Below are 72089 nucleotides of genomic sequence, written 5' to 3' on the forward strand. Positions count from 1 at the left end.
TTTTTCTTTTGTCTTTACATTTCTTTTCAATTTTCTTCTTCCCCCTTCCTTGAATTCTACCTGCTTACTCTCATTCTCTTTAGTGACTTCTTCCCTTCCTCTTTAATACCTTTCCTCCAAAGCATCAAATAAATTTATAGGAGTAAACAGTAACTCAGCAGTCAAACAGAACAAGAAGTAACATGAGCAGCATGAAAAAGCAAGTAAGAAAAGAGTACAAACAATGCAGGACAGTCTAAATATTCAGGAGTACCTAGAGTCATCAGAAAAATGTTCATATAAAGAACTCAAGGAATACCTTAGACAGATGGAATGAAATCTAAAAGAGGATATGAGACAGCAAATTCAAACAGTGAAAGAACACATTAAAAATGAATTCCATAAACAGATAAAAGAAGAAGTTAAGCATCTTTATCAGGAGATAGAGATTATAAAAAAACAAACAATAATTCTAGAAATGAAGGAAACAATAAACCAAATTAAAAACTCAAATGAGAGTATCACTAACAGAGTGGAGCAAGTAGAAGCCAGAACATCAGATAATGAAGACAAAATATATCATCCTGAAAAGAGTCTACCCAACTCAGAAAGCATGGTAAAAAAAATGACGAGAAAAACATCCAAGAGATATGGGATAACATGAAAAAAAACTTAAGAGTCATCGGGATAGAGGAAGGTATAGAGATTCAAACCAAGGGAATGAGTAACCTGCTGAATGAAATAATGACAGAAAACTTTCCAGAAATGAAAAAGGAAGCGGATATACAAATTGTAGATGCATACAGGACACCGAGCATACAAAATCACAGTAGACCAATGCCAAGACACATTGTTATGAAGATATCCAATATACAGAACAAAGAGAAAATATTAAAAGCTACAAGAGAAAGGAGGCAGATTACATTCAGGGGTAAACCAATAAGGTTAACAATGGATTTTTCATCACAAACGCTATAAGCGAGAAGATCCTTGAACAAAGTATTTCAAACACTGAAAGACAATGGATGCCAACCAAGAATTCTGTATCCAGCAAAATTAAGCTTCAGGTATGACAACGAAATAAAAATCTTTCATGATAAACAAAAGTTAAAAGAATTTGCAGCCAGAAAACCAGCATTGCAAATCATATTGAGCAAAACACTTCATGGAGGAAGAAATGAAAAACAATAACCAAAACCATCAGTGGGAAGTGCCTCTGTAAAGACAGAGGGCAGGGGGAAAGCTAATCCTGGAGAAACAAATTAAATTTTTAAAAAAAGATAAATAATCAAACATGGCTGGAAGTACAAACGATACATCAATAGTAACTCTAAATATTAATGGCTTAAACTCTGCAATAAAGCGACATAGGCTGGTAACATGGATTAAAAAAAACAAATCCAACAATATGCTGCATCCAGGAGACACATCTGATTGGAAAAGACATGCACAGGCTGAACGTGAAAGGTAGGAAAAAATATACCACGCACACGGTCCTCATAAGCAAGCAGGGGTGGCCATCCTCATATCAAATAAAATCGACTTCAAGACTCAGTTAATCAAAAGGGATAAGGAAGGACATTATATACTGTTAAAAGGAACCATTCACCAACAAGACATAACAATTATCAATATTTATGCACCAAATAATGGTGCTGCAATGTTCATAAAACAAACTCTCCTCAAGTTCAAGAATCAACTAGACAACAACACAATAATTATGGGTGACTTCAACACACTTCTCTCACCATTGGACAGATCCTCCAAACAAAAGTTGAATAAAGAAACTATAGAACTCAATATCACAATTGATAACCTAGACTTAACTGACATATATAGAATATATCAACCATCATCAAGTGGATATACTTTTTTCTCAGCAGCACATGGATCCCTCTCAATAGTAGACCATATATTATGCCATAGGGAAACCCTCAGTAAATATAAAGGGGTGGAGATAATACCATGCATTTTATCTGATCATAATGGAATGAAACTGGAAATCAATGATAAAAGAAGGAAGGAAAAATCCTACATCACATGGAAAATGAACAATATGTTACTGAATGATCGATGGGTTACAGAATACATAAAGGAGAAAATCAAAAAATTCTTAGAGATAAATGAAAATACAGACACAACATATCAGAATCTATGGGACACAATGAAAGCAGTTTTAAGAGGGAAATTCATCGCCTAGAGTTCATTCCTCAAAAAAAGAAAAAACAAACAAATAAATGAGCTCACACTTCATCTCAAAGCCCTAGAAAAGGAAGAGTAAAACAACAGCAAATGTAGCAGAAGGCAAGAAATAATAGCAAATGTAGCAGAAGGCAAGAAATGATTAAAATCATAGCAAAAATCAACGAAATTGAAACAAAAGAAACTATTGAAAAAATTAACAAAACTAAAAGTTGGTTCTTCGAAAAAATAAATAAGATCGACAGACCTTTAGCCATGCTAACAAAGAGAAGAAGAGAGAGAACTCAAATTACTAACATAAGGGATGAAAAAGGCAATATCACAACAGATGCTACAGAAATACAGAAGACAATTAGAAATTATTTTGAAAACCTATATTCCAATAAAATAGAAGATAGTGAAGACATCGATAAATTTCTTAAGTCACATGACTTGCCCAGACTGAGTCAGGAGGATACACACAATTTGAACAGACCAATATCAATGGATGAAATTGAAGAAGCAATCAAAAGACTACCAACCAAGAAAAGCCCAGGACCGGATGGGTATACAGCGGAGTTTTACAAAACCTTTAAAGAAGAATTAATACCAATACTTTTGAAGTTATTTCAGGAAATAGAAAAAGAGGGAGCTCTTCCAAATTCATTCTATGAGGCCAACATCACCCTGATTCCAAAACCAGACAAAGACACCTCAAAGAAAGAAAACTACAGACCAATATCTCTAATGAACCTAGATGCAAAAATCCTCAATAAAATTCTGGTGAATCGGATACAAAAAACACATCAAAAAAATTGTGCACCATGATCAAGTAGGATTCATCCCTGGGATGCAAGGATGGTTCAATATACGGAAATCAATAAATGTTATTCACCACATCAATAGACTTAAAGATAAGAACCATATGATCATCTTGATAGATGCAGAAAAAGCATTCGACAAAGTACAACATCCCTTTATGTTAAAAACACTAGAAAAACTAGGGATAACAGGAACTTACCTCAACATTGTAAAAGCTATCTATGCTAAGCCTCAGGCTAGCATCATTCTAAACGGAGAAAAACTGAAGGCATTCCCTCTAAAGTCTGGAACAAGACAGGGATGCCCTCTATCACCACTTCTATTTAATTTAGACCTTGAAATACTAGCCAGAGCAATTAGACAGACAAAAGAAATTAAAGGCATAAAAATAGGAAAAGAAGAACTTAAATTATAACTATTTGCGGGTGACATGATTCTATACCGAGAAGACCCAAAAGGATCTACAAAAAAACTACTGGAACTAATAAATGAATTCAGCAAAGTGGCAGGATATAAAATCAACACGCATAAATCAAAGCATTTCCATATATCAGCAACAAAATTTCTGAAACGGAAATGAGGAAAAACATTCTATTCACAATATCCTCAAAAAAAATAAAATACTTGGGAATCAACCTAACAAAAGAGGTGAAAGAATTATACAATGAAAACTACAGAACCCTAAAGAGAGAAGTAGAAGAATATCTTAGAAGATGGAAAAATATACCCTGTTCAAGGACAGGCAGAACTAACATTATCAAAATGGCGATATTACCAAAAGTTCTCTATAGTTTTAATGCAATGCCAATCAAAATCCCAACTGCATTTCTTGTAGAAATAGATAAAGCAATCATGAAATTCATATGGAAAAATAAAAGACCCAGAATAGCAAAAGCAATTTTAAGCAGGAAGTGTGAATCAGGCGGTATAGCGATACCAGATTTCAAACTATATTACAGAGCAATAGTGACAAAAACAGCATGGTACTGGTACAAAAACAGGTGGGTGGACCAATGGTATAGAATAGAGGACACAGAGACTAATCCACAAAATTATTTGATAAAGGGGCTAAAAGCATGCAATGGAGGAAGGATAGCATCTTCAACAAATGGTGTTGAGAAAACTGGAAATCCATATGCAACAAAATGAAACTGAATCTCTTTCTCTCACCATGCACAAAAGTTAACTCAAAATGGATCAAAGAGCTTGATATCAAATCAGAGACCCTGCGTCTGATAGAAGAAAAAGTTGGCTCCGATCTACATATTGTGGGGTTGGGCTCCAAATTCCTTAATAGGACACCCATAGCACAAGAGTTAATAACAAGAATCAACAAATGGGACTTACTTAAACTAAAAAGTTTTTTCTCAGCAAGAGAAACAATAAGAGAGGTAAATAGGGAGCCTACATCCTGGGAACAAATTTTTACTCCTCACACTTCAGATAGAGCCCTAATATCCAGAGTATACAAAGAACACAAAAAATTAGACAATAAGATAACAAATAACCCAATCAACAAATGGGCCAAGGACCTGAACAGACACTTCTCAGAGGAGGACATACAATCAATAAGTACATGAAAAAATGCTCACCATCTCCAGCAGTCAGAGAAATGCAAATCAAAACCACCCTAAGATACCATCTCACTCCAGTAACATTGGCAGCCATTCTGAAGTCAAAAAACAACAAGTGCTGGAGAGGATGTGGGGAAAAGGGTACTCTTGTACACTGCTGGTGGGACTGCAAATTGTTGCGGCCAATTTGGAAAGCAGTATGGAGATTCCTGGGAAAGCTGGGAATGGAACCACCGTTTGACCCAGCTATTGCCCTTCTCGGACTATTCCCTGAAGACCTTAAATGAGCACACAACACGGATGCTACCACATCGATGTTCATTGCAGCACAATTCACAATAGCTAGACTGTGGAACCAACCCAGATGCCCTTCAATAGATGAATGGATAAAAAAAATGTGGCATTTATACACCATGGAATATTACGCAGCACTAAAAAATGATAAAATCGTGGAATTTGCAGGGAAATGGAAGGCACTAGAGCGGATTATGCTAAGTGAAGCTACCCAATCCCTAAAAAACAAATGCCAAATGTCTTATTTGATATAAAGAGAGCTACTAAGAATAGAGCAGGGAGTAAGAGCAGGAGAAGAAGATTAACATTAAACAGAGACATGAGGTGGGAGGGAAAGGGAGACAAAAGGGAAATTGCACGGAAATGGAGGGAGACCCTCATTGTTATACACAATTACATATAAGAGGTTATGAGGAGAATGGGAAAATAAACAAAGAGAGAAATGAATTACAGTGGATGGGGTAGAGAGAGAAGATGGGAAGGGAGGGGAGGGAGGATAGTAGAGGATAGGATAGGTAGCAGAATACAACAGTTACTAATATGGCATTATGTAAAAATGTGGATGCATAACCAATGTGATTCTGCAATCTGTATTTGGGGTAAAAATGGGAGTTCATAACCCACTTGAATCTAATGTATGAAATATGATATGTCAAGAGCTTTGTAATGTTTTGAACAACCAATAAAAAAGAAAAGTATCATTAAATAAAAGCTTGACAAAAAATAAAAATAAAAACAATAAATGTTCTCATCATGAAAAAAATGATGAGAATATAAAATGAAAGATCCGTTAGTGTGCCATACTCATTCCACAAGGAATATATCAAAACAATACTCTGTACACTGTAAGCCTATAAGATTTTTATTTGTCAATTAAAAATAAGTAAGTTAAAGTTCAAAAAAAAAAGAATTAAAATTCACTTTCTCCACATATGGCCCAAACACAACTTTTGTTCAAAGCTTGATAGAATCAGCATGTAATGTGGCCCTACCACCTCATACCTAGATTACCCTTTCCAAGACTTGTCTTTTGCGAGGTCAATATTTGTTGTGAATGGAGTTTTGCTCTGAGGAGGCAGAAACTAACAGAAGGCATGGTGTTCAGATTACGTCAGGTATGTTGACTGGGATGGGACAATTTGCCAATTTGGGACAATGTTAAATTGTGATTTACAAACTTATACTTATTATTGTGTATGCCAGAAGGGCATAAGGACAATTATCTACTAAGGGAGAGAAGACTCTAGATTTTAGTCATATCATGCAGGGGCCTAGAAAAATTTCTTGGATTGTGTAGACATTTATATGGAGCTTTGGCTGTATGATTGGAGATCCAAATTACTCTGAGATATTAAACAGCTAGCTTTTGAAAAAGTTAATGAAGTTTGCCAAGAAGTAATTTGGCTCCACTGCAAAAAGGGAATGATATCCAATTACATACATCTTTGTTCACATGTGGGATCAGCACATATACAAGGTGTAGCTGTGACAACTGCATTAAAAGTCTTACCAACCTCTATTAAGGAAGACCAATTCTAAGATGCAATGCTTTAATTGTGGCAAGAAGAGGCACATGGCTAGGGATTGCAAATGGTTGCAAGGACAAAGAAATGTACCAGGTCTTCGGTCATGTTGTCAGAAAGGTAACCACTGGGTAACAGAATGTCATGTCCAGAATATCATAAAGGGAATATTTCCATTTATGCAGCAGGGAAATTGGAGGCAGGATCAGCTTCAGCCCTGCCAAATAGTGGGGACATCACAATTTTCTCTGGAGAATCTATTGGCTGTGCGTCAACCATCACTCACTCCCTAGGCACCGGCTCAGTCTCCTGATACATCTGGGATATTTTCTTAAGTCATATGATTTGCTCAGATTGAGTCAGGAGGATACACACAACTTAAACAGACCAATATCAATGGAGGAAATGGAAGAAGCCATCAAAAGACTACCAACCAAGAAAAACCCAGGACCAGATGGGTATACAGCGGAGTTTTACAAAACCTTTAAAGAAGAACTGATACCAATACTTTTCAAGCTATTTCAGGAAATAGAAAAAGAGGGAGCTATTCCAAATTCATTCTATGAGGCCAACAGTACCCTGATTCTGAAACCAGACAAAGACACTTCAAAGGAAGAAACCTACAGACCAATATCTCTAATAAGACACACTTGAGGAAGATGGCGGCGGGGAATGAGTGAGCCGCTCTGTGCTCCGCGCCACCGCCACCGCAGCGTATGTTGCTGCTTCTTAAAAGAAGAAGTAACGATCATTAAAGGAGATCTGTCGACAAGGATTCAGCACCGTGTCAAGAAAAGGGCCTAGATGGAGTGAATCCGCCACGACTTCAGCGCGAGCAGTAAGGCTGCAGCCCCCGAGCTGCCTGGCTCCCTGGGCCCCTTCTCATTCCCCTCTCCGCCTCTCCGCTTCGCTTCTCCCCCGCCATCTCTCCTCCCACGCTCACTCCCAAAATCTAGATCTCAATCTCTTTCCCCCACCCCACCTGCTCTCTCGCGTACCCAGTACCCGGCCCGCGAGGGGCCCCGAGGCGCTGCCTCCCCTCCCCCAGCCCGCACCCCCTCCACGGGGGTCCCGAAGTCCACAGCTTTGCCTCCGCCGCCGCCGCCGCCGCCGCTGCAGCCACCGCCGCTGCCGCCACAGCTTTCCGCGGAGCACCTTAGAACAGACTCTTAACCGCGAGAGTGAGCTGCCGAGTAAAATGGAACAGCTGATAAGATGAGTGACAATTTAAAATCTAAATGATCCAACATGGTGGCGGACGCGGAGAGATCAAGTCTCTAACCCCTTCAGCTGCACGGGCATAGGGAGAAGTAAACTGTCAAAATACTGTTCGCTCAGGACCACTAGGCACGGTTGAGCTGAAGTGGACCCCGGGCGAACGGTCCAGCCTTCTCAGAACACACCGAGCCCGAATTGGCTGCATTCTAGCTCAGGTTTGCCTGCTTCATGTGACTCAACACTAATGATCCCGCTGAAATAACCTGAACTCAAAGAGGTAAAAGCCAACTGAGCACCACAGCCAGACCCAGGGAATCAGGAGTGACGCAGGACTAGCGGCACAGAACTCCCAGCTATTGCTATCACCAGTGCTGACAACAGGTCCCTTGCACCAGCTATCAGGGGAGTTGCTGCTACCTGAGGGCAAACAAATTCGCTGGGGGCCCTCAGCCCCAAGCCCTACAAACTTAGGGTCTGATGGAGGCAAACAGAAAGGGTGTGCCCAGGCACCCATGAAAACAGGGCTCCCAGGAGCAGCAGACCTGGCGTGTAGTCAGTATTGTGGTGAGTGTCACAGGTGAGTGGGGCCTGGCTTGAGGAACCACAAGAGAAGGCCCTAGGCACTCAGGATTAGAGACCCACACAGTCTGGGAAGAAGAGCTGAGGCACAGTGATTGGTTCACACCTATCAAGAAGAGAAGCCTGGCCCAGTGGGCATAGCTCCACCAACTGGATGAGAAGTTAATCAAGCTATATGACTGCATTTATTATTATTATTTTTTTAATGATTGTTATTAATATATTTTTTTATTTTTTTTATTTTATTTTCACTTTTTGTTGTTGATGTAGTTGTTGTTCTTTAACGTTCTTATTAATGGTTTCAATTTTTTTAAATTCTTTTTATTTTATTAGTATTACTATTATTTTTTAAACTTTAATTTCCATTTTTTTACTATCATTATAAAATTTTTTCTTTTTTTTTTGGTTTTAAATTTTTATTTTTTTTCGTTTCTTCTTTCTTTCTTTTCACTTTTTTTTTCTTTTGTCTTCTCACTTCTTTTCAATTTTCCTATTCCCCCTTCCTTGAATTCTACCTGCCTACACTCATTCTCTTTAGTGACTTCTTCCCTCCCCTTCTAATATCTCTCCTCCCTAGTGCCTCCAAGCTAGGCAAACCTGCAACCCAAGGGCGGGTCAGGTCCAGCAACCTGCCGAGTGACAGAACAGCTACACGTGTCTGCAGGGAACTCGGACAGGACCCAAAAGTAGGACAGGGCCAGTGGCTTGCTGAGGAGCGGAACCGACCCCTCCCCCAGTGCCTGCAAGCTAGGCGAACCTTCGACCCATCGGGAGGTTAGGCTCAGCAACCTGCGGAGTGACAGAGTTGCCCCTCGTGCCTGCTGGGTAGGTGGACCTTTGACCGACCACTAGGACAGGTCCGGCGGACGGCTGAGGGCTAGGCCCGTCCCCTCCCCCCAGTGTCTGCAGGTAGGCGGGACTGTGAACACCAGCAGAGCGGGCCCAAAGCCGGCTGAGGGACGGAACCGGCCCCTCCCCCAGTGCCTGCAAGCTAGGCGAACCTGCAACCCATCGGGAGGTTAGGCCCAGCAACCTATGGAGTGACACAGGTGCCCCTGGCGCCTGCTGGGTAGGTGGACCTTTGACCGACCAGCAAAGCAGACCTAGGGCCTGCCAGCATGGTAGACGGATCACACTAATTGGAGGAGGATCACAGCCACTACCTGCCCTGCAAAGGTGATTTTTCAACTATACAAGAGCAATATAATTAAATAGAGGGGGAAAATATCAAAGACACAACAATTTCACCAAGCAGAAAGAAACGCCAGCAGTATGAAACGACAAGGAAAGAAAGGACCACAGGCAATGCAGGTCAACTCAACTTTAGAAGAGGTAATAGCTGCAACAAATGGAATGTCAGATAGAGAGCTCAGGACATACATGCTTCAGATGATCTGGAGTCTCAAGGAAGACATGAGACAGCAAAATCAGACAATGAAAGATCATATTGACAAACAAATCCAGGAAGTAAAAGATCAATTTCACAGGGAGATAGAGGTAATAAAAAACAAACAAATAGAAATACTAGAGATGCAGGAAACAATAAACCAACTTAAAAACTCAATTGAGAATACTACCAGCAGAGTGGATCACTTAGAAGATAGAACATCAGACAATGAAGACAGAGTATTTCAACTTGAAAAGAACATAGATAGCTCAGCAAGTCTACTAAGAAACCATGAGCAGAACATTCAAGAGCTATGGGATAATATCAAAAGACCAAACTTAAGAGTAATTGGGATACAGGAAGGCACAGAGCTCCAAACCAAAGGATTAAGCAATCTATTCAGTGAAATAATACAAGAAAACTTCCCAGACTTGAAGAATGAGACAGAATCCCAAATCCTAGAAGCCTACAGGACGCCGAATGTGCAAAATCATAAGAGATCCACACCTAGACACATTATAATGAAGATGTCCAACATACAGAATAAGGAGAGAATTTTAAAAGCTACAAGGGAAAGGAAGCAGATTACATTTAGGGGTAAACCAATCAGGATAACAGCTGATCTCTCAACACAGACTCTAAAAGCTAGAAGATCCTGGAATAACATATTTCAAACGCTTAAAGAAAATGGATTCCAACCAAGAATCGTGTATCCGGCGAAATTAAGCTTCAGATTAGAAGATGAAATTAAAACCTTCCACGATAAACAAAAGTTAAAAGAATTCGCAGCTAGAAAACCATCTCTTCAAAAAATCCTTGGCAAAACATTACAGGAAGAGGAAATGGAAAATAACATTGATAACCAACAATGGGAGGTAGGACAGTAAAGGGGGGAAAGTAGTCAAAGAGGATAACAAATCAGGTTTAGAAACATCAATAAACAAACATGGATAGAAGAACAAACCATATCTCAATAATAACCCTAAATGTTAATGGCTTAAACTCACCAATTAAGAGGCACAGGCTAGTAGAATGGATCACAAAACAAGACCCAACAATATGCTGTCTACAGGAGACGCATTTGATAGGAAAAGATGTACATAGACTGAAGGTGAAAGGTTGGGAAAAATCATATCACTCATATGGACCACGGAAACAAGCAGGAGTGTCCATACTCATATCTAATAAAATAGATTTCAAGCCAAAGCTAATCAAAAGGGATAAAGAAGGACACTTCATACTGCTCAAGGGAACCATACACCAACAAGACATAACAATCATAAATATATATGCCCCAAACAATGGTGCAGCCGTGTTCATCAAGCAAACTCTTCTCAAGTTCAAGAGTCTAATAGACCACCATACAATAATCATGGGAGACTTCAACACACCTCTCTCACCACTGGACAGATCTTCCAAACAAAAGTTAAATAAGGAAACTATAGAACTCAATAACACAATTAACAACCTAGACTTAATTGACATATATAGACTACACCACCCAACATCAAGTTGCTACACTTTTTTCTCAGCAGCACATGGAACCTTCTCAAAAATAGACCATATACTATGTCACAGGGCAACTCTTAGACAATACAAAGAGGTAGAGATAATACCATGCATCCTGTCTGATCATAACGGAATGAAACTGAAAATCAATGATAAAAGAAGAAAGGAAAAATCAAGCATCACCTGGAGAATGAACAATAGCATGCTGAGTGATCAATGGGTTTTAGAAGACATCAAGGAGGAAATTAAAAAATTCCTAGAGTTAAATGAAAACACAGACACAACATATCGGAATCTATGGGACACATTGAAAGCAGTTCTAAGAGGAAAATTCATTGCTTGGAGTTCATTCCTCAAAAAAAGAAAAAAACAACAAATAAATGATCTCATACTTCATCTCAAAATCCTAGAAAAAGAAGAGCAAAACAACAGCAAAAGAAGTAGAAGGCAAGAAATAATTAAAATCAGAGCTGAAATTAATGAAATTGAAACAAAAGAAACAATTGAAAAAATTGACAAAACTAAAAGCTGGTTCTTTGAAAAAATAAATAAAATTGACAGACCCTTAGCCATGCTAACGAAGAGAAGAAGAGAGAGAACCCAAATTACTAGCATACGGGATGAAAAAGGCAATATCACAACAGACACTTCAGAAATACAGAAGATAATAAGAAAGTACTTTGAATCCTTATACTCCAATAAAATAGAAGATAGTGAAGGCATAGATAAATTCCTTGAGTCTTATGATCTGCCCAGATTGAGCCAGGAGGATATAGACAACCTAAACAGACCAATAACAATAGAGGAAATAGAAGAAACCATCAAAAGACTACCAACTAAGAAAAGCCCAGGACCGGATGGGTATACAGCAGAGTTTTACAAAACCTTTAAAGAGGAACTAACACCAATACTTTTCAAGCTATTTCAGGAAATAGAAAAAGAGGGAGAACTTCCAAATTCATTCTACGAGGCCAACATCACCCTGATTCCGAAACCAGACAAAGACACTTCAAAGAAAGAAAACTACAGACCAATATCTCTAATGAACCTTGATGCAAAAATCCTCAATAAAATTCTGGCGAATCGGATTCAAATACATATCAAAAAAAATTATACACCATGATCAAGTAGGATTCATCCCTGGTATGCAAGGTTGGTTCAATATACGGAAATCAATAAATGTTATCCACCACATCAATAGACTTAAAAACAAGAACCATATGATCATCTCAATAGATGCAGAAAAAGCTTTCGACAAAGTACAGCATCCCTTTATGTTCAAAACTCTAGAAAAATTAGGGATAACTGGATCATACCTCAACATTGTAAAAGCAATCTATGATAAGCCACAGGCCAGCATCATTCTGAATGGAGAAAAATTGAAGGCATTCCCTCTAAGATCTGGTACAAGACAGGGATGCCCTCTCTCACCACTTCTGTTCAACATAGTCCTCGAAACACTGGCCAGAGCAATTAGGCAGACGAAAGAAATTAAAGGCATAAAAATAGGAAAAGAAGAACTTAAATTATCACTATTTGCAGATGATATGATTCTATACCTAGCAGACCCAAAAGGGTCCACAAAGAAGCTATTAGAGCTAATAAATGAATTCAGCAAAGTGGCAGGATATAAGATCAACACGCATAAATCAAAGGCATTCCTGTATATGAGCGACAAATCCTCTGAAACAGAAATGAGGACAACTACTCCATTCACAATATCCCCCAAAAAAATAAAATACTTGGGAATCAACCTAACAAAAGAGGTGAAAGATTTATACAATGAAAATTACAGAACCCTAAAGAAAGACATAGAAGAAGACCTTAGAAGATGGAAAAATATACCCTGCTCATGGATAGGCAGAACTAACATCATCAAAATGGCGATATTACCAAAAGTCCTATATAAGTTCAATGCAATGCCAATCAAAATCCCAACAGCATATCTTGTAGAAATCGATAAAAGAATCATGAAATTCATATGGAATAATAAAAGACCCAGAATAGCAAAAACAATGCTAAGCAGGAAGTGTGAATCAGGCGGTATAGCGATACCAGACTTCAAACTATACTACAGAGCAATAGTAACAAAAACAGCATGGTACTGGTACCAAAACAGGCGGGTGGACCAATGGTACAGAATACAGGACACAGTAACCAATCCACAAAACTACAACTATCTTATTTTTGATAAAGGGGCTAAAAGCATGCAATGGAGGAAGGATAGCATCTTCAACAAATGGTGCTGGGAAAACTGGAAATCCATTTGCACCAAAATGAATCTGAATCCCTATCTCTCGCCGTGCACAAAAGTTAACTCAAAATGGATCAAGGACCTTGATATTAAATCAGAGACATGGCATCTGATAGAAGAAAAAGTTGGTTATGATCTACACGCTGTGGGATCGGGCTCCAAATTCCTCAATAGGACACCCATAGCACTAGAGTTAACAAATAGAATCAACAAATGGGACTTACTCAAACTAAAAAGTTTTTTCTCAGCAAAAGAAACAATAAGAGAGATAAACAGGGAGCCTACATCCTGGGAACAAATCTTTACTCCACACACTTCAGATAGAGCCCTAATAACCAGAATATACAAAGAACTCAAAAAATTAGACAATAAGATAACAAATAACCCAATCAATAAATGGGCCAAGGACCTGAACAGACACTTCTCAGAGGAGGACATACAATCAATCAACTCGTACATGAAAAAATGCTCACCATCGCTAGCAGTCAGAGAAATGCAAATCAAAACTACCCTAAGATACCATCTCACCCCAGTAAGACTGGCAGCCATTAGGAAGTCAAACAACAATAAGTGCTGGAGAGGATGCGGGGAAAAGGGCACTCTTGTTCATTGCTGGTGGGACTGCAAATTGGTGCAGCCAATTTGGAAAGCAGTATGGAGATTTCTCGGAAAGCTGGGAATGGAACCACCATTCGACCCAGCTATTCCCCTTCTCGGTCTATTCCCTAAAGCCCTAACAAGAGCATGCTACAGGGACACTGCTACATCGATGTTCATAGCAGCTCAATTCACGATAGCAAGACTGTGGAACCAGCCTAGATGCCCTTCAATAGATGAATGGATAAAAAAAATGTGGCATTTATATACTATGGAGTATTATTCTGCATTAAAAAATGACAAAATTATAGAATTTGGAGGGAAATGGATGGCATTAGAGCAGATTATGCTAAGTGAAGCTAGTCAATCTTTAAAAAACAAATACCAAATGACTCCTTTGATATAAGGGGAGTAAACAAGGACAGGGTAGGGACGAAGAGCTTGAGAAGAAGATTTACATTAAACAGGGATGAGAGGTGGGAGGGAAAGGGAGTGAGAAGGGAAATTGCATGGAAATGGAAGGCGATCCTCAGGGATATACAAAATGTCATATAAGAGGAAAGGAGGGGTAAGACAAGATAATACAAATGGAAGAAATGATTTACAGTAGAAGGGGTAGAGAGAGAAAAGGGGAGGGGAGGGGAGGGGAGGGGAGGGGGGATAGTAGAGAATAGGACAGACATCAGAATACATCAGACACTAGAAAGGCAATATGTCAATCAATGGAAGGGAAACTGATGTGATACAGCAATTTGTATACTGGGTAAAAGGGGGAGTTCATAATCCACGTGAATCAAACCGTGTAATATGATGTATTAAGAACTATGTAATGTTATGAATGACCAATAAAAAAAAACATCTCTAATAAATTTAGATGCAAAAGTCCTCAATAAAATTCTGGCAAATTGGATGCAAAACATATCAAAAAGATTGTGCACCAGGACCAAGTAGGATCCATCTCTGTGATATAAGGCTGGGTCAATATACAGAAATCAATAAATGTTATTCACCACATCAATAGACTTAAAGATAAGAACCATATGATCATCTCGATAGATGCAGAAAAAGCATTCGACAAAGTACAGCATCCCTTTATGTTCAAAACACTAGAAAAACTAGGGATAAAAGGAACTTACCTCAACATTGTAAAAGCTATCTATGGTAAGCCTCAGGCTAACATCATTCTAAACTGAGAAAAATTGAAGGCATTCCCTCTAGAATCTGGAACAAGACAGGGATGCCCTCTCTCACCACTTCTGTTCAACATAGTTCTCGAAACACAGGCCAGAGCAATTAGACAGACAAAAGAAATTAAAGGCATAAAGATAGGAAAAGAAGAACTTAAATTAGCAATTGACATGATCCTATACCTAGCACACCCAAAATGTTCTACCCAGAAACTTCTAGAGCTAGTAAATGAATTCAGCAAAGTGGCAGGATATAAAATCAACACACATAAATCAAAGGCATTCCTGTATATCAGTGACAAGTCCTCTGAAATGGAAATGAGGACAACCAACCCATTCACAATATCGTCAAAAAATAAATAAAATACTTGGGAATCAACCTAACAAAAGAGGTGAAAGACCTATACAATGAAAACTACAGAACCCTAAATAGAGAAATAGAAGAATACCTTAGAAGATGGAAAGATATACCTTGTTCATGGATAGACAGAACTAACATCATTAAAATGGCTATATTACCAAAAGTACTCTATAGGTTTAATGCAATGCCAATCAAAATCCCAAGAGCATTTTTTACACAAATAGAAAAATCAATCATGAAATTCATCTGGAAAAATAAAAGACCCAGAATAGAAAAAGCAACTCTAAGCACGAAGAGTGAAACAGGCAATACCAGATTTTAAACTATACTACAGAGGAATAGTAACAAAAACATCATGCTACTAGAACCAAAACAGGCAGGTAGAACAATGGTACAGAATAGAGGACACAGAGACCAATCCACAAAATTACAACTACCTTATATTAGACAAAGATGATAAAAGCATGCAATGGAGAAAGGATAGCATCTTCAACAAATGGTGCTGGGAAAACTGGAAAGCCATATGCAACAAAATAAAATTGAATCTCTTTCTCTGACCATGCACAAAAGTTAATTCAAAATGGATTAAGGAGCTAGGAATCAAACCAGAAACTCTGTGTCTAATAGAAGAAAAAGTTGACTCTAATCTCCACCTTGTGGGGTCAGGCTCCAAATTCCTTAATAGGACACCTATAGCACAAGAGATAAAATCAAGAATCAAAAAATGGGACGTACTCAAACTAAAAAGTTTTTTATCAGCAAGAGAAACAATAAGAGAGGTAAATAGGGAGCCTACATCCTGGGAACAAATTTTTACCCCTCACATTTCGGATAGAGCCTTAATCTCCAGAGTATACAAAGAACTCAAAAAGTTAAACAATAAGAAAACAAATAATCCAATCAACAAATGGGCCAATGATCTGAATAGACACTTCTCAGAGGAGGATATACAATTAATCAACAAATACACGAAAAAATGCTCACCATCTCTAGCAATCAGAGAAATGCAAATTAAAACCACTCTAACATACCATCTCACCCCAGTAAGAATGGCAGCCATTATGAAGACAAACAACAGCTGCTGGCAAGGATGTGAGGAAAAGGGTACACTAGTACACTGCTGGTTGAACTGCAAATTGGTACAGCCAATTTGGAAATCAGTATGGAGATTCCTTGGAAAGCTGGGAATGGAACTACCATTTGACCCAGTTATTCCCCTTCTCAGACTATTCCCAAAAGATCTAAAAATAGCATACAGCAGGGATACAGCTACATCAATGTTCATAGCAGCACAATTCACAATAGCTAGACTGTGGAACCAACCTAGATGCCCTTCAATAGATGAATGGATAAAAAAAATGTGGCATATATACACAATGGAATATTACTCAGCAAAAAAAAATAACAAAATCATGGCATTTGCAGGGAAATGGATGGCATTAGAGCAGATTATGCTAAGTGAAGTCAGCCAATCCCTAAAAAAACAAATACTGAATGTCTTCTTTGATATAAGGGGACAAATCAAAACAGAGCAGGGAGGAAAAGCATGAGAAGAAGATTACCATCAAACAGGGACAAGAGGTGGGAGGGAATGGGAGACAGAAGGGGAATTGCACGGAAGTTGGAAGGAGACCCGCATTGTTATACAAAAATACATATAGCAGGATGTGAGGGGAAGAAGAAAAAAGAGAGAGAGATAAATGAGTTATGATAGATGGGGTAGAGAGAGGTGAGGGGAGGGGAGGGGAGGGGAGGGGAGGGGGACAGGAAGGGCAGCAGAATACAACAGACACTAGTATGGCAGTATGTATAAACGTGGCTGTATAACCAATGTGATCCTGCAGTCTGTACACATAGGAATAATAAGAATTCATACCCCATTTGAATCAAATGTAAGATATATGATATGTCAAGATCAATGTAATGTTTTGAGCAACTAATAAATTTCTGATGTAAAAAAAATTGCAGAAGGACTTTATGAATATACTTTTCCAGCAATGGGAAAATTCACAGTGGGTTACTCTATCTTACTATTTACTTTGAATTTCTGAAAAATTTTCCATGTATTCACTGATTGTGAAGATAAAAAAAAGTCTTGACTCTCACTGATTCAGTACTCTATATCCCCTTATATGGACATAAAGACTTCAGATAAATTTTATAAAGATATGTTTATTGACTTTCTCATTATAAAACTTATCACAGCATATTTCAAAGAACACATCATATATCAATGTCACTACAAAAACCACCACAACCACCCTCATTTCCATTAACAATTGTTGACAAATTTGGTGATTATTGTTGATTCTCTAATCAGAGCTCATGAGGAGCTGCCAGGACTAACTGGCGGTGAGAGGAGAGAGCCCATTAGAGCCAGAAAGGGTGAGCCTTCACATGTGGCACTGAGGTGGGCACTTCCTTTCCATCATAAAATGGATAATACTCTGTACAGACCCTGAGCAAGCTCAGCAAAGGTCCAGCATCTCTTATCATTCTTCAATTGAGGAATATAGAGTCAATCTTCATTTTGAGTTTTCTTCACAAAATACATTTTTCTTCTCTGATGTTGTAGGTCCCAGGCTCTGAGGATAACAATGCACAAATCCTTAGGGAAGTTCAGGCTCCTCTTATTGTCCCATCTCTGCACACAGCCTTTAGAATAATAGGATTTTTAGGTTGAAGAAGACCTTGATCTCTTAATTCCAGTGGAATCTGTAACATATAGACAATCATATGGAGAAGCACTGAGTGAAACACCAATAATCAAAGGAGAAAAGTAGAGAAGATACATTAAGCACAGTGATGCTCTACAAACATAAAAACTACTTTTAGTATCATATACTTTGAATTCGTCCTACTCGTTCTCTAAGGTGTGCAATGATTGGATAGTAAAATTATTCATTTATCTGGAAAATTATTTCATAAACATTTATCCTGTAGAAGGCCTGAGACAGGGAGATACTGTAAGCTCTGGTGAGGAGAGCTTCACTTAAACATCAGAACCTGTAGTCACCACCCCTCACAACTGTGCACACGGTCTCTCCAGGAGACTTAAAGCTGAATTTACACTGTGCTCAAGATCACAGTCCACACATACACATGACACACTAATCTGCATTGAGTTTATATTTTTTTACACTTTATTCTACATAAAGCCATAAACTTAGAGCCGCCATGGTGAAGAACTCTAAATCTCAAAGATGGTGCAAAAGAGACTCACTAGACTCACTTAGATCTATAGATCTTAGAATTAAATGATGAATAAGCATATATTTTTCTGTAACTAGGCCCCTCTATTTGAAAAAACATCTTGAAATAAACATTATTTATATGAAAATCTACTGACCTGTGTTTCCTTACAAGGTTGGAAGGAGAAGTTCTGCATTACTTTGAGAAGAGCAACTTTCATGTTCATGAGAGCAAACCTCATGCCAATGCAGTTTCGGGGGCCACTTCCAAAGGGCATGTACATGTACGGATCAATACTGTCCTTGTTTTTCTTACTGAACCTGGTACCACAATAGATGACAAGTCAACAAAACATTAAAACCACAACAGTTACTTGTTTCATTTTCTGCCTTAGACTCCCCCAAGCAATGGTGTAAAAGATGATTTCTTGGCTGGTCATTGAAATCCAGCTGTGGTTTTGCTATGAGAATTGTTAAGCTATGGATTTTTTCCATCTTTCTCCCCCTTAGCCTATAGGAGTTTTTCCACCTTGCTCCCTCTTATCCTAAAGGATCTTTCAGTCTTTTTGAGATGGGATAAATGCTATTTCAAAGAAAATCATGGTAAATTGAGACAGAAAAGAAAACAAAACACTCATAAAATATAAGGAGTATAAGAGTGAATAAATAAAATGAAATAAGATAGTGATTATGTAGGTTATGGCACATGCTATAAAATCTGAAAACACCGACACACACACACACACACACACACACACACACACACACACATGCATACACAAAGAGTCATTATACCATATCTGAGGAGAATTAGTTTTAGCATCAGAATAAACAAAATCCTGAGTGATCAAGTCTCTTATAAAAATAATGGGGAAATACTTGTATAACCAATGCACAACCTGAAATATATTTTAAATCATCTCTGGATTGCTTATAATAACTAATAATATGTAAATACTATATAAATACTTATTGTATTAGACTGTTTAGGGGAAACTGACAAGAAAAAAAGTTTATATAGTTAGTTGAAATTATAGATGCAAAAACCATACATACAGGCTGAACACAGTGGCACACGCCTGTAATCCCAGATAATTGGGAGGCGGGGACAGTAGGATCCCAAGTTCAAAGCCAGCTTCAGCAATTTAGTGAGGCACTAAGCAACTCAGTGAGACCCTGTCTCTAATAAAAGACAAAATAGGGTTATGGATGTGGCTCAGTGGTCAATCGCCCCTGAGTTCAATTCCTGGTACCCCCCAAAAAATCATACATGCAGAGGTTGAATGCATATATTATCAAGTGCTAGCAAAAATCAAATAAAATATGATACAATCTATTTTTGCAAAAATATCTATATATGCATAGGAATATGTTTATGAGAACATGATCATATTATTAATTCATGATTATTTAAAGAATTTAACAAACTAAAAAGTTTCATCTCAGCAAAAGAAACAATTTGTGAGCAAATTTTTACCCCTCACACATTAGATAGAACACAAATCTCTGGGATTTATAAAGAACTCAAAAGAGAAGCACCAAAAAAACAAATAACCCAATCAATAAATGAGCCAAGAATCTGAAGAGATACTTCTCAGAAGAAGATATACAATCAATCAACAAATATATGAAAAATGTTCATCATCTCTAGCAATGAGAGAAATGCAAATCAAAACTACTCTAAGATATTATCTCACTGCAGTTCAGAATGGCAGATATTATGAAGACAACAATAAGTGTTGGCGAGGATGTAGGGAAAAAAGTACACTCATACATTGCTGGCGGGACTATAAATTGGCACAGCCAATATGGAAAGCAGTATGGAGATTCCTTGGAAATCTGGGAATGGAACCACCATTGTACCCAAAAGACTTAAAAACAGCATGCTACTGGGACACAGCTACATCAATGTTTATAGCAGCACAATTCACAATAGATAAACTGTGGAGCCAACATAGATGCCCTTCAGTAGATAAATGGATTAAAACAATGTGACATATATACACAATGAAATTTTACTCAGCATTAAAAGAGAATACAATCATGGCATTTGCAGGTAAATGGATGTTGTTGGAGAAGATAATTCTAAGTGAAGTTAGCCAATTCCAAAATAAACAGATGCAGAATGTTTTCTCTGATATAAGGAGGCTGACTAATAGTGGGGTAGGGAGGGGGAGCATGGGAGGAATAGACAAACTCTAGATAGGGCAGAGGGGTAGGAGGAAAAGGGAGGGGGCAGGGGCTAGCAAGGATGGTGGAATGTGATAGACATCATTTTCCAAAGTACATGTATGAAGACACGAATTGTTGTCAACATACATTATATACAAACAGAGATATGAAAAATTGTGCTCTATATGTGTTATAAGAATTGTAATGTGGGCTGGGGATGTGGCTCAAGTGGTAGTGCACTCGCCTGGCATGCAGGTGGCCCAGGTTCGTTCCTCATCACCACACACAAACAAAGATGTTGTGTCTGCAGAGAACTAAAAAATAAATATTAAAATATTCTCTCTCTCTGTCTCTCTATCCTCTCTCTCTCTCTAAAAAAAAGAATTGTAATACATTCTGTTGTCATTTATTTTTAAAAAATCAATTAAAATTTTTTTAAAAAAGAGTTTAGGATAGTGAATGGACATAGCATTCATTTTGTTCCTTGTCACAAATTCATATCATGCAACAAAATGTATATTTATAACAGGAAAACTGCTTAAAGTACAAAGGCATATATAAAAATGATTACATAGCTACCTGTATTTCATTTATGATAAGAAATACAAGGATATGCTTGGACAACCCTAGCCCAGGGTGGTTCCCTTTCCCAGAGGCCCTGTACCTTTCAGGGCGGAACTCCTCAGGCTCTGGCCAGTGCTGTGGGTCTCGATGAAGAACATAGCTTGGTATCATCACTACTGTTCCCTTCCTAATGAGCATTCCATTGATTTCAACATCTTTCTTACACACCCTCTCAATTCTGCCAGCAATTGGGTACAACCTGAGAGTTTCATTCACCACCATGTCCAGGTACTCCATCTGTAACACGGTATCATAGGTAGCAGGTGCCTAAAGAGAAAAAAGAGATTTTTGGAAATTCATATTTGGAACTAATTTTAAACTCAATTTACGTAGTATTATTGAAGTGTTAGGAGATCCCAAGAATAACAGGATGGTGAAGGAGAGTAGTACTTACAATTGACTAAGCATTGTAATAACAATCATGTCCATTTGACAACCCTATCCATGGCCCACTGAGAAGTGCAGATTAGTTATGAACATAAGAGACCTTTGGGACAATCCCAAATACAGTGTGTAATATCCTCAGCATCATCATGTACTACTATTTCTCATGTGAGGAAAAGTAACTAATAGAATATGACAATTACGCACAGACAAAATATGTGAAAGTCACTGTAACCTTTCACTAGAAAAGTTACATGTCTATTTCAAGGAAATAGAACATAGAAAAGAGGAAATAACCCATTATACATCTGCTTTTTCTTGAATAATCCTGTTTGGAGGATTATTAGATATAACACTATATCATGTAAAAAATGTTGGGAAAAATTGGTAACTTCCACCCTAACTCAACCAAAAGAAATCTAAGATTGGATGGCACCATGTCACACAATATCAGTTCCAGAGAACAATCTAAGGAGGACAGGAAGCCACTCTCAGTCCCACTCTCTGTTGCTAGACCAGTCTCCTGGTAGTTCTTCAGGGCTTCATTGTGAGCTCTGAAGAAGAGGCTTTGTGCCCACTTCACTGCCAAACCAGCCATGCCAGCCCCAGAGACCAGATGTCTTCATGTCCGATAGACTCCCTGTTTAGGCAGAGGTGTGAGGACAGCAGCACAACATGTGGCTAATGCCTGGCGTGACATTGGAGAGGACACAAGGTAGTAGTAAAGAGTGTGGCTCAGAAGCCAGGAAACCTGACTCATCCCTTGGCTGCTTCTCTCTAATACATGATCAGAGAGTGAAGATGTGTGGAGCAGAGCAGAGTCAGCCTGCCCACCAAGCCCAGGCTCACTCAGCAGACAGTCAGGCAGGAGCTCATGCCACAGCTCAGCAGAGCCAATGATATGGACACTTGAGTGACACATGCTTACACTTCCTAGGTATCATCATGGTAACTAGTAATGGGTTAATGGATACAATTGAAATTACACTCTTAAAAATTCCTTGTAGTTTTGGGAATAGCATTTTCCCCAAAATACTTTTTTCTCCTTCATTTGTCTCTTCAGAGCCTTTCCAAATAGAGATGGTGAAAAAAAATCAGTGACTATATTTGGACAAGGCCTCCTAGGAAGGGAAGAGGAGGCAGTCTTGTTGAGGCTCTACCTCTCTCCTCCCTCTCCAGGTACCATCTTCTCACCTTATTGGGCAAAACTGCATCAATCTCCTGCTGCAGTTTGGTCTGGACATCAGGATGGGTGGCCAGTTCATACAAAATGAAGGAAAGAGCACTGCTAGTGGTCTCATAGCCAGCAAAAATAAAGATAATTGATTGGGCCACAAGCTCCAGATCAGACAGGGCTAATGGAAGAGCAAACGCAATTTAGGTAAATCCAGCAAATCACAACATCAGAGTTTAGATGAAGATAAATCCCATTAAAACCCACAGATAACTAGGCAGGACCATGGAAAAGCAATTCAGGGTCATTCTCATGTCTATCTGATAGGGGAGCCAAAGGAAAACTAATTTTAATCCAGTTTTCCTGAGGTCTACACCACTCTTGGACTTGGCTTCTAGCTGTGCCATTCTCAGCACCACCAAATACAGGTAATTTCAAGAGACACCATTTCTATCTAAGATACACAGTATGATAAATATGGACTTTTAGATACCTGGGCCTTGAAAAAAACATGATCCCTATGCCAAATATGCAATTCAAGATAACAAAAGAAAACACAAAATAAGTGTTTGAAAGATCTACAGAGTTCAGATTTACTGATAATGATTTTCTATGATGATGTCATGGGAACATTTAATTATCAAAATTTTTATCCCAGTGAGTATGAACCCCATGAAATAGGACTATAAAGTCAAGGTTTGGGCCAGCTGCAGTGGCACACACCAGTAATCCCTGCATGAGGCTGAGGCAAGAGGATCATGAGTTCAAAGCCAACCTCAGCAACAGCGAGGCACTACTCAACTCAGCAATACCCTGTCTCTAAATAAAATACAAAGTAGGGCTGGGGATGTGGCTCAGTGGTTGAGTGCCCCTGAGTTCAATTCCTGGTAACCCTCTCCCCTACACCAAAAAAAAAGTCAAGGTTTGGAGCTTGGGTGTTTGCATTTGTACCTACTAGCCACATGTGAGTGTTTAAACTTTAATTAATTAAAATTCAATACACTTCTGTTCCTCAGTGGCACTAGCCACATGTCATGTGCTCAGTAGGCACATATGTTTGGTGGTTATTTTATTGATGAGTTAAATATAGACTGTTTGCTTCATCATAGAAAGCTGAATATAACTGGGTAGATACTACAGGATGTATGGATGGATGGATAGATAGATAGATAGATAGATAGATAGATAGATAGATAGATAGAAAGATAGACAGATAGATGGGTGATACGTATATGTGAACATAAAAATATGTATGCTAGGGCTGGAGTTGTGGCCCAGTGGTAGAGCACTCACGTAGCACATGTGAGGCACTGTCTTTGGTCCTCAGCACCACATAAAACTAAAATTAAGTATTGTGTGCACCTTCAAATAAATAAATATATATTTTAAAATGTGTATGTTAGCAGGCTGCAGTGAGCCTAGTCCTCATCTCTAGAATTAATTGCTCAGCATTCAGGAATTTTTTTCAGATGGTTGTCAAGGCACTGGGTACCATGAATTAGAACTGCAATGGAAGTATTTGTGTAATACAGAAATAAGCTGTAAATTAGGGGGAAAATTTTGAAGGGGAGAGAAAAATAGTTTATATCACTGAATGTGAGTAGATACAGAAATATTTCTTTCCTCTGCTCCATATAGAAGTATTTTATGTTAATATTATCTTGTCTGCCGAGAGTATCTAAAAGCAAAAATCTGTAAGATGATTATAGATTTTGATCTCTAAATTCCATTAATTGCAAAAACAAAAACAAAAATCAAAGCTGTCAGGAGAAACGGAGCAGAAACCTGGAATATCTTAAATCAGAAAGCAAGAAAATACTTGGAAAATAAATGAAAGGGGCACAGGATACACTGTACGCTACTATAATGTGGATACATGTCATAGAATGTACAAGACCAAGAGCAGACCCTAAGGAAATCTGTGGACTTTGAATGAAAAAAGTGTGTCCTACAGATTCCTGAACTGTGATAAATATAACTCTCTGGTGGTGGATATTAAGAGTGAAGCATTATATTTAAGACTACATGGAGAATCTGTATATTTTCAGCTCAATATTGCTATGGCCAGAATAAAGAGAAGCTGCTTTTAAAACAATCATTAAAAAGGTGACAAGAATAATAGAGGACTCATGAGCCTACAAGAAGGGATTCCAGTGGGAAAATATGGGAGAAATTGAGCATCAAAATAAAAATAGTAGGGGAAAGGGAAGAAAATGAAAGAGAGAAATGAATTACAGTAGATGGGGTAGAGAGAGAAGATGAGAAGGGAGGGAAGGGGAGAGGGGATAGTAGAGGATAGGAAAGGCAGCAGTATATAACAGACACTAGTATGGCAGTATGTAAAAACGTGGATGTGTAACTGATGTGATTCTGCAATCTGTATATGGGGTAAAAATGGGAGTTCATAACCCACTTGAATCAAATGTATGAAATATGATATGACAAGAGCTTTGTAATGTTTTGAACAACTAATAATAATAATAAATAAATAAATAAAAATAGTAAGAAAATAAGTTGAATAAAAATACCATGTGGGTAAAAGAAATATTTGTTTCTATCAGTTTCAACATTTGAACATGGTTCTAGATGTGTTTCTCTAGAAAATTCCTCAGCCTACTGCATAAAATATCCAACCATGGTCTTTCTGTGACTTGGTAGAAATGCTCTTCTTCCTGGAGAATCTCCTGCACATTTCCAGAACACCCTCCCCTTTGAGTTTCCCCATAAGTAGATGAGATAGCAACCTTGTTTACCTTTATGAGACTCCACGTCTTTGGAATTCTGAGAATTTATCATAAGCTGAAGAAAATCCACCCGATGCTAGAAACAGAGTGATTTCAAAGATAGAAGGTTAATTATGAAGTCAGAAAAAAAATTAAGAGTGCAGTACTTATCTTCCCTTCTGAGACTATGACTTACCTTTAAGTACAGAAGTCTAGCTGGAGTTTCCTAAGTTATCAGTGAAGAAAAGCATCCATCTACAAACTTTGAAGAGTAGGACGTTTTCCTGAGTGAAAACAGGCTATGGTGTCTAATAGCTACTGGTCTTTGCTCACCCTGCTTGTGAGCTTCAGTGGAATCTGAACACAGCCTCCTGGCCAGAGAGTGGCTGGCTTTGTCTCCTGTTACATTTGTTTGCTCAGGGAGAAGTTCTGGACTGCAATATTTTGTTTTACTGCCATAATTCTTCACTAAAGACGCCACAGATTAATCTCCTGAAATTTTTTAGAGCTCATAATCAGATTTTGGGCAAGCTTCTTGAAAGATCCCACCATGCTTGAAGCTATGAACTTTGTCCTGACACCTTGAGGGCCCATCCTGGCTCCCTGGCCTTCACACATCCTTGTGCTGGGCTTCACACATGAGGCAAAATTTTTACCTAAAGAACCCCATGCCTGCTCCATGAGGGTCCAGACAGTACCAACTACCCTGAGGATGCTTTCTGTGGAGAGTTTGTAAAGTGAGAGCTTCGAAATATAAGGTTTCTTTGCAAATATAAAATCTGATAAAATTAAAGCACCAAGAAAATAATTTTTACGTTGAAATTTTATCTATTGAGAGAAGGGATATGATAAAATGTTTTTCCTCTATTTAAAAAATAATTTCAACTGATATATAAAAAACATTATGCTGTACATATTAACAAGGTAACCCGATTATATATGTGCTCTTTTATGTTTATGTCAATTTAAATGCATCTTTCATAATTTCCTGATGGTGGATGATTTCAAAATATATTTGGCTCAATTAATAAGAACAATTTTAACATAATGCTGCAATAAACATGGGAGTGCATATGTCTCTTTGACATACTGATTTTATTTCCTGTGGTTATACACCTAGTAGTGAGATTTATGGATCATACAGTGGGTCTGTATTTGATTTCTGAGGGTCCTCCACACAGTTTTCCATAAAGGTTAACCTGATTTGCATTCTACTCAACAATGTATAAGGACTCCTTTTTAGAGTATTTGGGACTTTTTCTATCAGCAATATTTATGCCTTGACAAACTAAATTCCATTCCCATTATTTAACTGTAAATGCTTTCTCTTTGGTTCATTATTTTTTTTCAGTATTTGGAATATGTAATTGTATTTCTTTAAATCTTTTTTATTAGTTCTTTTTAGTTATATGAGAGTAGAGTCCATTTTGACATAGTTATAAAAGCATGGAATACATCTTACTCTAATTCAGTTCCCTCTCTGATTCATTCTTGTATCTCAATTACCAGATGCTAAATTCTTTATTCCCCAGAAATGAGAACACCTTACTATTCTCAACCAAGAGTTCCTCATCTGCCTTATAAAAATATACAAAGAAGTATGGAACTTATATACCCATAGGCAAATAAGCTATCAAAAATGAACCTCCTCTGTATCCACCACTGGATTTTACCTGTTGTTTCTCTTGAAGGCGACTTTCTTTCATTCTGTTTATAGCTTTCTTTAAAAAATTTATGACATCCTTTGGAAACATAGAGATATTCATTGCCTCATAAATTGGAGTAAGGAATGGAAACATTACTGCAGGGGAAAGAAAAAACAAAGGACACTTTAGTGAAAAATGTAAAATTTACTTGGAGCAATTACATCTTTTCTACCTATCACAAAAGTGGAAGTCACAAGGGTTCCTAAAGAGGAACTGTTTCTGTTGGGACCACTGATTGAGTTCCAGGCCACTGGCTAAGCAAGAGGATGTCATATATATGGCCACCACCAAACCAGTGAGATCAGTGGCACCTTCTGCCTCTGTGGAGTGACCAAAGGAGCAAGATGAAAACCCTGACCCCTTTCCCCTTCATGAACTGCAATAGCGTGTCTTTGGATAAAACTAGGCTTTAGTCTGAGGCTTCAGTTAATCATGCTCTTCAAGAAAGGGCAGTCATGATGGGACCAACAGAACATGTTTTCCTCGAGCACCACAGGAGGAATCCAGAAGGCATTATTAGAAAGAAAATTGGGAAACTCAAAGTATGAGAAAATTGATCAATATATACCTAAAGAAACACTGGATGAAAGAAGACATATAGTTAAATAGATAAAGTTTTGAAAGGAAAAAAGGAGGCATAATATATCAAACTTATGGAATGGAGTAAAATCCATCATTGCTCAGAGGGAAATTCTTATCTATTAAATAAAAACAAAGATCACAAATGAATGATAAAACTTTACATAATAAATAATTAAAAATAAAAGCAAATTAAACTTAAAGGAAACAGAAGAAAGAAAATATTAAGGACCAAAGTGGAAACTAATCAAATAAAAATTAAAATCAATAGAAGAAATTAATAAAAAGAAATGCAATTCTTTGAAAAAAACAACAAAATTTGCAAAATAATAGCTACACTGACCCAGAAATAGAAAGGCTACAGTTAGTAGCATTCAAAATGAAAACTGGGGAAATACTGACATTATAAACATAGAAAGAATTATAAAGATGTTGTAACAATCAGATTATCATAACAATTATACAAATTACATAAATTAAATAGAAAAATTCCTAAAAAGACAAAAACAACAGAAACTGACACAAAAAGTAATACAAAATATATATTGACATACAGCATGTGATGAGACAACATTAGAAATTAAGAACTTTTCTACAAAGTGAAGCTCAAGTCCAGATATTCCATGGACAATTCTACCAAACATTAAAAGAACTAATACCAATTCTTTACCTCTTTACAGACATTCATAGAATTACCTAGTATTTTCTAAATATAGAATATAGTGAACACTTGTAAAGGATCCTAAAATGCCCATGTTAACCTAATCCTAAAACTTAACACAAAGATAACACAGGAGAACTACAAACTGATATATCTTATAATTATGGATGCAAAAATCTCAACAAAATAATTTGTTGTTCTTCTCTCTCTCTCTCTCTCTCTCTCTCTCTCTCTCTTTCTCTCTCTCTTCCCACATATCTATCTCCCCAAAGTCTCTTTCTCTCTTTTCTGATGCTACTAGCCAACATCTTTTTGATTCCTCTTTTATGCTTCCTAAGATCTAATAACTCTATATCCTCACCTCCTACCTCCTTAACATCTCATCCTCACCTCTCCAAGTTCTCTCTTTGTCCACCATTATAAACTGTAGACCCTTTTGCAACCTACTGTTTACATTGTTGATAATAATTAAACTCACCATTTCTGTCTATTGTGACAAAACAGTAAACATCTCAATAGAAGCTATTTGGTTAAATTAAGCTGGTATATTGTTTGCATTTAAATATGTGAATATTGATCTCCTCCTTAAAGGAGAGGTAATGGATCCTGCAGGGACACTATAAATCTATTGGTAAAAACTGTAATAGCTTGGATCTACACTGCAAAAGGGAAAGGCACACAAACAATATGAAAAAAAAAACAAGGACAGAAAGTGCTCCAAACAAACCAAGATACATTACAAGAACCAATGGCCAGCACAGAAGAAGAGATGTCCAAGAAGGAGTTCAGGATGTATGTAATTAAAATGTTCTGTGAATTAAAGGATTACATAAGAAAGCGAACACAGGTAACAAAAGGTCATTTCAATAAAAGCTACATAGGCAAATACAGGAAGCAAAATATTACTTCAATAAGGAGATAGAGATTATGCAAAAAAGGCAAAGAAATCCTTGAAATGAAGGAAAAAATAAACCAAATTAAAATTCAATAGAAATCATCACCAACAGACTAGATCACTTGAAAGATAGGACCTCAGACAATGAAGACAAAATATATAATCTTCAAAGTAAAGTTGACCACAGAGTGAAGAAGTTAAGAAACCATGAGCAGAACATTCTTGAATTATGGGATAACAGGAAAAGGCCAAATGTAAGAATTATTGACATACAGGAAGGCATACAGTTCCAAAACTAAGGAATGAACAATTTATCCAATGAAATAATATCAGTAATTTTTCCAAGCCTGAATAATGAATTGGAAAATCAAATACAAAAGGCTTACAGGACACCAAGTGTACAAAATCACAAAAGATCTACACCAAGGCACATAACAATGAAAATGCCTAACATACAGAATAAGGAAAGAAGTTTTAAAGCCACAAGAGAAAGGAATCACATTACATATAGGAGGAAATCAACTAGGATCTCTTCAGATTTCTAATCCCAGGCCTTCAAAGCTAGAAGGTCCAGGAACAATATATACCAAACTCTGAAAGAAAATGGATGCCAATCAAGAATCTTATATCCAGCAAAATTAAGCTTTAGATTTCATGATAAGGTAAAAACCTTCCATGATAAACAAAAATTAAAATAATTTACAACTAGAAAGCTTGGACTACAGAACTTCCTTAGCAAAATATTCCATGAAGAAAAAATGAAAAACAACAATGAAAATCAGCAAAGGGAGGAAATACACTAAAGGAAAAGCCAATCTAAGGAGAAAACAAGTCAAGTTAAAAACCAAAAATAAAGCAAAATCACTGGAAATATGAACCATGTTTCAATAATAACCCTGAATGTTAATGGCCTAAACTCATCAATCAAAGACATAGACTGGCAGATTGAATATTTTACAAAACCAACAATATGCTGCCTTCAAGAAACTTATCTCATAGGAAAAGACATCCACAAACTAAAAGTGAAAGGTTGGGAATATATATATACCACTCACGTGGACTTTGTAAACAAGCACAGGTTCTATTCCCATATCAAATAAAGTAGATTTTAAGCCAAAGTTAATCAAAAGGAATAAAGAAGGACATTTCATACTGCTTAAGAAAATCATTCATCAACAAGAAATAAAAATTAAAAATATTTATGCCCCAAACAATAATTATGGAATAACATGAAAAGGCCAAATGTAAAGGCCATCTACATTCATCAAACTCTTCTCAATTTCAAGAGTAAAATGGACCACAACACAATAAAACTGAGTGACTTTAACACACCTCATTCACCTCTGGATAGATCTTCCAAACAAAAGCTAAATCCAGAAACAACAGAACTCAATAATACAATCAATAACTTAGACTTAACAGACATATGGAGAATATTTCATCCTTAAATGAGTGAATACACTTTCTTTTTGGTAGCACACGAATCCTTCTCTAAAATAGATTGTATATTATGCCACAAGGAAACTTGTAGCAAATACAAATAGAGATACTACTCTGCACGCCATCAGATTATAATGGAATGAAATTAGAAATTAATGATAAAATGAAAAATAGAAGCTACTCCAACACCGGGAGACTAAATAATATGCTACTGAATGAGTAAGGGATAGCAGAAAACATCAGAGAGGATATTAAAAGTTCTGAGAGGTAAATGAGAACACTAATAAAACATATTGAAATCTCTGGGACACTATGAAGGCACTACTAAGAGGAAAGTTTATTGCATGGAGTTCATTCCTTAAAAGAAGAAAAAGACAATAAATAAAGGACCGAACATTACATCTCAAAGCCCCCCCAAAAAAGAACAATCAACACAAAATGTAGTAGTAGACAGGAAATAATTAAAATCAGAGCTGAAATCAATGAAACTGAAACAAAAGAAACAATTGAAAAAATTGACAAATCAAAAAGTTGGTTCTTTGAAAAAATAAATAAAATTCATAAACCCTTAGCTAAACAAATAAAGAGAAAAAAACTTAAATTACTAAATTTGTGATAATAAAGGAAATATCATGATGAACACATCTGAAATACAGAAGATAATTAGAAAATATTTTGAAAATTTATACTCCAATTAAATAGAAAATATCAAAGACAATGACAAATTTCCAGAGTCATGATCTACCCAAACTGAATCAAGGTAATATACACAAGTTAAACAGATCAATTTCAAGCAAAGAAATAGAAGATACCATCTAAAGCCTACATACAAGGAAGAACTCTGAACAGACAGATTCTTACAAGACCTTCAAAGAAGACCTAATACCAATACTCCTCAAATTATTCCATGAAAAAGCAAAAGAGGTAAAACTTCAAAACTCATTCTATGAAGCCAGTATCACCCTGATTCCTAAACCAGCTAAAGACACATCAACAAAAGAAAATTAGACCAATATCTTTAATGAACATAGATGAAAGTAGTCTCAATTAAATTCTGGCAAATCCGTACTATCAAAAGTGTTACACACATTTAGGAATTCCAACATGGCAGCGGGCGCGGAGAGATCAAGTCTCTGACCTCTTCAGCTGTGTGGGCATAGGGAGTCGTAAACAATCTAAATTCTGTTTGCTCAGGATCACTAGGCAATATTGAGCTGACGTGGATCTGGGGCGAACAGTCTCGACCTCTCAGAACACACACTGAGCCAGGATCGGCTGAATTCAAGCTCCCATTCACCTGCTTCCCGTAGACAAAGAGCTGTGACTCAGCACTAATCCATCCAGCTGAAACAACCAGTCAGCCCTTCTGATCCTACGGAGGTTAATGCCAACCGAGCCTTCATAGGTAGTGGCCACAGGTTTGAAATGGGGCTTGGGAGAGACAGTAAGGACCCACCCGTTGCATTGGTCACCCGGCAAAGGGAAACGAACTGTCGCCATTTGCAAGAGATACCACCATGGCAGAGAACTGACATCACCAGACTGCAGCAGAGGAGATAACTTCATTGAAACCTGCTGCTACAGGTGTGTAATCCCCTAGCCTTCCCTCTCCACACCTTAAGGGAAACCTTAAGGGCCCCTCCCAGCTCTCCCATAAGGGCCCCTCACAGCTCTCCCGTGAGCGCAATAGCCAGACCAAGGGAATCAGACATGGCGAGGGACCCGCGGCGCGGAACTCCCGCCTACCACTCGCACCAGTACTGACAACTGAGGTCTCTTGCACCAGCTACTGGGGGCGTGGCTACCAGAGGGCAAGTAAAAATCACTGAGGATTCTCAGCCCCAAGCACTACAAACTTAGGGTCTGAGGGAATGGCAAACAGGGAGAGTGTGCCCAGTCCTTCATGAAAACAGGGCTCCCGGGAGCAGCAGACCTGAAGTGTAGCCAGTATTGTGGTGAGCGGCACCGGTGAGAGGGGCCTGACTAGAGGAAAAGTGGGGAAGTGACTAGACACAAGAGGAGGCCCTAGGCACTCAGGATTGGAGACTCGCCCAGTCTGGGAGGAGGAGATGCTGCACAATGATTGGTTCCCGTGTATTGACAGGAGAAGCTTGGCCTGGTGGGCACAGCGCCACCTACTGGAAGAGAAGTTAATCAAACTCTAAGACTGCATTTATTAGGTTTTTTTGTTTGTTTGTTTGTTTTTTCTTTTTTTTTGATTTGGGTTTTTTTCTTTCATTTTCATTTTTCTATCTTGTTGTTTTTTTAAATTTTTTTTTTATTTTTTTCTTCTAATTTTAATTTTTATTTTTTTATTATTATTATTTTTAAAATTTTTTTATTTCCTATTTTTTCTTCTTTTGTCTTTTCATTTTCTTTAAATTTTCTTATTCCCCCTTCCTTGAATTCTACCTGCTTACTCTCATTCTCTTTAGTGACTTCTTCCCTTCCTTCTAATACCTTTCCTCCCAAGCATCAAATAAATTTATAGGAGTAAACAGTAACTCAGCAGTCAAACAGAACAAGAAGCAAAATGAGCAGCTTGAAAAAGAAAGGAAGAAAAGGAGTACAAACAATGCAGGACAGCCTAAATATTCAGGAGGACCTAGAGTCATCAGAAAAATGGTCATATAAAGAACTCAAGGAACACCTTAGACAGATGGAATGGAACCTTAAAGAGGATATGAGACAACAAATTCAAGCAGCAAAGGAACACATTGAGAATGAATTACATAAACAGATAAAAGAAGAAGTTAAGCATCTTTATCAGGAGATAGAGATTATAAAAAATAATCAAACAATAATTCTAGAAATGAAGGAAATGATAAACCAAATTAAAAACTCAATTGAGAGTATCACTAACAGAGTGGAGCAAGTAGAAGCCAGAACGTCAGATAATGAAAACAAAATATATCATCTTGAAAAGAGTCTAGCCAACTAAGAAAGGCTGGTAAAAAAATCACCAGAAAAACATCCAAGAGTTATGGTATAACATAAAAAAATCAAACTTATGAGTCATCGGGATAGAAGAAGCTACAGAGATTCACACCAAGGGAATGAGTAACCTGCTGAATGAAATAATGACAGAAAACTTGCCAGAAATAAAAAAGGAAACAGATATACAAATTGAAGATGCATACAGGACACCGAGCACACAAAATCACAGTAGACCAACGCCAAGACACATTGTTATGAAGATATCCAATATACAGAACAAAGAGAAAATATTAAAAGCTACAAGAGAAAGGAGGCAGATTATATTCAGGGGTAAACCAATAAGGTTAACAATGGATTTCTCATCACAGACACTGAAAGCAAGAAGGTCATGGAACAATGTATTTGAAACACTGAAAGACAATGGATGCCAACCAAGAATACTATATCCAGCAAAACTAAGCTTCAGGTATGACAACGAAATAAAAATCTTTCATGATAAACAAAAGTTAAAAGAATTTGCAGCCAGAAAACCAGCATTGCAAATCATATTGAGCAAAACACTACATGGAGGAAGAAATGAAAAACAATAACCAAAACCATCAGTGGGAAGTGCCTCCATAAAGACAGAGGGCAGGGGGAAAGCTAATCCTGGAGAAACAAATTAAATTTTAAAAAAAAGATAAATAATCAAACATGGCTGGAAGTACAAACGATACATCAATAGTAACTCTAAATATTAATGGCTTAAACTCTGCAATAAAGCGACATAGGCTGGTAACATGGATTAAAAAAAACAAATCCAACAATATGCTGCATCCAGGAGACACATCTGATTGGAAAAGACATGCACAGGCTGAACGTGAAAGGTAGGAAAAAATATACCACGCACACGGTCCTCATAAGCAAGCAGGGGTGGCCATCCTCATATCAAATAAAATCGACTTCAAGACTCAGTTAATCAAAAGGGATAAGGAAGGACATTATATACTGTTAAAAGGAACCATTCACCAACAAGACATAACAATTACCAATATTTATGCACCAAATAATGGTGCTGCAATGTTCATAAAACAAACTCTCCTCAAGTTCAAGAATCAAATAGACCACAACACAATAATTATGGGTGACTTCAACACACCTCTCTCACCATTGGACAGATCCTTCAAACAAAAGTTGAATAAAGAAACTATAGAACTCAATATCACAATTGATAACCTAGACTTAACTGACATATATAGAATATATCAACCATCATCAAGTGGATATACTTTTTTCTCAGCAGCACATGGATCCCTCTCAATAGTAGACCATATATTATGCCATAGGGCAACCCTCAGTAAATATAAAGGGGTGGAGATAATACCATGCATTTTATCTGATCATAATGGAATGAAACTGGAAATCAATGATAAAAGAAGGAAGGAAAAATCCTACATCACATGGAAAATGAACAATATGTTACTGAATGATCGATGGGTTACAGAAGACATAAAGGAGAAAATCAAAAAATTCTTAGAGATAAATGAAAATACAGACACAACATATCAGAATCTATGGGACACAATGAAAGCAGTTTTAAGAGGGAAATTCATCGCCTAGATTTCATTCCTCAAAAAAAGAAAAAACAAACAAATAAATGAGCTCACACTTCATCTCAAAGCCCTAGAAAAGGAAGACAAAACAACAACAAATGTAGCAGAAGGCAAGAAATAATAGCAAATGTAGCAGAAGGCAAGAAATGATTAAAATCATAGCAAAAATCAACGAAATTGAAACAAAAGAAACTATTGAAAAAATTAACAAAACTAAAAGTTGGTTCTTCGAAAAAATAAATAAGATCGACAGACCTTTAGCCATGCTAACAAAGAGAAGAAGAGAGAGAACTCAAATTACTAACATAAGGGATGAAAAAGGCAATATCACAACAGATGCTACAGAAATACAGAAGACAATTAGAAATTATTTTGAAAACCTATATTCCAATAAAATAGAAGATAGTGAAGACATCGATAAATTTCTTAAGTCACATGACTTGCCCAGACTGAGTCAGGAGGATAAACACAATTTGAACAGACCAATATCAATGGATGAAATTGAAGAAGCAATCAAAAGACTACCAACCAAGAAAAGCCCAGGACTGGATGGGTATACAGCGGAGTTTTACAAAACCTTTAAAGAAGAATTAATACCAATACTTTTCAAGTTATTTCAGGAAATAGAAAAAGAGGGAGCTCTTCCAAATTCATTCTATGAGGCCAACATCACCCTGATTCCAAAACCAGACAAAGACACCTCAAAGAAAGAAAACTACAGACCAATATCTCTAATGAACCTAGATGCAAAAATCCTCAATAAAATTCTGGTGAATCGGATACAAAAAACACATCAAAAAAAATTGTGCACCATGATCAAGTAGGATTCATCCCTGGGATGCAAGGATGGTTCAATATACAGAAATCAATAAATGTTATTCACCACATCAATAGACTTAAAGATAAGAACCATATGATCATCTTGATAGATGCAGAAAAAGCATTCGACAAAGTACAGCATCCTTTTATGTTCAAAACACTAGAAAAACTAGGGATAACAGGAACTTACCTCAACATTGTAAAAGCTATCTATGCTAAGCCTCAGGCTAGCATCATTCTAAACGGAGAAAAACTGAAGGCATTCCCTCTAAAGTCTGGAACAAGACAGGGATGCCCTCTATCACCACTTCTATTTAATTTATTCCTTGAAATACTAGCCAGAGCAATTAGACAGACAAAAGAAATTAAAGGCATAAAAATAGGAAAAGAAGAACTTAAATTATCACTATTTGCGGGTGACATGATTCTATACCGAGAAGACCCAAAAGGATCTACAAAAAAACTACTGAACTAATAAATGAATTCAGCAAAGTGGCAGGATATAAAATCAACACGCATAAATCAAAGCATTTCCGTATATCAGCAACAAAATTTCTGAAACGGAAATGAGGAAAAACATTCCATTCACAATATCCTCAAAAAAAATAAAATACTTGGGAATCAACCTAACAAAAGAGGTGAAAGATTTATACAATGAAAACTACATAACCCTAAAGAGAGAAGTAGAAGAATATCTTAGAAGATGGAAAAATATACCCTGTTCAAGGACAGGCAGAACTAACATTATCAAAATGGCGATATTACCAAAAGTTCTCTATAGTTTTAATGCAATGCCAATCAAAATCCCAACTGCATTTCTTGTAGAAATAGATAAAGCAATCATGAAATTCATATGGAAAAATAAAAGACCCAGAATAGCAAAAGCAATTTTAAGCAGGAAGTGTGAATCAGGCGGTATAGCGATACCAGATTTCAAACTATATTACAGAGCAATAGTGACAAAAACAGCATGGTACTGGTACAAAAACAGGTGGGTGGACCAATGGTATAGAATAGAGGACACAGAGACTAATCCACAAAATTATTTGATAAAGGGGCTAAAAGCATGCAATGGAGGAAGGATAGCATCTTCAACAAATGGTGTTGGGAAAACTGGAAATCCATATGCAACAAAATGAAACTGAATCTCTTTCTCTCACCATGCACAAAAGTTAACTCAAAATGGATCAAAGAGCTTGATATCAAATCAGAGACCCTGCGTCTGATAGAAGAAAAAGTTGGCTCCGATCTACATATTGTGGGGTTGGGCTCCAAATTCCTTAATAGGACACCCATAGCACAAGAGTTAATAACAAGAATCAACAAATGGGACTTACTTAAACTAAAAAGTTTTTTCTCAGCAAGAGAAACAATAAGAGAGGTAAATAGGGAGCCTACATCCTGGGAACAAATTTTTACTCCTCACACTTCAGATAGAGCCCTAATATCCAGAGTATACAAAGAACTCAAAAAATTAGACAATAAGATAACAAATAACCCAATCAACAAATGGGCCAAGGACCTGAACAGACACTTCTCAGAGGAGGACATACAATCAATAAGTACATGAAAAAATGCTCACCATCTCCAGCAGTCAGAGAAATGCAAATCAAAACCACCCTAAGATACCATCTCACTCCAGTAACATTGGCAGCCATTCTGAAGTCAAAAAACAACAAGTGCTGGAGACGATGTGGGGAAAAGGGTACTCTTGTACACTGCTGGTGGGACTGCAAATTGGTGCGGCCAATTTGGAAAGCAATATGGAGATTCCTGGGAAAGCTGGGAATGGAACCACCATTTGACCCAGCTATTGCCCTTCTCGGACTATTCCCTGAAGTCCTTAAAAGAGCATGCTACAGGGATACTGCCACATCAATGTTCATTGCAGCACAATTCACAATAGCTACACTGTGGAACCAACCCAGATGCCCTTCAATTGATGAATAGATAAAAAAAAATGTGGCATTTATACACCATGGAATATTATGTAGCACTAAAAAATGACAAAATTATGGAATTTGCAGGGAAATGGATGGCACTAGAGCAGATTATGCTTAGTGAAGCTAGCCAATCCCTAAAAAACAAATACCAAATGTCTTCTTTGATATAATGAGAGCAACTATGAACAGAGCAGGGAGGAAGAGCAGGAAGAAAAGATTAACATTAAACAGAGACATGAGATGGGAGGGAAAGCGAGAGAAAAGGGAAATTGCATGGAAATGAAGGGAGACCCTCATTGCTATACAAAATTACATATAAGAGGTTGTGAGGGGAATGGGAAAATAAACAAGGAGATAAATGAATTACAGTAGATGGGGTAGAGAGAGAAGATGTGAGGGAATGGGAGGGGGGATAGTAGAGGATAGGAAAGGTAGCAGAATACAACAATTACTAATAGGGCATTATGTAAAATTGTGGATGTGTAACCGACATGATTCTGCAATCTGCATTTGGGGTAAAAATTGGGAGTTCATAACCCACTTCAATCTAATGTATGAAATATGATATGTCAAGAGCTTTGTAATGTTGTGAACAACCAATAAAAATATAAAATAAAATTTTAAAAAAGTGTTACACACATTTAATGCAATCCCTATTAAAATCCCAATGTTCTTCATACAAATAGAAAAGGCAATCATAAAATGGATTTGAAAAAAATAAGAGACCCAGAATAGCTAGCAATCCTTAGCAAGAAAGAAAGCGGGAAGCATTATCACTATACCAGACCTTAAACTATATTACAGAACTATAATAACAATAACAAAATGATATCTGCACCAAAATAGACTTGTAGAATAATGGTATAGAATAGAGGACACTGAGACAAACCCACATGAATTTGGTTATATCATACTAGGCAAAGGTGCCAAAAACATACACTGGAGAAAAGAGCCTATTCAACAAATGGTGCTGGCAAAACTGGAAATCCATACTGGTACCAAAACAGACTCGTAGGCCAATGGTACAGAACAAAAGATATAGAGACAAACATACTTGAATACAGTTATCTCATACTAGACAAAGGTGCCAAAAACATTCACTAGGAAAAAAAGCTTCTTCAAAAATGATACAGGGGAAACTATAAATCCATATGTAGCAAAATGAAATTAAGTCTCTATCTTTCACAGTGCAAAAAACTTAACTCACAGTGAATCAAGGACCTAGGAATTAGGCCAGGGCTCCTGCACCTAATAGAAGAAAAAATAGGGTCAAACTTTCATTATGTCAGATTAGACTCTGACTTCCTTAACAAGACTCCTAAAGTGCAAGAAGTAAAATCAAGAAACAATAAATGGGATGGATTCAAACTGAAGAATTTCTTAGCAACGAAAGCAACAATCAGTAAGGTGAAGAGAGAGCCTAATGAATGGGAGCAAATTTTTACAACATGCATATCATATAGAGCGCTAGTCTCAGGATACATAAAGAACTCAAAAAACATAACACCAAACACACACACACACACACACACACACACACACACACAACAAATAACCCTATAAATAAATGGGCTAAGGAATTGAATAGACATTTCTCAGAAGAAGATATACAACTGTTCAACAAATATATGAAAAAATGTTCAACATCTCTAGTAATTAGAGAAATGCAAATCAAAACTATTCTAAGATTTCATCTCACTCCAGTCAGAATGGCAGTTATGAAGAAAACAAGCAAAAATACATGTTGGTGAGAATTTGGGGGGAAAGACACTTATATTGCTGTTGGGACTGCAAATTGGTGCAACCACTTTAGAAAGTAGTATGGAGATTCCTCAGAGAAGTTGGAATGGAACCATCATTTGACCCAGCTATCCAACTTCTTGGTTTATACCCAAAGGACTTAAAATCAGCATACTATAGTGAGGCAGCCACATCAATGTTTATAGCAGCTTAATTCACAATAACTAAACTGTAGAACCAACCTAGATGCCCATGAACAGATAAATGGATAAAGAAAATGTGGTTCATATACACAATGGAATATTATTCAGCATTAAAAGGGTATAAAATCATGGAATTTTCAGATAAATGGATGGAGTTGGAGAATATCATGCTAAGTAAGCCAATCCCAAAACACAAAAAGACAAATGTTTTCTCTCGTAAGTGGGTACTGATCTATAATAGGTGGTAGAGTCATCAGAGGAATGAAGGAACTTTGGATAGGGCAAGGGAAACAAAGGGGGATGGGTGTAGGAGTGATGGTGGAATGATACGGACATCATTACCCTAGGAACATGTATGATGTCACAAATGGTGTGAATCTACTTCCTGTACAAGTACAGAAATGAAAATTTGTGCTCCATTTGTGTATTATGTAGTGAAATGTATTCTTCTGTCATGTATAATTCATTAGAACAAATAAATAAACAATTTCTTTTAAAAAAAGAAATGTACTCACACATACTTCAGAATGGAAGAATTTGAAAACACAATGATAAATGAAAGAAGTCAGACATGCAAAGCCACATATTGTAGGATTCATTAATAGAAAATTCACACTATCAGCAAATCTATAGAGTCAGAAAATAGGTGCATGGTTGCTTAGGCTTGGGGAATAGAGAGTTGATAATGAAATAGTAGCCTGCTCTGAGTTGACAAATGGTCAGTAGTGATGGATGAGTATATCTTTGTACTGAAAACCATTGAATTGTATAAATTAAGTGGGGTAATTAAAAATGTATGTTAATTGTGTATCAATGATGATCTTATTTAAATAGAGAGAGGGAATGAATAACATGGTAGTCCACATACTTATTGAGAGGAGCAAAGGGTCAAAGAGATTAACTTTTAAGAGCTTCTTGACTTTCTCCACAAAGGGATCTTGTGGGTTGTTCAGGGAATCGACGTTCACTCCAAATGAAGTAGCAGTGATCACATCCATGCTGTAGGCTCCAAAAATGCTGAATAGAGAAAGACATGGAAAGTTAAAATCAGTGCCTCTTCCCAATCCTTCCACTACACATGCAGCAAGAAGTAGGAGTAAGTTCACATACCCAGGCAAGACAAGCAATGAGCCACACACTGTCACAGTTATCTGCTGAACTATCAGATGAGTCTATGATCCCTTAACACTATGAGGCCTTTATGAATTGCAAATGAGATACTGTCCTTGTGCAAGGAGTGATGGGGATAGTGAGGTGAGTTAGACTCACCTCTGAACTCAAGGAGCTCACCCACACAGGGATAAGATCCATAATCAGACACACTAACACAAGTAGAATGAGGATGGTTGTGTGTAGAGAATCAGATATGACTGCAAGCTTGAAAACATAATGCTTACTGTCCTTGATGGGCCTTGCTGCAAAAGAGATGTCCTGTCAAGGTATAGATAAGGTGACGGCAAGCATACTTGCACACGAAATGTTTGTTGTCTTTGATGGGGTCTGCCTGCAAACAGGAGGTTCCGTCAGGTTTAGAAAAGGAAACAGCGGACATGCTTGAAAACGAGATGTTTTCTGTCCTTGGTAGGACTTGCTCGCAAACGGGATGTTCTGCCAAGTGGGCTAGGAGGGCGCTGAGAAAATTTTTATCTGTTCTTAACAAAGAGCAGAGCTCAGTATGCTCTGGGCCAAGAGTAGATTAAGCCATGAGAAGCAGATCACTTCTGATTAGAAAATAAGACTTCTGTATACTATGTTTAACTAGCCTAAGACCTGATTTATTGCTGTTGGAAGGCTGTTCTTTGTATTGCAAATGAAGAACTGTTCTTGTGCAAGGAGTGATGGGGATAGTGTTCACAATACTATAAAAAGACTGCTGTATACAAAAAAGTAGCTTTTTTCTGCTGCTTCTTCGGCTTCTGCTTCTTCTTTCTTGTTCATGCTGACCTACGAGTGAGTTATTTGCGGTATTTGGCATAGTTGGCAGGAGTTGTGTAAAAAACTGAGTTTAAGCAGGACAAATAACTGAGTCTTTCTAAAGGACTCACAAAAGTTGACCTTGACCTTGACAGTATTTTGTCTTCAAGTATATCCAAAGTCATAAATAGCAGCCAAAAAACCTTGGCAGATATGGGAGAGATCCTTTCTCCCCCAACTGCCCTGTCTCCTCCTGGGAGCAGCACCTTCTTGGATAGATAGTTGGAGTTGTGACTCCAAACTTGTTTTTGTCTGCTCATTGTACTAGCTCAACATTTGGAATTCAGTTCTGTGGTACACATGTGGAGGTGCTCCTGGTGGAGCTTGGAATGCCAGAGCTGCCCTGCTACTTACTCTTTCAAGTTGATAAACTTGCCATTCTCTGATTCCAATCTCATGTTTTTCACCAACATATCTCCATACTGGTTAATGATGGGGAACATCTATGCACAAAACACAAGATTGTCCATGGTTAAGTGAGGAGACTCAGTCCCCAAAGCTATAGCTTTCCTGGGATGAAGAAATATGTGACATTTATAATGAATCTTACTATATCTCTTCTAAAACATAAAGACAAAAGAACATTTTTAGGAAGTTCAAATTCAGAGGAATATCCCTTGTAAAGGGACTACTATCTATCTCACTTTCTACCCATGCCCAGATTTATTCTTTAAAATGAAAAGCCCTCCTATTTGATTACCTCCTTGAGTTTTCCACTGGTGAAGGTTGGAGACAGCAGTGTTCTTATTCTCTTCCACTCTTCATCCTCAGACAAAGTGATGGCTTTTTTCAAAAATCCCACTGGACCAAAATTCTAGAGTCCAAAGGAAAAGAGATTTTGTCCTACATAAATTTGGAGGTCTCCACAGTTGCAAAAGTTTGTTAAACAAGCATCATTTATTTAAAAAAATGTTTAGTGACTGCCTACTAGGTAGCTAGCACTATGTCAGACATTCAATAGTATTTATTCCAAGTTCCTAACCTCCTGAGAGTTAGGAAGAGACACCCAGGTACCTCACACCATTTTTGGACTTTATATTCCAACCTTTGATTAGATGCAAAATTCCCCTTGGTAGGAAGCTTTTTCCAGGGAAGTAGACAGGAAGAAGACCTAAGAAGATTTAGTACGACCCCCAGGGCTATGCAGAACAGAAATGGGTTGGTGACAGATACCAGATGTTCTTGGTCAACTGTATGTTAATTAAGACCACTTCTGTCTTTACAAGCATTTATAGCATAAGCATCTTGATAAAAGGGTGCTTAGATACGATAATTTTAAAAATAATAATGTTTGAAACTTAAAGGATTTGGAACATAAGTGTAATAAAGAAAAAAACAAGTTATTAATGGAAGTTCTTCCAATATTCTATACAAGGGCAGAGGGGGAAAGAAAGATAATTCTATTTTTTGACCTGGGTGCTAGCTCACCAAAGTAAAACCCTTGAAATTTAGTTCCATCATCTAAAATATATTTTTGAATTAAAATATATGCTTTCATCCAGGCACACTGGTGCATGCCTATAATCCCAGTAGCTCAGGAGTCTGAGACAGGTTGATCACAAGTTCAAAGCCAGCCTCAGCAATGGTGAGGTGCTAAGCAATTCAGTGAGACCCTCTCTTGAAATAAAGTACAACATAGGACCAGGGATGTGGCTCAGTGTCTAGTGCCCTTGAGGTCAATCTTCAGTCCCTCCCCGCCCAAAAATAAATATATGCTTCCAGCACTCATTCACTGTAAAAATTTAGGATATCATGAAGAGAGGGAAGCTTCTTCAACTTGACAAAGTGATTCTGCAAAAAATCAATTTTCTACTAACAATATACTTACTGGTGGCAAACTGAATGCTTTCTCCCAAGCATCAGGAATAATTCTACAATGTCTGCTCAGTCACATACAGAAAAACAAGTAAAAACTTCATCTGAGTATAGATTAGTGTTGGGAAGTAAATAGAGGCTGTATTTGGGCAGTGTGGAATATTAATCAAAGTTTTTAAAATATTTTTGTGATGATGGGGAGTGAACCCCAGACTGTGTGCCTGTGAGGCAAGCACTCTACCAACTGTCATAAACCCAGCCCCCAAAGAATTTAAAAAGTGAAGATAAAGATTGTATGGGAATACACACACACACACACACACACACACACACACACACACACAGCAGCAGCAGCAGCAGCAGCAGCAGCCTCATCTAAAATTGGGGTAAACTTTGGAAGATTAAAGTCTATATCCTTCAAAAGAAATGTTCACTCTCCTGGCTCTTATTCAACTTCACACTGGAACTCCCAGCTGATGTCAGAGGAAAAGAAAAACAAATAAATAAAAGGCATACAGATAGGATTTTCCCTATTTGTAGGTGCAAACATTGACCAATGTGGTCAATACACAAGAAACCAGGCACATTTATAAGGTTAATGAAGAATTGGTGAAAACACATTAAAAACACAATCTAAATCTACACAAATGAAGGCATATGACACATTTGCAGAGTTGCACACTCATTCATATAGGCACACAAAACAGGAAAAATGAAAATTAAAAGCCTATATTGTATAAATTTCCTGTTACTATAGAAATATGAACTTAATAAATGTATAGTCATGTAAGAAATTATCATTGGGTAAAACAGAATAAATTATACATGCAACTGCCTGGTAATTTTTGGCAAGGAATGCCCTCTGAATTTATAAATATCTCATCATAAAAATTGAGTTAATAAATAAATAAATGTTACTTTGGATTAGACAAAGGGGAACAAACGGAAGGATGAGAAGATGGGAATAGGAAAGATTGTAGAATGAATCAGACATAACTTTCCTATGTTCATATATGAATACACAACCAGAGAAACTCAACATTATGTACAAACACAGGCTTGGGAAGTTGTATGTCATGTATATATAATATGTCAAAATACATTCTAGTGTCATGTATAACTGAAAAGAATAAATAAAAAACTTAAAAATAACTAAATAAATGTTGAAAAGTAAATGCTTACCCGTCGGTTAGTGAAGGCAGAATAACATTCTTTGATGAGCACTGTTTTGATAATGCTTGGCTCCGTAATAAGCAAAACAGGCTGTCGACCATCATATAGGCTGTGTTAGAAAAATAGGGCTGATTAAATCTAATGGGCCAGATTCTGCAGCAGGAATCCAGACTTTGATCCTGATGTTACCTATTCTACCTGCCTAGTCCTACATTACATAGCAATATGAAGATTCTGACCACAGAAACCACTGCAGTCTTCATAACATAAGAGGTAAAGTAGGTAGGAAGAGAAAGTTAGAGACAAAATACACCTCCTAAGAGATAATAATTAGAAATAGCATTGGAACACTTGTTAAATCTAGATGATGAATATAATAGTATTGCCTACACTACTTTCCATAACTTATTTATTTATTATTTATTGTAATTGTAAGTGGACAGAATGCCTTTATTTGTTTATTTTTATATGGTGCTAAGGATCAAACCCAGTGCCTCATACGTGTTAGGCAAGTGCTCTGCCACTGAGTTACAGCCATAGCCCAGAGTCTCCATAACTTTTCACATCTCAAAATATTGGATTATTCAAAAGGCTATTAGGTTAATGAAAAAATTGAAGGCAGATAATTGACTAACTGCTCACAATTACTAAATTTTGCAAGTGGTAGCTGGAGTGGGGCCTTTGGTGATCCAGTGGGGCAGGTTGTGTCACTGGATCACATGGCATCTATGGGCCATGTCAACTGAGCAGAACACCGTGTTCAGCCCTGTGCTTTCTGCGGATTGTTGAGAGAAGATGGAGAAGAAGAGTCAATGTATTCTACCACTCTTTTTAGTGTATAGCAAAATGATTACACCTCTTCTATGGCTCTCACCAAACCCCCACCAGCTCTGAAAGGGAATAGTTGCTACAATAGCTGAGGCCACCCTCCAATATAAACACCATCAATCCACCAGGGAACTCAGTGGTGTAACTACATTCTACATTTGGTCTTAAAATCAAATGGATGAAGGAGAGAAAGAAATTCTTAGGTCTACTTCATTGAAAAGTCAACACTTAAAACTTAAAAATGGAATATAAGCAACAATAATTATGACAATAAAAAGAAGAAAAAAGTAAAGTAAATGAAGAAAGCTGAGCAGAAATGACTTCCCATCTGTTTCCCAGTACCTTCTAGCCTTTTGTTCAAAAGCATACATTAAATCTGAAAATTAAATAAGGGGATTTTGCTTTTAAGCTAAAAGGAAGTCAATAGAGGAAAAATATGATGCCATAGACTTATAAGCCCATGATTTAAAAAAGGTTCTCAAATAATACATATTATTCAATTAAAGGAGTCAAAAACAAACAAAAATGGGGAAGACTGGAATAAGCAGACATTGGACATAAAGTAAGGCTAGGAGACTCTGGGGTCATCAAAAGCAGGAAAAAAGCCAAAACATGCAACATTCTCAACCTAAGTCAGACTATGGAGCCAACTTCTGGTGGCATGCAGCACCCTTGGCAGGACAAGCCTCCAAGGACTTTGCAGCACAGAGGGCTGCATCCAAAAAGCTCTGGGCTGAGGTTGTCCTCACACATTGGGGTACCACATCATAACAAGTCTACCAAAGAGAAATTTCCAGAATACTCACCCCCATGTTTTTCCATACTTTTTATAACATTCTGCATCAAAATTAAAAAAACCCTAGGAAGAAGAACAAAATGAAATTCCATTATTGTTGTAAATGTACTGACATAACATCAAATGTCCCAAGTCCCATTAAATCAGGTTTGATGTTCCAACAGGTGGTTAGAGAGAAGCTCTCACTCAGAGGCTTCTGAGAAGAAAAGAGAAAATATACACTATTTGAAATGGAATATGTAAAATCATTTAAATTTTCTCTAAGTATTCTACATACTCAACTAATTACCCTTGTCTATGAATACAACATCCTTCTCTTCTGAAGTATTTCTTCTTCTACTTATGTTGTCTCAGAAATACTGAGAACCTCTGAATTATTAGCTCCATGGACACACGAGGAAACCCAGGGTGAAGAAAAGTGAGTGTTTCCCAGGGCCATCATTTATCTCCTCATCCAGTATCATTTTAATTTATCTCATGTTTTCTCTAGAATTTTAGTAACATTAGGAAGTTAAAGATACCAGCAACCTCTTTTAGCCTAGGAGATCATATTATTGAGGAAGTAAGTGAGATAGTAAACAAATAAAAAGTGGACTTGACTTCCTGTGTGTAGCTCAGGAAAAGGGGAGATGCTACCTCTCTGCACATAGGACACAAATAGGTAAACACTGGCTCTGAGTTTTCATCATAAAAACTAAGCAATTAATCTTCCTCATGCTAAGTTTCATTTGTAATATTTTAACTGTGCAAATAAAGCATCCCAGTGTGTCTTCCTAGAATCTGCACTGAAAAAAAAGAAAACTTGGTGAGAAGTCTCACAGTCTGAACATAAAGTCCACAGCTTAGAGTGTGGATGTGCCAGAGTCCTGAGCTCATCAACAGAAGTGAACCTGACACTATGAGGAGTTGTAAACAGACCCCCAGAGTAAACCTGACTGTGCTTTGGATGGGGCCCTCACACAATTTCTGAAGCTTAGAAATCTTGAAACTTCTCTCATGGAGCTGAATTTCTACTGATATAACTAAGCAGATGTTTGCAACCATAAGAGGCAAAACAGGGAGCTCAAATGACACTCACCTGGCGATAATTAAGAAGAGTTCCCAAAAAGGGCAAAGGTCTTGGCCCTGGAATTCCCAGCTTCTTAAAATATCCATGTGAATAGGTCCCATATCTACAAAGTGGAAGAGAAATCCAGGTCAGGGCATTGGGACTGTGGGTATATAGTTGCTCATGAGTCACTGATCAAGAATGGGAACAGTGAAGCCAGGCAGATAACATGTAGGCCATAAATAACAACAAAAACTCCAATGGCCCTAGTTACATCTGTTCATCATCTCCTCTCTCAGGGAATCCTGAGAGATGCCCAAAATCATAATAATTACCTCAAAGCAGCTAATTCCATTATTAGGCTCCCAATGCTACAGTGAATATCTGATATAAGTTCCCTAAACATGATCTTCAAAATTGCTGAGCAATTCAGCCTAGATTTCTTCCAGGTCACCTCATTCACTGGTGTCAGTTTAGGAAGCTGAATTGATACCATCATGTTGGCCTCTCTAGTGGCTTTCAGTGGGGGCTGTCCCCACTCTGGGCCTTCTTCCCTGAGCAGAGAGGAATAATCTCCCACTTTTTCATAACTCCTATCTGGATGCCTTTTATTGAATCATTGGTCCACATTCTCCCTTACTCATCTGCTGTAAAGGATTAAGAACACTGGCATACAGGAAACTGTTGAGTAAGAATAACCTGCGGGGCAGATATATTTAAAGACGTGTAATCTACGTCATGGATGTATGTATTAGATTAATATTCCTTCAATTGTTCAAAAAAGATGAGGTCATTTTTAAACAGATTGGTTTTCACAAATACAGAATCCAAGGGTTCTATTTTGACCTTCAGAAGGAACGTGAGGAACTTACCTCAAAGAAATTGTACTATTGAACAGAATGAAATTAAAACATTTCCATTAATTTTAAAATGCCACTGGAGGGACAATAGATGCAACAAAAACCTGAATACTACCCTTTACTTCAATTGATACAACCAGGTTTATATTTTCTATTTTCACCTCATTATGAATACCAACTCTTATAAAAGTAGATTTAAGATAGAAGTCAAACGTCTCCTTGGGTCAATGTCTTCCACCCTCAGTCAGAAATAACTGCTCTCTTCATCTACTCCATGAAACAGGAATCCCACTATTTTTTAAACATTTTTTAGGTGTAGACAGACATAATACCTTTATTTTATTTATTTAGTTTTTTGTGGTGCTGAGGATCGAACCTAGTGCCTCACATGTGCCAGATGAGCTCTCTACCACTGAGCCACAACCCCAGACCAGGAATCCCACTATTTAAAGGAATTCTTCTACTAGATTATTTTATTCATTCTCCTGTACTGGAATATCATGGGAAAATGTTTAAAATACACAATTGGCTTATTAACTTCTGTCTCTTAAGCTGAAATTATATTTCAAATCAAGGAAGAAACAAATCTCTACACTGATGCTAACTTAAGAAATAAAACTTCAAAATTCCTCCCAGGTCTTTGCTCAATAGTTTCATCATTCAGCAGTAGTTGCATATTTCAGGGTGGAAGAATTCAGTTTTTGGAGGGAGGGCTGTCACAGAGAAGGGGAACAGAACAGAGAGAAGAGCTGAGTCTGAGTCTATGGTAGAACCTGGGGTGCACTTGGTGCATTTTACAAATGGTGCTGGGACATGGGGAGAAAGAGCAGGAACCACCTGTTCCACAGGAGACAAGCCTTCTGCACATCTCTTATACTGCACATAGAACACAAAAGATAAACAATGACACAGAAAATTAAGAAGACCCCTCTTTACCCCCAGAATTCTGAAAGTTTGAAGAGGGTGCATCACTTTCAGAATGTGTCCAGTTGTTTGTAATCTGCATCTACTGAACTCTGGCTGATTAATCTAGGTCCAAACTGAGACTCAATCAGAAGTTCATCCCCCAAATCAAATTATATCAGTAAACCTCCTATTCACAGAAATGGGAGTTTGAAGAGGAGAGGAACTGGGACAGTTACTCACAGATAGAGGAGCACCAGGCTGATTCCCAGGAGAACCCAGGTTTCCATGGAAAAGTTTGGAATCAGGTCCATCACTATTTTCCTTCTAAAATTTTCTCCTCTGAGTTTGACTTCCAGCTATGTGAGCTATCTTTTCACAGGGGAAGGTGCCAAGCTTGTCTTCTGTGAACAGCTGTGAGTCAATGAAATCGGTCTGGCATATTTTTATACTGGGAAAGGAGGTGGGGCTGGGTGTACAGCCAGTAGAAAAAACCACCTGTGCCCCACCCACTATTGCAGAAGCCAGGTGCCCTCTCCACCTTGGCAGTTGGCAGTGAGTCATGAGACATGCCTATTTTGATCTTTGAGCTCAGGTTTATAAAAATTATCAATAAAAACTTTGATCAGTATTATCATTATGCCAAAAGATTTTGCTTCTTATCAGAAACTCAAGTGAAACATTGGAATTAAATGTCCTTTAATCAGTTTTTGTCTCCTTGGGTGTTCTCATTACAAAATCCTTTAATTCCACCCAAAAAAAGGTTATATCTACATAACTACTCACGCACTTTCCTCTGCTTACAATGCCCTCATGCTCCATAGAAGACTTTTTTAAAAAATATTTCATTCTTTCTTTCTTTCCTTATTTATTTCTATGCAGTGCTGAGAATCAAACCCAGGGTCTCACACATGCTAGGCAAGCACTCTACCACTCAGCTCCAACCCCAGCCCAGAAGACTCTTAATCATCCTTCAAAACCCAGCTCAGTCAAAACTTCATCTGGTAAAGGCTTTCAACACCACCTCTTCACACGGAACCACTTCCTCCCCTGGACAACTTCTACTATCCCTGGAACACAAATCTCTTATTGTTGTTCTCTTTACTGTCCTACAAAATTGTTGGATTCCACCTTTGTTTAACTTTCCAGAATGTGAACATCTACAGAGCAGGGTCTCTGTACTATCCACCATTATGCCCCTAGTACCTAGCAGAGTTCTTTACAAAGAGCTGGTATCCAGGACATTTGGTCATTGAGTCAGGTGAGATTGCTGAGTCTCTGCAGGTTCTTTCCCTGTGAGTCTTTGGTGAGCACTTCATCTTCCTGGTTTATTAATACAGGAAGATTATTTGGCTTTTTTGGGCCACAGTCACCTTCCTAGAACATTCAGGCTGTTGTGCCAGTACCCTGATGGCCAGAAGTCCCCAATAAAAAAATAGTTGGCATAGACAAGATGAAGATGATGGATACACTGGGTAATATCAATCCAGAATACTTCCTGTGCAGCCATTCAGAGATCCCTGAAGTACCCAGAAAGTTAGACAGATTTTAGAGCAAAGAATAGCCTCTGTCTCTGAAAATAATGCATGTCTATGACCAATGGGTGTGAAAGGACAGAAGAGGAGAACAGCAGCCTGCATGGCCAAGTGAACCGCAAATCTCTACCCACCCATCTCATGGAAGATATCACCACAGAGGGCACATCCAGCACCAGAACCAAAAAAAATGATCCCAGATTTTTCATTAGGCCAAGAGGTATCTGAGCAGGTGGCTTCCTGCTTTTTGATAAATGGGTGGTTGTGGGTGGAGAACAGACCCTGGGAGCTGGTTTAGGAGGAGTCTTATAAGAACAATTGTCATTGTTAAACCCTCAGCAGATTCCTGATGTGAGTGATGACATGGCTAAGTGTTTGGAAATTATACCAGCTCATTAATTTAACTCTGAGTCAAATTCTTTGTCTGAGTAGCCTGAGAAACAGAGGATTAGGTAACAAAGTCTCCAAGTTCTCAAAACATAACAGAATGAGAAGACATTTAAACTGTGCTTGTGTCCTTCATTCTCTCTTTCTTCTGACTCTGTGCCAACTGATACTCACCCTTCACCATCTCTTTCCACATCTCTGGCATGCATTCACACAAGGAGAGATTACAGTGTCATTTGAGAACTATTGACAATTAATAATCTTGAAACAGACTGAATTTGGAGGCACCCCATTTGACATTGGGAATGACTTCCTCATGCTGAGAATAGAAGCTGGGGGCCATGGGGCTTCCACCTCCCAACCTGACAGGCAACAAAGAAGATGGAAGTGGGGACATCCTTCCTTCTGGGACTAACACAGACTAACTAAATCTGCATGTGTGTATTTCCTGCTTTTTTTCCCTAGATTGCTCCCTCTTCAGATCAACCGAATCTACACATGTATATCGCCTGGCTTTTGTTTCTGTAAATTATGTCTGTGGGATAGTTAAGGAGAAACAATCTAACTGCTTCCTCCCAGGTTGATCAAATGGCATCAAGTTCAATACTCATTTTACCATCTTCTGTCTATTTAATATGTGGGCAGACAGTCAAATCCAGCCAGCTAGGATCAAGGCAGTTCCCAGGGTTAGGCTGTCAGTAACAATCTCACCATAACCCAAAATCTTTTTATACATTTTGTATGTAAAACCTCTATGAAACTATATAATTTCATCTTTTTATCAAGACATATATTTGGCTAAGATGATGAAATAACCAAGGCTAATATGATTTTCAACAATATTTGGAATAGCACATAGTAGCTTTTAGGAAAAAAAATGTTGATTAAGTAAATGAAAACTAACTTTACTTGTAGAATTCACACAAGTTGTGGAGAGAATTCTAATGCCGTTGTCAGCAATATTTAATGCAATAATGACAAATGTTAATTTTCAAAATAAACACTTCAAATCTGGAAGGAGAAAAAATTAATTATGCTGATAAAGTGTGATATTGGTTACACAAATATTTTAGTGTCTGTTACAAAATTGAGCATAATTTATTTTACAAAATCTCCTTTGACAGATTGTGAGCCAATGTGGCTGTGCTACCAATAATTTAAATCTGCTTCATCTGAGCATTAACAGCATGATTTTGGAATGATTAAATTGCTCATTTTCATTGACAAAAGAACCTGGTATGTCACACACTTTGTGTGATATAAACTCTTTACTCTAAATAACCTAATGATTTTGTCTTTGCACGTGTATATTCTTGTCACATGAATTCCTCTATCAGTTTGACAGGGTTTTCCTTTAATGTTCCTAATCTTTCACAGTCATTTTCCCTTTTAATGCATTATCTACTTATAGGAAATAGGATGCCAAGACATAAAATCCCTATAAACTTCATCCTGTAGAACCTATTACTGGTGTCATAGTGGCAATGGTGGCTGTTTAAAATAATATTTGAATTATTGGAATCATAAAATTCAAAATGTTTTTAAGACATTTTTGGGGGGCGTTAAAAAGTTGAAGACAAACTATCAACTGGTCTCACGTAATAATGCTGCAAGGGGCAGTGGTAGATGGGCCATAGGAGATTCATCGCTCTGTGCCCTGGCCTTCAATAGGCCATGCCACCTCAGCAGAGCCTGCGGCCCGCCCCACAGTTTCTGAGTACTGATGGGAGGAAAAGAGGAGGGATAAAAAAGGCAGAGACTTCACTCAATTGCTTCTAACATACAAGTACAAAGATGGACCTCTTCTAATTCTCCCAGAAAACTACCAGTAGCTCTTACAGGGAAGTCGGGCCACACTTCAAAGTCATTAAGTACATGAGCCCAAAGGGATCTGCTTTAAAAATAGGCTACATCACTTCTTCCAAGTCAGTAGAATGAGGTAGAAAAAGAAATGCCAGGCACTAGACAGAAGGTGAGCCTGGGAGTCCTTGGGCCATCAAATCCTAGAGAAAAATCATTACCTGCAACATTCTCAGTTCAATCCTTGCTAAGCATCTCCAAACTAGAGTGTTCAGAGTCTGGACCTTGACATTTGGTGACATATGGGACCTTGTCAGGACCAGACATCAAGGGCTTTTCAACAGAGAGCTGCATCCCAAGACTCTGGGTTAAGATTTTCCTCATATACTGAGGTGCCGCATCCTAACAAATCTACCAAGGGAAGTTTCCAGAATACTCACCCCCACATGTTCCCATATTTCTTATAACACTCTTCACCAAATTTCCACATGCCCTGGGAACAGAAAACAAAACTCTGTTACTCCAATGTACTGACCATAGCACCAACAGGGCACAAATGACTGGAATCTCATGAGAGCAGGTTGACTGCCCCTCACTGCAAGTTAGAGCGCAGCTCATAATCAGGGACATCTAAGTGGACAGGAGAGAAAATACAAGAGATACTGGAAGTGGAGAAATCAGTCCTTCTTGAGGTTTCTTATGACTTTGTAGACATGGCAGGGATTCTCCTCATCTGTGAACATGAAACAACTGCTTGTATATCTAAGGCATTCTGGCTTGTGAATCTGTTGCCTCTAACATCTACAAACCTCTGCATTATCCCCTCTGTGGGAAATCAAAGCTGAGGGACAATGAATGAGAATTCCCAGGGATATCCACACGTCTCTCCTTAAGCATGTTCTTATCTATCCTCATGAACTCTCTCTCTTTCAAGTTCTGGTAGTTAGGAATCTGAAGACACCAGTGGACGGTTTGGTCCACCAAACTTATGTACATCCCCAGGCATGGTGTGAGGCCCTAAAAATCTCAGAACTTCCTCCTGAGGAGCAGCACTTTGATATAACTAAGTGGATCTTTGCAACTATGAGAAGCAAAACAGGGAGGTTGAGCAAGACTCACCTTACGATAATCCAGGGTAGTTCCCAAAAGAGTAAGAGGTTTTGGTCCCAGAATCCCCAGATTCTTAAAAAGTTCATGTGAGGAGGCCCCATACCTAAACAGTGAAAGAGAAAGTCAGTCACAGAGATTGTGACTGTATGTGGGGCTCGCCTGTCACAGACTCAGGAACCAAAACAGTCTAACTAGGGAGGTGACATGTAGGTAATAAATGACAGAAAAACCTCCAAAACTATAATCACATGCACTCACCCTCTCCCTCTTTACCACCACTGAGGGACCTCCTGAAACTCATGACTAACTAAAAGCACCCGAACTCTTTATGCTCCCATCCTAAAGTGAATCCTTGCTAAGCATCTCCAAACTAGAGTGTTCCTAAGAGCTTCAAACTGGAGTTCTTCCAGGGCATTTCATTTGTTTGTGTCAATTTAGGAAATTGATTATTCCATGAAGTGGATGATTTTCATTCATGGACTAATGAATGAGATAGAACTGGGAAGTTTTTTTTTTCTTTTGCTCCAATGATAAGATTTTGCTTAAGTGCATCTTCTCAACATCACAAAGTCATGAAGCACCTGTGGTAACATTGCTCTTACACTTTGTTCTGAGGCTTTTATAATTTTCCTTTCCTCTGAACTATGTTCCTATTTTAGAATCTGGCCCTTTCTAGATCTGTCTTCCCAGAAAGTTCCTGGAGTACTCACAGTGCTATTATTTGTATGTCAACTGGATCCAAGGCTTCCCATGACATCAGAGAAATCTGAACACGTTCAGAGATACCCAAGTTGCTGTTGTCAGACAGTCTGTATGATTTGATATATAGGGAAGGCTGATTTTCCATATTTCCCTTGAGTGACACTGTGCACAAGAATGAGTGACCAATGCTTGCCTGTAAGCACAGTGGCAGTTATCAAGAGGGTCAGTCACAAAGCCATTCATTTGCTGCCTCTGTCCATAAACTACCTCTATATGAAAACCCACTAGGGCTGGTGCTCCCTAGGGTAGGCCTGCCTGCAACTCATCTTTGCATGATGCATCCTGTTCTGAGCCCCACAGCTGTGGGTCCTGGATCCCGCAAGCCTCTCCACTCCAATGTGACTGACATGAATCAGACTGGGGAAAGAAGAAAGACAGAGGGAAGAGGTTCAGCAATACCAAGGTTGGTCCGATACTGGCAAATGGGGAAAGTATGAAAAAGACAATGAACCCCAATAGACCTTTCAGCCAAAAGACATTTGCCCCCTGAAAGTTCAGGTTCCTTCCTGTTGATAGCAAGAGATGCACTGTGCAACATCATACGAGAAACTGTGATGTGTTCCAGATGGTTGAATTAATACCTTGTTTCTTCTTATCCAGAGGTGAGCCTTTAAAGCAGTATCGGTGTCAAACATTCTGTAAAAATCCAGTAACTCTTGTAAAATATCATAAAACCAAACCAGATCATTTCAGAAAAAGCCATATGTTTGAAGGATCCACAGGTGTACCTCTGCAAGAACCAGCTGGGCTCTGGGATCCCTCCCCCACATTTGCTCTAAAAGTTCAACATTTGGAGGTAAATAGTTCTGTATATTGCACGGTGTAGAAATTAAGTTCTAGGAGGGAGTGGAGCTTTCAGGGGAGGTCATATAAAAGAAGGAATGTGGAGTGTGACCCTCCCACCAAGTATGGGGTGCACTGTGGAGCTTTTTATAAATGATGCTGGAGGACGGGAAGAGGGGAACAGGAAACCTCCACATACACAAGAGAGCCACACATCTCCTCCAGCAGACATAATGGAGAAGGTAAAGATAATGAAACAAAAACCCAAACAACCCAGATGCCTACAGCATTCCCAAAGGGAATGGAGAAAGGGATGAGGTTCCCACTGCACGTGGTGATGAATTGTTTATAATCTGCCTCTATTGTATCTAGGTCATTGGTCTTGGTCTAAAATTCAATTAGATCATCCCTAGCAACCAATTTTGTCAATAATCTCCCTTAGCCACAGGATAGGAAGTTGGGAAGGGAGTAGGAGCTCAAGGATCTGCTGAAGATCAATAGGAGGTGCATCACTGCTTTTCCTCTGCAATTCTCTAAGCTGAGTTTTTCTGTCAGCTGAAAAGGGAAACCTTTATGGCTGCCTTTTGCAAACTGTGCCTGCAGAGCTTCCCTTCAGAAGCTATTCATTGATGCCAGCCTGCATTCTTACATTATGGAAGAGGAGGTGGGTACAGCTCCAGCCAAGAGAAGGCCCACCTGTGCACTGCCTGGAGTTGAAGGGGTCGGATGCCCTCTGCACCCTGGCAGTTGGCAAAGGGTCATAAACATAAACTCTGACCTCCTCTGAGTGCATATTCCGTGAAAAATCAATAAGCAATTCTATCAGTGTTGTCGTAACGCCAAAGATCATTTAGTCTTATTAAAAATTTAAGTGAACCCACTGGCATTAAATTCGTCTGACCTGCACTGACTGGTCCCATGGCTCCTCTCATTCCAAAATACTTGAATTCAATCCAACAAGTCACATCTACAAATCATTACTCAAGTAGTATCCTCAGCCTAGAATGACTCTGTGCCTCATACAAGCCTTCTAATCACCCTTCTAAACCCAACTCAGGCCTGTAATCTCAGAAGCTTGGGAGGCTGAGGCAGGAGGATCACAAGTTTAAAGCCAGCCTCAGCAAAAACGAGGCACTAAGCAACTCATTGAGGTCCTGTCTCTAAATAAAATGCAAAATATGGCTAGGGATGTGGCTCAGTGGACAAGTGCCCCTGAGTGCAATCCTTGGTACAAAAAAAACCTCAGGCACAAAACCAATCTCCTATCATGTCTTCCTTACCAATCTCCTATCATGTCTTCCTCTGAGTGATTTCTACCCCTCTTCCCCCTCCCAGTTTTATTATTCACTTCTCTACTCTCTGCCTACCTTGAGGACTTCTATGAATATAGAATAGAAATATAATTACTATATGATCCAGCATCCCACTTCTGGACATTTATACAGATGAAATGTAATGTGTCAGAGAGAAATACACATTCCCATGTTTATTACAACATTATTCACGACAGCCAAGAATAGAAATCAACTTAAGGGTCCATGAAGTCCTGAATGTATGAAAGGAAAAGTGTAATGTCGATTCAGCAATATACATGATGGTCTCCTGTCATTTGGGATATCACCAAATGACATCTTTTTTGCCTCAAATTCTTTATTTTGGTAATGAAAAAGAGATTTATAGAGAAATTGGTACTGAGGAGTATGGTCATTGCTGTAACTAAACTGAAAAAGTGGTAGAAGTTTGGGAATGGCAAAATGACCAGAGATTGGGACAGTTGGGAAACAGCCAGATCAGAACATACATAGGATCTTGAGGGAGGGAATGGAAAACATTAACAGTATTGAGGGGAACTCATTTCAAAAATCCAGTCACCATGGGCCCAAATCTGTTATCATACACCTGCTCCTGGGAATATAACTTCATTCTTCTTCTAAGTCTGAAACTTTCAACTACATGTTCTTATTTCCACGTGTTAGGATAACATGAGATGAGTTCAAATCTTTCAAAGTTGCAGACTTCAAAGTCAGAATAAAAATAAAAGTTGTGACTGAGACCAGCATCGAGCTAGAAGGTGTCAAAATCCAATAAAGTCAACAAAGATGACATGTATTCAATAGCTTCTTACAATACTGTCTCACTAGCAGAATTCTGGTTCAGTATTAAACAACAACCTCACCTGACCACAAGAACCTCAGAAAGTTCAGACTATAACCAGTTCAGTTATGGTAGGAATGGAAATTTGGCTTACCCAGGAACATGCTGTTAGGAACTGCTCTAGAGCCTGCCACAAAAAGTCAAGATTTCATTAACAATTGTTCACAGATACCATATATCAAAGTGAATTCTAAAAGTCAGACTTTGATTTCCACCAGTGATGCCACTTATCTCATAGTTTTCTGCATGTTTTTCTGTCTTCTAGATATAATCCTTGTTGATTATTAACCAACCACCTCAACTAACACATAAACATTAGGAAATTCATATTTTAATCAGACTAATAAAGCCCTTTGAGATTGTAAAATCAGCATACTCTAGAAAAACACTATCAGGAGGACTCCATTTGTCACAAAGTACAGTTATAACTCAAAATTTATTTGCCAAAGGAAAGGCCCTGTGGAATCCTGCAGAATTGTAAATGGTTCACACCCTCATTATATTTTCTGGGAGATGTAATCAATGTAACCCAATGGTGATGAATTGCAATAGCAACAACAAAACCAGGAAGTTTCAGATACCATATTCTTTTATAGGATATCAAAGCTAAAAGTTAAAAATGAAGATAAGTCTGGGCTGTGGTTGTGGCTCTGAGGTAGAGTGCTTGCCTAGCACATGTTGGCACTGAGTTTGATCCTTGGCACCACATAAAAATAAAAGAAAGATCATGTCCACCTGTAACTAAAAAATAAAAATAAATGAAGATAAGTCATGTTAAATGAAATAAGCCAGTCCTGAATTGTCAAAGCTCAAAGCTTTTCTCTGCTAAGTGAAAGCTAATCAAAAATGAGGCAGGTGGTGGGGAAGCAAAAAACACAAAAGAGAGAGAAAAAAGTAAGAGAGAGGTAATTTCATTGAAATAGAGGAAAGATCAGTATAGTACATAAAGAGGATTGAGGAGGAAGAATAAGAGACAGAAATGAATCTGACTTAACTTGGAATGTACATGCATGGGTGTGGCAAGATGCATCCCAGCACCACATGTATCTACAGGACATTAATTTTAAAACAATAAAAATAAACTGTAAATGGATTTGTAAAATGGAGGAGGGGGTCCAAGGAGGGGAGTGCTGGGGACAGAGTCCATGCTTTTGTGATTATGTTAAGATGTATCATAGTATTGTATCATTTTTTTAATAAAAGAAATATTATTCCAAATTTTAAAATAAAAATAATAGCAAAAAAAGAAGATAAGTCTCTCTTAATTGGTACAATATGTAAAAAATGTAATCTGTGACATCAATCACATACAGAGACTGTACACAGCTGTAAAGGAGTACAGGTTTCCTCTGCAACTGAGATTAAGTTGAAATCAGTTTAAATTGTTTCAATAACATTAAGATGTCTTGTGTAATCACCAATATAACTATAAGGAAAACATCTATCAATGTGCACACTAGGAAACAAGAAAAGAATCCAAATATGTTCCTACAAAATAGTAATGAGGCACGAAAGAAGATTGGAAAGGGAAAAATGAGGGAACAAAAAGTTCCAGGAGATGGAGAAGACAAATTATCACATTGTGAAGCTTACTTTATCCCACCTTTAATTATGCCAAATGTAAATGGATTAAACTCCCTAATGAAAAGACATACATTGGCAGATGAATAAGACAACCAGAAAACAAATGGATTCTGTCTAAGAAAGACTTGGTTTAGATCTAAGGACATGAATAGGTTGAAATTGAAATGATGAAAAAAGATGTTCCACACAAAAGTACAAACAGAGCAATGTTGGGAATACTAGCACCAGAAAATTCACCTTTAATTCAAAACCTGTTACAATGGAAAAAGAAGAACATTTTATGATGATAGAATGGTGAATTTGCAAAAAGATATATACCAACTATAAACCAATACAAAACAAATATCAAGGTTCCCAATATATGGAGCCAAAATTAACAGAATGAAATAAAGAAATGAAGAGTTCTATAATAATAGCAAGACACATCAATAGTCCACATTCAATAATGGACACAACAACATTGAGTACGGATATCACTGGAACAACTCTATAGATTAATACAACCTGATATGCAAGAGGACCCATAAAGATAAAACAAGACTTCACCCCCAAAACATAGGTGTGCATATCTTTCTCAAGAACACATGGAAAGACATCAAGGAAAAAAAACTTCAGACAATATCCCTGCTGAATATGATGCAAAAATTCTCAATAAAATTTTTGCAAGTTGAATAAAAGACATATGTAAAAGATAGATCAGCATGAACAAGTGGGGTTTATCCTAGGGGTGCAAGGTTGATTCAACATTGCAGAAAGCAATAAACATAATTCATCACATCAATAGATATAAAGACAAGAATCATATAATTATCTCAATATGAGTACAAAACGCATTTGACAAAATAGAGCACAACTTTATGTTCAAAACATTAGAAAAACAGGGATAGTGGAAACATACCTCAACATTGTAAAAGCTATATATGCTAAACCCAAAGCCAACGTCATCCTAAATGGAGAAAAATTGAATGCATTTTCTCTAAAAATTGGAACAAGACAAGAATGCAGTCTTTCACCACTTCTATTCACCATCATTCTTGACACTCTAGCTAGAACAATTATAAAGAAGAAAGAAATCAAAGGGATATGATAGAAAAATAAGGATTCAAACTATTCCTATTTGCAGAAGACATGATTTTATATTTAGAAGACCCAAAATATTCCATCAGAAAACTTCTAGAGCTTCTAAATGAATTCAGCAAAGTAGCAGGATAAAAAATTAATACCCCAAAATCAATTGCATTTCTATACATCAGTGATGAATCTACTGAAAGAGAAATTAGGAAAACTACCCCATTCACAGTAGCCTCAAAAAAAATAAAATATTTGGGAATCAATCTAACAAAATAGGTGAAAGACCTCTACAATGAAAACTACAGAACACTAAAGAAGGAAATTGAAGAAGACCTTAGAAGATGAAGGAAAGATTACCCATGCTCTTGGATAGGCAGAATTAACAGAATGAAATAAAGAAATAGAGAGTTCTATAAAAATAACAGGAGACATCAATAGTCCACATTCAATAATGAAAAAAGCAACATTGAGTAAGGTTATGGTCAAAATGGCCATCATACCAAAAGTGCTATACAGATTTAATGCTATTCCTATTAAATTCCCAATGATGTTCTTCATAGAAATAGAAAAAGTGGTCATGAAATTCACTTGGAAAAAAGAGCCCAGAATAGCCAAAGAAATCATTAGCAAGAAAAGCAAAGCAGGAGGCATCACAATACCAGACCTTAAATTACACTACAGAGCTATAGTAACAAAAACAGCAAGATATTGCCACCAAACCATACATGTAAACCAATTGTACAGAATAAAAAACACAGAGACAAACCCACATAAATGTTGTTATGTCATACTAGACAAAGATTCCAAAAACATTCATTTAAGAAAAGATAGCCTATTCAACATGTGGTGCTGGAAAACTGGAAATCCATATATAGAAAATAAAATTAAACATCTATCTCTCACCCTGCACAAAATTCAACTCAGAGTGGATCAAAGACTTAGGCACTAGAACAGTGACCCTGCACCTAATAGAAGAAAAAATAAGCCCAAATCTGCACCATGTTGGCCTAGGATCTGACTTCCTTAACAAGATTCCTAAAGCACAAGAAGTAAAATCAAGGATAAAAATGGGATAGATTTAAATTAAAAAGCTTCTTCACTGCAAAGAAAACAATCAATAACGTGAGGAGGGAGCCTACAGATTGGGAGAAAAACTTTACCACATGCACCTCTGATAAAGCATTAATCCCTAGGATATATAAAGAACTCAAAAACTTCACACCAAAAAAAATCAACAAATGGGCTAAGAAATTGAACAGACCCTTCACAGAAGAAGATATACAACTGATCAACAAATACATGAAAAAGTGTAGAACATCTCTAGAAATTAGAGAAGTGCAAATCAAAACCACTCTAAGATTTCATCTCGCTCCTGTCAGAATGGCAGCTATTAATACAAACAACTAGAAGTGTTGGTGAGGATGTGGGGAAAAAGCTACACTCATACATTGCTGGTGGGACTGCAAAATGGTGCAACCACTATGGAAAGCAGTATGTATATTCCTCAGAAAATTTGGAATGGAACAACTATTCCACTCCTCAGTATATACCCAAAGGACTTAAAATCAGCATACTACAGTATTCCAGCCACATCAATGTTTATAGTAGCTTTCCTAGCATGAGTGAGGCACTGGGTTCGATTCTCAGCACCATTTAAAAATAAAATAAAGATATTCTGTCCTCCTAAAAACTAAAAAATAAATATTAAAAAAAGAAAATATGGTATATATATATATATATATATATATATATATATATATACACACAATGGAATATTACTCAGTGATAAAGAAAAATGAAATTATTGCATTTACCATTAAATGGATGGAACTGGAGACTACCACACTAAGTGAAATTAGTCAATCCCAAAAACCAAGGGCTGAATGTTCTCTCTGATAAAGGATGCTGACTCACAATAAGGGGCAGAGGAATAGGGAAGAATAGAAGTACCATGCATGAGACAAAAGAGAATAAAGAAAAGGGTAGGTGAATGGGAATCATAAAGATAATAAAATGAATCAGATGTTACTTCCCTATGTGTATATATGATTACACAACCAATGTAATGCTACATCATATACAACCAGAAGAATGAGAAGTCTTACTCCATATGTATGTATGTCAAAATATATTCTACTTTCATGTATAACTAATAAGAACAAATAAAAATTTTTAAATGGACAGGAAAAAAAGAACATGTGCAATGTTTTCCACAAGACATCACATGTTAGTCCACAATACAAGTATTATACATTTAAAAAGATTGAAATCATACAAGGCATCTATTCCCATGTGAAGAAAATGAGAGACGGAAAACAATATCATAAGGAAAACTAGAAAATTCACAAAATAAGGAAATTTAGCAACCCACACTTAAGGTTAAGGCAGCAACAAGGGCCCAAGAGTCTCAACTGAGAGCAAAAGTAGAGAGCAGCTACAACTGTGGTCAAAGGAAAATTGAAGAACTTGTTCAGGGTGCAGGACTGTCAAAGCAAAGAACTTATTCTAATCCAGGGACCAGTCAGGTGACAGTTTCAAATTGTCATCTTGCAGTGTCAGCTTGAGATGTCAGCCTGGTGTGGGCCATAGTCATCACAGGCAGGAGAAATGACACTGTGCTGAAGCCTAATGAGAGAGCATTAAAGGTTTGTCACTATGATGATGTCCCTTGGCTGTGCTTATGATGAGTGACTAAAAGGCAACCAGGATGCCGTTGTGTCCAGTCTTGGGGGTTCTCCTTTTATGGGTCCCAGGTGAGGGGATTGCCTCATTCAGTTGTCTGGTGTATTCCATAAGCTCATGGACCTTTTTGTTGTTGTTTTCTACTAAATGCCCAAGCATCTATATGATTCTGATTAATTTGATAGATTCTCAGGTCATTTTCATTAGCATTATTACCTCATTTATCAGTTTTTGCCTTATGGTTGTGCTAGGCAAATGGTAGTTGTTGACTTGTATGAACAAGTCATTTGAGTCAGTTCACCTCAGCACTCATACTCAATGGAGTAACACATGTCATGCTACATCATGAAGTAGCTCACAGCAGGGCACAGCCTGATCTACATAATTTTATTGAACACTGCTCACAGATGATATCCAACCAGTGATGACACATATCTCATGTTTTTCTACAGCACTGTCCTCCTGACATAATCTTTGGTGAATATTAAACAACAACCTCAACTAACACATAAACCTTAGGAAGTTTAGATTATATATAATCATGCTACTTCAGGCATAATAAGATACATATATCAGCTTATGCCAGGAATAATCTGTTAGGAAAACTCTACTTGTCCTAAAGGATAGTTAACTGTATGCCTGAAATTATTGCCATAGAAAAGAATATGTGGAACCCTAATAATTCATAATTGCTTCACACCAATTAAAATGTCTTCAAAACCTAATTAATAAATCTCAATGCTAGTGAAATTAGAAATAGAAAAGCCAGGAAGTCAAATATTTTATAGAAAAAGGACAAGGGCTGGTAGCCTTCTATTATTACTGTAATGAGCTAGCTTATAGAAATGGACACTAATTTTTTTGGATAGACATTAATATCAAACCCCATGAAAATATCCAGTACTTTGCTAAAAGATAAGTATATAAACAAAACTCAAAATGTACATATTAGTAATTTTGTTGGGAGATCCATACTTCATTCTTTTATAAGACAAAAAGAGCTAAAAGATAAAAATGAAGATAAATCTATCTAAATGGGTATGATATGTAAAGATGTAACTTGTGACATTAATAACATAAAGGGACAGTATGTAGCTGCAAAGAAATAGAGATTTTCTCTGCAACTGAAGTTAATTTGAAACCAGTTTAAAATCAATTTTTTTCTAACCCTAGGATATTTTATGAAGCCATGATTGTTAACACAAAGAAAATAGTTATTCAATATACACACTAGGAAATGAAAAAGCAATCAAAACATGACACTATAAAATACTAAGGAAGCACAAAGAAAGACTGGAAGGGAGGAATTGAGGGAACAAAAAGCTGCAGAATAAATAATATAGCAATAGTGACTTCTTCCCATCAGCAATTACCTCAAATATAAATGGATTAGACTCTCTAATTAAAGACCTACATTGGCAAATGGATCAAATAAATAACTAAAGAAAATAACTATATTATGACTGTAAACAACTCAGTTTAGATCAAATGACATGTATAGGTTGAAAGAGAAAGAACGGTAAAAGATACTCTATACAAAACATATCAAAATATATAGCAAGAATGGGTATGCCAATACCAGAAATCATTTTAATTCAAAGACCAATATGAGAAACAAAGAAAACATTTTATAAAGATAAAAATGTAAAAAAATTAAAAGATAAAAATGAGAATTTCCCAGAAGATATAACAACTATAAACAAACATGCACCAAATATCAGGATCGCAAACATGTGGATCAAAAATTGACAGAAGGGAATGAAGAAATGTAGAGCACTACAATAATCGTGGAACACATCAATATTCCCCATTAAATAATGGATACTAAAACACTGAATAAGAAAACAAAAGGCTCAAACAACTCCATAGAACTGTTGAACCCAAGAAAAACATATACAAGACTCCAGCCAACAAGAAAGTACACATTTTTTCCTCAAAAACACACGATAATCATGAAGGAAATGGAGGGGAGAAAGGAATACAAAAGAAAGTGAAATGAATCTGACATAATTTTCCTATGTACATATATGAATACATCACAGTGAATCTCATCATTGTGTACATCCACAACATTGGGATCCTAATTGGAATAAGATATATTCCATACTTGTATAAATACATCTAAACAGAATCTACTATCATGTGTAACTAAAAAGAACAATATTTTTTTAATTTTACAAAAAAAGAAAAAACACACATGAAACTCTCTCCATGGGATACCAAATACTAGGCCACAAAATAAGTCTTCATAAATTTGAAAAGACTTAAATTCTACTGGGTATTTATTTTTAATTAAAATGAAAAAGAAAACATTTGGCATTTGTTTTTATAAGGATTGGCTAGCTTCACTTAGCATAATCTGCTCTAATGCCATCCATTTCCCTGCAAATTCCATGATTTTGTCATTTTTTTAGTGCTCCGTAATACTCCATGGTGTATAAATGCCACATTTTTTTTATCCATTCATCTATTGAAGGGCATCTAGGTTGGTTCCACAGTCTAGCTATTGTGAATTGTGCTGCTATGAACATTGATGTGGCAGTATCCCTATAGTACGCTCTTTTAAGGTCCTCAGGGAATAGTCCGAGAAGGGCAATAGCTGGGTCAAATGGTGGTTCCATTCCCAGATTTCCCAGGAATCTCCATACTGCTTTACATATTGGCCACACCAATTTGCAGTCCCACCAGCAATGTACAAGTGTAACGTTTTCCCCACATCCTCGCCAGCACTTATTGTTGTTTGACTTCATAATGGCTGCCAATCTTACTGGAGTAAGATGGTATCTTAGGGTGGTTTTGATTTGCATTTCTCTGACTGCTAGAGATGGTGAACATTTTTTCATGTACTTATTGATTGATTGTATGTCCTCCTCTGAGAAGTGTCTGTTCAGGTCCTTGGCCCATTTGTTTATTGGGTTATTTGTTATCTTATTGTTTAATTTTTTTGAGTTCTTTGTATACTCTGGAAATTAGGGCTCTATCTGAAGTGTGAGGAGTAAAGATTTGTTCCAAGGATGTTGGCTCCCTATTTACTTCTCTTATTGTTCCTCTTGCTGAGAAAAAACTATTTAGTTTAAGTAAGTCCCATTTGTTTATTCTTGTTATTAACTCTTGGGCTATGGGCGTCCTATTAAGGAATTTGGAGCCCGACCCCACAATATGTAGATAGGAACCAACTTTTTCTTCTATCAGGCGCAGAGTCTCTGATTTGATATCAAGCTCTTTGATCCATTTTGAGTTAACTTTTGTGCATGGTGAGAGAAAGGGGTTCAGCTTCATTTTGTTGCATATGGATTTCCAGTTTCCCCAGCACCATTTGTTGAAGATGCTATCCTTCCTCCATTGCATGCTTTTAGCCACTTTATCAAATATAAGAAAGTTGTAATTTTGTGGATTGGTCTCTGTGTCCTCTATTCTGTACCATTGGTCCACCTGGCTGTTTTGGTACCAGTACCATGCTGGTTTTGTTACTATTGCTCTGTAGTACAGTTTGAAATCTGGTATCACTATACCTTCAGATTCACACTTCCTGCTTAGAATTGCTTTTGCTATTCTGGGTCTTTTGTTTTCCCATATGCATTTCTTGATTGCTTTATCTATTTCTACAAGAAATGCAGTTGGGATTTTGATTGGCATCACATTAAACCTGTAGAGAACTTTGGGTAATATTGCCATTTTGATGATGTTAGTTGTGCCTATCCATGAACAGGGTACATTTTTCCATCTTCTAAGATCTTCTTCTATCTCTCTCTTTCGGGTTCTGTAGTTTTCATTGTATAAATCTTTCACCTCTTTTGTTAGGTTGATTCCCAAGTATTTTATTTTTTTTTTTTGAGGATATTGTGAATGGAGTGGTTTTCCTCATTTCCATTTCAGAAGTTTTGTTGCTGATATACAGGAATGCCTTTGATTTATGCGTGTTGATTTTATGTCCTGCCACTTTGCTGAATTCATTTATTAACTCTAGAAGTTTCTTTGTAGACCCTTTTGGGTCTGTTAGATATATTATCATATCATCCGCAAACAGTGATAATTTAAGTGCTTCTTTTCCTATTTTATGCCTTTAATTTCTTTTGTCTGTCTAATTGCTCTGGCTAGCATTTCAAGAACTAAATTGAATAGAAGAGGTGAGAGAGGACATCCCTGTCTAGTTCCAGATTTTAGAGGGAATGCCTACAGTTTTTCTCCATTTAGAATGATGCTAGCCTGAGGCTTAGCATAGATAGCTTTTACAATGTTGAGGTAAGTTCCTGTTATCTCTAGTTTTTCTAGTGTTTTGAACATAAAGGGATGCTGTACTTTGTCGAATGCTTTTTCTGCATCTATCGAGATGATCATATGGTTCTTATCTTTAAGTCTATTGATGTGGTGAATAACATTTATTGATTTCTGTATATTGAACCAGCCTTGCATCCCAGGGATGAATCCTACTTGATCATGGTGCACAATTTTTTTATATGCTTTTGTTTTCAATTCGCCAGGATTTTATTGAGAATTTTTGCATCTAAGTTCATTAGAGATATTGGTCTGTAGTTTTCCTTCTTTGAAGTGTCTTTGTCTGGTTTCGGGATCAGGGTAATGTTGGCCTCATAGAATGAATTTTGAAGCGCTCCTTCTTTTTCTATTTCTTGAAATAGCTTGAAAATTATTGGTATTAATTCTTCTTTGAAGGTTTTGTAAAACTACGCTGTATACCCAAACGGTCCAGGGCTTTTCTGGTTGGTAGTCTTTTGATGGCTTCTTCTATTTCTTCCTTTGTCTGTTTAAATTGTGTGTGTCTTCCTGACTCAATCTGGGCAGATCATATGACTTAAGAAATTTATCAATATTTTCACTATCTTCTATTTTATTGGAATATAGGGTTTCAAAATACTTTCTAATTATCTTCTGTATTTCTGTAGTGTCTGTTGTGATATTGCCTTTTTCATCCCGTATGTTAGTAATTTGAGTTCTCTCTCTTCTTCTCTTCATTAGCATGGCTAAGGGTTGTCGATCTTATTTATTTTTTTCAAAGAACCAACTTTTAGTTTTATCAATTTTTTCAATGGTTTTTTTTTGTTTGTTTCAATTTCGTTGATTTCCACTCTGATTTTAATTATTTCTTGTCTTCTACTACATTTGCTGTTGTTTTGCTCTTCCTTTTCTAGGGTTTAAAGATGTAGTGTGAGTTCATTTATTTCTTGGTTTTTTCTTTTTTTTGAGGAATGAACTCCAGGAAATGAATTTCCCTCTTAAAACTGCTTTCATTGTGTCCCATAGATTCCAGTATGTTGTGGCTGTATTATCATTTATCTCTAAATTTTTTTTTATTTTCTCCTTTATGTCTTCTGTAACCCATTGATCATTCAGTAACATATTGTTCATTTAACAGGTGAAGCAGGATTTTTCCTTCCTTCTTTTATCATTGATTTCCAGTTTCATTCCATTATGATCAGATAAAATGCATGGTATTATCTCCACACCTGTATATTTACTGAGAGTCGCCCTATGGCATAATATATGGTCAATCTTTGAGTAGGATCCATGTGCTGCTGAGAAGAATGTGTATCCACTTGATGATGTTTGATATATTCTATATATGTCAGTTAAGTCTAGGTTATTGATTGTGTTATTGAGTTCTATAGTTTCTTTATTCAGCTTTTGTCTATCTAGAGGATCTGTCTAATGGTGAGAGCGGTGTGTTGAAGTCACCCATAATTATTGTGTTGTGGTCTATTTGACTCTTGAACTTGAGGAGAGTTTGTTTCATGAAAGTTGCAGCACAATTGTTTGGTGCATACAAATTGATAATTGTTATGTCTTGATGGTGGATGGTTCCTTTTAACAGTATATAGTGTCCTTCTTTATCCCTTTTGATTAACTTAGGTTTGAAGTTGATTTTATTCGATATGAGTATGGCCATTCCTGCTTGCTTCCGAGGGCCATGTGAGTGGTATGATTTTTCCCAACCTTTCACCTTCAGCCTGTATATGTCTTTTCCTATCATATGTGTCTCCTGAAGGCAGCATATTGTTGGATTTGGTTTTTTCATCCAGGTTACCAGCCTATGTCTCTTGATTGGTGAATTTAAGCCATTAACATTTAATGTTACAATTGAAATATGGTTTGTACTTCAAGTCATGTTTATTTATTTATTTATTTTAGTTTGGCTAGTGTTTCCTCTTTTGTTGAGAGCCACAGCCAAAGGGGCCCCAGCAAACTTCCACCTGCCTGCAAACTTCCAGCTGCCGGCTGATGATTGGCTCACAGCGGCCCCAGCAACATCTAGCTGATTGGCTCCTCTGCGGTGATGTTCATTGGGCTGTTTCCCTGCCCTTTCAGACCACGGAGCTGCTCATTGGGGGCCTTCTTTGGCTCCGCCCACGCGACCCAGCCAATCGGCCTCCAGAGCAGGAGGATTGTGGGAGGTGGTGAGGCTTGTGTTGGTGAGAGGCTTGTGGGAAGCCGGTGGTGGCAGTTGGGCTCTGAGGGTTTTTTCCTGAGGAGCTGTTTTGTTTGGCTTTTGTAGTTCTAAAAATAAAGTTAGTTTCTTTTGACAAGTGGCTCCTGAATTGTGCCCAGCCAGACTGTGGCACTCTTTGGTCATTTTTCTCCCCCTTTACTGAGATACCTCCCACTGTTAGTTTTGGGATCTATTTTTCAATTCCTCTTCTTGTAGTATTTTGCTCAAAATGCTTTGCACTGCTGGTTTTCTGGCTGTGAATTCTTTTAGCTTTTGTTTATCATGAAATATTTTAATTTCATTGTCAAATCTGAAGCTTAATTTTGCTGGATACAGTATTCTTGGTTGGAATCCATTATTTTTCAGCATTTGAAATACGTTGTTCCAGGATCTTCTCGCTTTCAAAGTCTGTGATGAAAAATCAGTCGTTAACCTAATTGGTTTACCCCTGAATGTAATCTGCCTCCTTTCTCTCGTAGCTTTTAATATTCTCTCCTTGTTCTGTATGTTGGCTATCTTCATAATTATATGTCTTGGAGTTGGTCTATTGTGGTTTTGGATCTTTGGGGATTTGGCAATCCATTCCATCTTTCATCTCTGGGAAGTTTTCTAGGATTATTTCATTTAATAGGTTGTCCATTCCTTTGGTTTGAACCTCTATGCCTTCTTCTATCCCAATGATTCTCAAGTTTGGATTTTTTATGAGATCCCATATCTCTTGGATAGATTGCTCATGAGATTTAAGCATCTTTTATGTCTTGACTATATTCTTTTCAAGTTGATAAACTTTGTCTTTATTATCTGATGTTCTGACTTCTACTTGATCTAGTCTATTTGTAATATTTTCGTTAGAGTTTTTAATTTGGTTTATGTTTTTCTGCATTTCTAGGATTACTGTTTGGTTTTTTTAAAAAAAATCTCTATCTCCTGGTAAAGCTTGTTCTTTGCAGTTTGAATTTGTTTGTTTAATTCGTTTTCAAAATATACTTTCATTGCTTGGACTTGCTGTCTCATGTCTTCTCTAATATTCCATTCCATCTGAGTTATGTATGCCTTCAGTTCTTTCCCTGTCCATGTTTCTGATGCTTCTAGGTCCTCCTGTAGATTTAAGTTGTCCTGCATTGTTTGTAATCCTTTTTCCCATGTTTTTTCATGTTGTTCACGTTACTTTCCAGCTCTGTTTGACTGCTGTGTAACTGCTTTCTCCTATAAATTTGTTTTGGCTTTGTATATCTCTGTTGTATCTCCTTTGTGGTGGGAGATTATGCCTAGAAATGTTGGGATTTATTGTACTTTAAAGCTGATTCATTCAATTCATAAAAGGCTTCTGAGTTCTGTATGCATATAGTGATTTGTTGTTTGTTCTTAGGACTTTATGTTTAGGTTAGGTGCTATGATGGTATGAGGGTTAGTATGTCTTGGCTACTTTAGAAGATTGCTCTACTGAAGGGGGATACTAACAGGTGATTGGATCAGGGTGTTGGTAGTAGCTCGGTATTTAGGAGCCCTATAGACAGCCTCGAGACATTCACCTATTTGCATTTAGACAATTACACGTAATGGAAGACGTAATGCTTGGGATGAAAGTTGGGGGTAGGGGAAGGAAGGTGCTCTTAAAAAGAAAGAAGGAGAGAGAGAGAGATAGATAGATTAGAGGAGAATGAAAAGAACAATAAAACTTGAAAAGGGAAAGAAAGAAAGAAGGAAAAGGGAAGAAAGGAACAGAGAGAGAAGAAGAAAGAAAAAAAATTGAAGTCTTAGAGATCCACTTTCTTCTCTTCCAGTAGGCGGGGCTGTGCCCTCCAAGTGGAGCTTCTGCCTTCTACATGCCAATAGCAATCCCTGTAAGGTGGCTCCTGGGAGTCTCTCAGTCTTGTCAGTCCAGAGCCATTTCACTTCTATGGCCCTTCCCCCCCTTACTCCTGTCAGCCAGCCAGCCAGGTCCTGTTCACCAGAAGCGGTTCCCCAGAGATCTAGTTACACTTGCAGCCCCACCATGCATCCCATTTAAGCCCCAGTGCTGTGGTAAACTGGCAGCAAAGACCTTGGGAGTCACCACTGGTGATATGGGGGTCGGGAATCCCCTCTACTTCCCTACAGACACTCCCCCGGAGAGATCCCTGAGGTTTCCTGG

At 37.5% G+C, this 72089-nt stretch overlaps 1 protein-coding gene across 1 annotated transcript; it reads right to left on the reverse strand.

Annotated features, from left to right (window-relative positions):
* Positions 1–17673: 17673 nt before the first annotated feature.
* Positions 17674–50045, reverse strand: LOC113193533 (cytochrome P450 3A9-like). The gene is made up of 13 exons (XM_077802470.1): positions 49889–50045; positions 47913–48006; positions 46845–46897; positions 45220–45319; positions 42923–43036; positions 42577–42665; positions 41117–41265; positions 27407–27534; positions 25764–25830; positions 23031–23191; positions 21493–21719; positions 18815–18977; positions 17674–18180 (listed from the first exon to the last, which is right to left on the reverse strand). The coding sequence occupies exons 1-13, from the start codon at positions 49957–49959 to the stop codon at positions 18085–18087; spliced, it is 1512 nt and encodes a 503-aa protein (XP_077658596.1). The 5' UTR covers positions 49960–50045; the 3' UTR covers positions 17674–18084.
* Positions 50046–72089: the final 22044 nt, after the last annotated feature.

Source organism: Urocitellus parryii, chromosome 9 (assembly GCF_045843805.1).
Source record: "Urocitellus parryii isolate mUroPar1 chromosome 9, mUroPar1.hap1, whole genome shotgun sequence".
In the NCBI taxonomy this organism is placed as follows: Eukaryota; Metazoa; Chordata; class Mammalia; order Rodentia; family Sciuridae; genus Urocitellus; species Urocitellus parryii.

Bases quoted from the DNA above. Each gene is read 5' to 3' on its own strand.
- LOC113193533 (XM_077802470.1), bottom strand. From the start codon at position 49,959: ATGGACCTGATTCCAAACTTTTCCATGGAAACCTGGGTTCTCCTGGGA. The intron at 41,266-42,576 runs GTAAGTAGCAGG...TTCTCTATTCAG, and splicing joins AAGTTTATCAACTTGAAAGA to CATTTTTGGAGCCTACAGCA. The intron at 18,181-18,814 runs GTCAGTAGATTT...TATATGTTACAG, and splicing joins AACCTTGTAAGGAAACACAG to ATTCCACTGGAATTAAGAGA.